The sequence below is a fragment of the Dendronephthya gigantea genome, unplaced genomic scaffold (assembly GCF_004324835.1).
Source record: "Dendronephthya gigantea isolate DGI-Jeju-01 unplaced genomic scaffold, DenGig_1.0 000103F, whole genome shotgun sequence".
Lineage (NCBI taxonomy): Eukaryota > Metazoa > Cnidaria > Anthozoa > Malacalcyonacea > Nephtheidae > Dendronephthya > Dendronephthya gigantea.
In genome coordinates this window covers 492,276-547,927 of record NW_021163113.1, presented here as the reverse complement: position 1 = coordinate 547,927, position 55,652 = coordinate 492,276, and the positions used below count along the sequence as shown (strand labels likewise).

Here is a 55,652-nt window from a genome sequence, read left to right as displayed (position 1 = left end):
ATCATTGGAAGCGGTGATAAATGCTCCAAGTCCTATTGGCCATGGCTGGAGTGCCTCTGACGGTGAATCCCAACTAACAGTTCAGTGGATGACCGTTGCCGTAGCTCCCCCAGAGCTACTTGAGCAAATTTACTGCTCATGTCGCAAGACAAAATGCTCTACCCGATTGTGTTCGTGTTTTTCTCGAAACATGCGATGTGGGCCTCTTTGTAAATGCACTGGGTGCGAGAATGGTGAAGAAGTCCCTTCGGACCTTGTGACAGATGTTGTCGACGACATTCTAAATGGTGATGACAGTGATTCCGACTTTGACGCTTGAATTTCTTTTAATAAAAGGTTTTGCCGATTGGCTTTGACGCTTGCGTTTCTTTTTATAAAACTAAAAATCACATTATGATTGCATGCAATTGCATAATTTATCGCCACGTCCGTGAGTTTGTAATTTTGAAATATACCGTTAAAATGTGCATCTTTTGGTGGTCATATGACAAATAGCTTATAAGCGGCATGGACTCATGGCGGCCATGTTGGTGTGCCAAAGTGTAATTCGTATGTAAACTGTTCTCATTGTTTTGATTGAAACACACGCATAAGCTAATAATTTGGGGAAAAGGGTCTATTTTCTTGAACAGAGAAGCTCAGATAACGTTAATTAATTCCTAATTAATACTAATTAATAGAGAGACAATAACACCGAAAACATTGTATTTTCTGATTGCACTAATACATATGTATAAGTGTCTGTAATCAATTCTTAGTCCAATCTTTGAGGACTTCATGTCAAAATCTAAGCGCCCTACAAATTCCGTGCTACGGACTATTTATGATAAAATATCGCGTCAAAACAAATGGTTGATATTAGTTATACAAACTACGAATAAGATACAGTTGTATACGTTTTAGAGGAGAAAATAAATCATACTCGTTGAAATTATAATTTAATATATAAAATCCTTCGATGAAAAGAATAAGGTAAAAGATAATAGGGCGTTTCGTCAAACGTTCTGCAGATCTAATTGTGAAGGCAATGGCAATGCTCTCTCGGTGTAAAGCCGAAGGTTCTATTCTCTTATAGTAATGTGTCCCTCTCGTTGAAATTGTTATTTAATTTAAGACCCTATCAAGTTAAAATAAAAGAAACAGCTGTAGCTTTTCTGCACAAGTACTTGATGATGGTCTCCCAGTGTTGAAATGAAAAGTTTGAATCCAAGCATAGCTGTTTTTCATTATGTCCTTCGAGAAAAGAATAAAGTAAATGAAAAACTTTAACTGTTGTCCGTTCAGCTTAAGATCTCGTAGTCTAGTGCCTGGTGAAGAAGACAATGATCTCCCAAGTGGAAAGTTGGTGGTTCGTGTCCAAGATTAACCTAAGTTCATGTTGAACTTCGACTAAAAGGATAAAGTATATTAAATAACCATAGCAGTTCGTCCGAAATCTCCTAGTCTAATGGCGAAGATAATGGTCTCTTATGCCAAGTAATAAGTATACACATTGATTTCATTTCATTAAAAATACAAAAAAATCACACCGTAACAATTAGCTTTACTTCGGCCGCATGATATAACTAACTTACTGAGAAGAATATGGTCCTTCGCAGTTTGGGACTCAAGGGACTCAGCAATTACCAAGTCGATAAGTAAAATCTTTAATCTGCTCTTAACACGGTTTACTGACTACTGTGGTACTCGTGAAGCGTTTTATGGCTTAAAAAAACAAAACCAAAAAAACCTATTGGTTAGGATGAAATAGCATTACTTTATCCCAAAATGTTTATTGAAATGATCAGTGACTGCAGTGCCGTTATATAGCCTAATTGACATATTCTTGTGTCTACGACCATACCACCAGTAAGAAACCGGTTCTCGTCTGATCACCGAAGTTAAGCCTGGTCGGGCGAAGTTAGTACTTGGATGGGTGACCGCCCGGGAATACTTCGTGTTGTAGACTTTTTTTGTAGACTTTTTTTGTTTGACCACACTAAAGTAAAGGCAACAAATCTTTTAGATATATTCGAATTAGTTAATTAATTTGTAACATAAGGAAGAGTATAAATACATATATATTCTATGTTAATTTTGCAAATAGTTCGCACTTCGCACAGTCCAAATAGCTATATACCCCAGCAATGACCAAATCGGTGAGTAAAATCTTTAAACTGGAAAAAACATATAAAAAATCAAAACAAAAAAACCTAATAGCATTACTTTATCCCAAAACGTTCATTGAAATGATCAGTGACTGCAGTGCCTTTATATCACCTAATTGACGTATTTAAGTGTCTACGACCATACCACCAGTAAAATTCCGGTTCTCGTTTTACGCGAGTGCTAACTTCTCTGGTTTTGGGCGATTTTATCGACTGGTATAGCAAATAGACTCAAAAATATCTTTTATAAGAACATTCGGAAGGTACTGATCTGGTTTAAGTGGGGTTATCCCCAATAACTTTATCAAATTTTGCCTGGCAAATTTTACCACGCGGTATGCCAATGGCAGACGACAGGAAACGCCGCAGCATTGTATTCAAAACTATCGAAAACGCTTCATTGGGGAGCATAAAAAGAGCGATTGAAGAAGAAACATGTCAAGGATGCATTGTTGTCCTACAAGAACTTCGCCCTGGCGAATATCTGGCTGAGTTAAACGGAAAGGATCACGCTGAAATTCTGATCGAGCACGGCTTCGAGTTGGAGTCATCTCACGTGTCATGCAATCCGCCGAAAGGCTACTACACAAATGTCTCCCTTCTCGGCCTTCGTGCATATATCGCAGACGAAGACATAGTAAAAGTTTTATCCTCGTATGGAGAAATAAAGGGGCCAATCGTACGACTAAAATACAAAAGCGGACACGAACTGGCCGGTATTACTTAGCTCTTTCGGCATATGACAGACTACCAGACGCACCACCTATTGCGAGGCAAACTGCTAGGATAGTACTACAAAACCTTATGACAAAACTCAACCTAACTGACATATGGCGTCAAAGAAACCCTACCAAACGCGAATACACCTGGGCGGGCCTTCATGACCGCGTTAAAAACCGCACAAACAGAACACGAATTGACAGAATACTTATCAGCAAAACGTTAGACCGAAACGTAACACACACAGAGATTAAACCATTCCAACACTCAGATCACGATGCGACGTTAATTACGCTAGACCTAGAAAAACTCACTAGAGGCAACGGATATTGGCACTTCAACAACACCTTACTGTCAAACGCACAATTTAATGAGGAAATCAAAGAATTCTGGACCGAATGGAACACGCAAATTGACAACTACCCAAACCCTCTAGCATGGTGGGACAAAGCGAAACAAAAATTTAAAGAAATAGCCATAAAACACAGCACATTAGAGCGAAAAAGAGAACGACAAGAACGTAACATCTTAGAACAGAGGGTCAAAAGACTCCAACAAACAGCGACCATGACAGGAAAGGACGAAGACGTCACACAATATCTTGCGGCCAGAAACGAGCTGAAACAATTAGATCTGCGCGAGCTTGAAGGTGTAAAAATCAGAACAAAGGCGGAATATACGGAAAAGGGCGAAAAAAGCACACGCTATTTTTATTCGCTAGAAAAACGGCGACAAGCGGAGCAAACAATTAAAATCCTGACCAAAGACAATAATGAAACGATTACAGAACAACAGGATATACTTAAGGAAGTACACGCTTTCTACAAATCGCTATACACAGCAGAGCAAATAGACGAGCAAGCACAAAAACAACTCCTTGATGTAGAAACCCCAACACTCACAGACGAGGAAAGAGAATCATGCGAAGGAGATATAACAGTCGCTGAACTAAAAAATGCGCTCGACGGCATGCAACCAAACAAATCACCTGGTTTAGACGGCCTCACGGCAGATTTCTATAAACACTTTTGGAATATCCTAGGAACCACATTAGCTGGAATTTACAACCACGCATTTGATCACGGTATCTTAACCATCACGCAACGCCGCGGTGTCATTACACTGATTTTTAAGAAAAATGATCGGACACGACTAAAAAACTGGCGGCCAATCACCTTATTAACAACCGATTATAAGCTACTAACCAAAGCTCTAGCGCACAGACTGTCAAAGGTACTTCCTAAAATTATCCACACAGATCAAACAGCCTGTATTTCAGGTCGCACGATTAACGACAACGCCAGCTTAATACGAGATGCAATTCTTTATGCCAATGAAACCAAACAAAACTATAACAGTCGATCAATTAAAAGCATTTGACCGAGTAGACCACAGATTCTTATTCCGCACACTAGAAAAATTCGGCTTCGGACCACAATTCATCAAGTGGATCAAACTTCTGTACAATTCTGTTTTCAGCTCAGTTAAAACCAACGGTTGGATGACAGCTTTTGTAAATATAGAACGAGGACTGAGACAGGGCTGCCCCTTAAGCATGCCACTGTACATATTGACGGCTGAAATTCTAGCAATACATCTGCGCAAAAATGCGAAAGTAAAAGGCCTTCGGCTACCAAATTCAACAGAGGAAATCAAACTATCGCAATATGCGGACGACACCACACTCCTTCTTGAAGACGATCAAAGCATCACGGAAGCGTTTCAAACATTCAATCTATATGAGAGCGGCTCAGGGCTAAATAAACGTAGAAAAATGCAAAGGACTCTGGACGGGACATTTCCGAAACAGAACAGACCAACTTTTCGGCTTTGAATGGTATAACGACTACATACCTGAAAAACTACTATAGGTATCTACTTCGGAAACATAGATTGTACAAGCCTCAACGTAGACAACAAAATACAAAAACTTGAGGGAATTATCAATGCCTGGTCACACCGAGAATTAAGTCACAAAGGCATCTGACATCTATACTGTGGTATACTGCAACGACAATACATATGTGCCAGAGCAAAGCATACAACAAATCGAGCAAATAATCTACCGATTTTTCTGGAATAAGAAAGCACCACTCGTCAACCGCGATGTACTTGCCTTACCTTTAGAAGAAGGCGGATTCAACATACAACGAATAAAAACGAAGATTCACGCACTCAGACTAAACACCTTACGACGACTCCTGGACCCAGAACCAGCACACTGGAAACAACTAACGGAATACTTTCTAAGAACGGGAAACATGAAACTGGGAAAAATGACTCTCACCCAAAAGTACACCTCACAGCAGATAAACCGGGGAACCCCAAAGTTCCACAAGGAACTACTAACGTCATGGCTCAAGTACAACCAACACACTGAACGTACACACGAACCAACAAACGTAACCGACATACTCAACGAACCATTATTTCGAAACCCGGCGATACGAGACAACGACGGCCAGGTGCTGTACAACGCCAAATGGGCAACAGCGGGTGTTACACAACTAAAAGACATATGCTACATAGCAATCCCAGGATTTATGCCACCCAGAGCTGTCAATGAACTGCTACAAGACGAAGATGAAGAACCGACCGAGTCCATTACCAGAAATTTGCGACATGATAATTTGCATGTATACTAATTTGCATTTAACTTTCAGCATAATGGCCTTCAACTTTCACTATAAAATACATATATATATAGTAAATATACAAAACCTAAAAATGCCGTTGACCTAGATCTTGCCCACTGTTTGCCGACCTCTGGATCAATAGAACAGCCGTTTCCCAACGTTTTAATGATCGAATTACTTTCCTTAGGTATTTCTACGTTCGGCCAAATGATGTGAACAAATGTGTATATAGCCTTCGTATGTCAAGTTCCAGACAAGACTGATAATATTTTTTAAAGTGATTGCAGTAAAAATCCGAGCCGTATAGAAAAGTTTATACACAAATACGAAAGAGAATATCTTAAACAATTTTTTTGGGTACATTATACGTCAATTCATCAACTACCTGAATCGAAATATTCGAATCAATGTGAGCGATTTTATAAGTTCGTGGACAGCACACGGACAAAACTTTGAGCAATATATTTTTAAATTTGGCCGAATGCAGAAATGCCCAAGCTAAAAAATCCTGTCACCAAAACGTTTCTAAACAGCTGCTCTACCGATCTAGAGGTCGGCAAACAGTGGGCAAGGTCTAGGGCAAGGGCATTTTTAAGTTTTGATATATCACTAATATGTATTTTATAGTAAAAGTTGAAGGCCATTATACTGAAAGTTAAATGCAAATTAGTATACATGCAAATTATCATGTCGCAAATTTCTGGCGCTTGACGACACGAGGCAGGAACTTAACCGAGTAATGGACGCTATACCTATCAAATGGACTAGGGAAATACAGCGGGAACATACCAAACGACCTAAACCTACAGTGCAGCCTCGCTTTAGAGTAAACATAATAGCACAAGAGACAGTAGACATAACACAACTCAAGACAAAACATTTCCACAAACAATTGACAAGAGATGAACAAGCAACAATCGCATCGCTTGATCATTGGAAACGAACCCTACAACCGACACCAACAATCGACTCCAGCTACTGGACAAACACAACATACAGCAAACTCATCACAAACAAACAAGGCGACGTCAACTGGAAAGTAGCGCACAGAGTACTACCAAACGCAAAGTCACTACACAGAATGGGAGTTCATCACACGGACACTTGCCATCACTGCAACGATACAGAAACAGTTGAACACCTACTGTTACACTGCAACCACGCTAAACACTTTTGGACGACAATCCAGCAACTTGCTGATAACGTCACCGACCGAAAACTGCCACTGACCGACACTACCAAACTACTAGGGCTTCACACCCAGCAAAACAATCAACTGTCAGCAAATACAACGGAACTCATAAACTGGATTCTAACAACCGCACGCTGTGCCTTGCATAAATCGGCTGTAGACTACCGTGTGAGGGGTGAAACTACTCCCCCCCTTTCACTTTTTGTTGCATCAGCCAAGAGCCACATAACCTACCAATACAAACTGGCACAATCACGACAAAACGTAGATACCTTCGACGCACAATGGTGCATAAACGAGGCGATAGCCAAAATTGTAAATAAAAAATTAATATTAAACTTATGAAAACACACTTGAAAAAATCAGAAAACATTAACCAGGATATAACGTAGTAAAAATACAAACAAATAGAAACAACTGTAAATATGTAGTATAACAATAACAGGAAAAAAAAGGAAAAAAAAAAAAAAAAAAGGGTTCTCGTCCGATCACCGAAGTTAAGCCTGGTCGGGCGAAGTTAGTACTTGGATGGGTGACCGCCTGGGAATACTCCGTGTTGTAGACTTTTTTTGTTTGACCACACTGAAGTAAAGGCAACAAATCTTTTAGATATATTCGAATTAATTAATTAATTTGTAACATATGGAAGAGTATAAATACATATATATTCTATGTTAATTTTGCAAATAGTTCGCACTTCGCACAGTCCAAATAGCTATATATCCCAGCAATGACCAAATCGGTGAGTAAAATCTTTAAACTGGAAAAAACATATAAAAAATCAAAACAAAAAACCTAATTGTGAGGAATAAATAGCATTACTTTATTCCAAAATGTTCATTGAAATGATCAGTGACTGCAGTGCCTTTATATCACCTAATATTAATAATAAAATTTATTCGAACATTACTATAAATACATAATAAATCGATATCATATACTTTTTATAATGCATGCACAATACAAGAGGAAAAATATAAAATTACGCATATAAACTTAATATAAATATAAACTAGAGAAAACTACTTTATCTAATATTAGAGTTCCATTCCGACAACGAGATATCTGTAGTTGAAGGAATGTTTAAAGTTCTCCAGGAACGACTACCACGAACACACACAACCCTAGCGCGAAGAAGAGCAAAAGCTATCTTCTTACGTAACCAGTTGAGAACGATGGAGGAACTAAAGTTCTTTTTCTCAGCCAGTTTGCCTGCTAGGAACGAGAGGAAGTGAGAAGTCTCCCTTCCACATCCACCATAGGCACTAAAAACGACAGGGGTGAAGGAGCCATGTTCAACTTCAACAATTCTTTGATTATAATGACGTTTCTTCTCACGTTCGTTGGCGTTAAACGAGCTGGTAAGAGTCTGGCGTCGATGTGTCGAAGCATAAGGATTAAACACCCTGACATCAAAAAATGCTTTTTCACATCTCTGCCAGAAACCTCTCGCAGCTATGTCCACTCTGGCGTCGTCGGCGGAATTAGCACTGGATGGAAGTACTTCGCCAGTTAAAGGAGCAAGAGCAGGTTCAGTAGAAACGTCATAGGCCACGTCGTCTATGGCAGAAGCGAGAAGGTCACGGATTTCGTCATGTCGTCGATGAATAAAACCTCCTTTCAGGCACGACAAGGCATGGTCCACGGTGAAAGATTTTCCACAAGCGCAGAAGGATGGAAGGCGCTTCAATGGCCACCGATAACGCATAAGATTGCGTCAAAGAACTCTCGTTTCGTGAGGACATACCCTTCATTAGCAAGTGGCAGTGCTGTCAACCAAGCTGAGGATCCCTTCAACTGGGCTAGATCATTTGCTCGAATTTGCTCTTCACTCATACTTGATCTCAAGTTCTGCAACACTAGCTTGTTTTGGGCATGTCGATGATTAATTATCTCACGGCGCAAATCGTAGATGGATGATCCAGTTTCATTTGCTGGAGCGTCATCATTCTGATGGACGATCTTGCTTGAGAGATTTTGACAGATGGTCTTTGAGTTCTCATTTTCTTCATCGCACAGGTCGGAGAAGATAGGTATTCCAAGACCCCCATTCTCGTCGGCAGTGACAGTAACTTCCTCTCATGGATGGAAACACTACGGTTGTCTAGGAGCGCTGGCAGGAGCTTCAGGCTGACGGAATCATCTACCACTCGCATCGCAGTCTTGATACCTGGAACAGTGCGTATATGGTAAGTAAATCTGTGCCGAAACCCTGATACAAATGCAGCATATGCAGCTTGGGGCTCAAATTTAGCAATTTCACTTAAAACGTGGATTTGCTGACACCATTTACTAACTAAAGACGAGATGTACTTATCTTTCCCATCTTCAGAGCCAAGATATCCTCCAAGGTACTTATGTCCTTCAGTTGTTAAACGAGCACCAGTTCCAGCGAACATCTCTTTGGCGGTCTGCTCCAGGTGCGGCTTCACAATCAGCCAGGATTTGTCAGCACGCGGATAGTAACCAAGACGGGGACCATAAATAACAATGTTCTTCCACCAGGAACGCAAATGAGCAAGTGTACCAGCACCACTAAGGTCATCAGCAAAGGCAACATGTCGAACATCGCTAGCTTCATCAGATTTAATCAACTGCAGCAAGGGTGTAATGGCAACAGCATACAGCGGCATGGCTAATGGATCACCCTGTGGTACCTTCTGCAGAAGTAATTTCTTTCCCTCCTTGGACAAACAATCTTGATGCTGTGACATAACAGTTGAAGGTGTAAATTGCCATGGCAGGACAAATGTACTGAATGTTGTGCAACATGATTCTCCGATTAATTGAGTTGAATGCGTTTGTGGCATCCACCAATAACACAGCATCCGTTTCATCTTCTGCAAAGATTTCTGACATGGCATGAACTGCCGCCTCACAGCCAGCTGGTTGTCCAGCACAAAGCTGAACATCACCTGCACTTTCCATGATTTGAGGCTTGATTGCAAAGATAATTGACTTCCCGATGATCCTACGAAGCACTTCACCAATTCCGATGGGACGAACACCTGGGTTCTTATCCAGTGGTATTAGGCGACACGCCAAAAACGCCTCCAAACTTGTGGTCTGATCTGGTTCAATATCAACCTTCCGTGTTGCAAGTGTTCTCGCCATTAACGCAATCGCGGATCGTAGATCTCTTCCAGCGTCCCCATAATTGCGAGACACTAAAATATGCCGCCAGCCAAGTGCATCAAGACCAGAAGGACCAGCAGCACCATGCGTTCTCAATGCTGCCTTCGATATGGCTGCTTCATCAATGTTGGCAAACAATACTGGATCAATAAAGGGTATCTCACCATCAAACATGACGGAAGAGTCCTCGGGTTGTGCAGCTGGATGTTTTTGCTGAAGGTCCTTATACACAACGTCATTCAGAGGTAGAACTCCACCAGAAGATTGCTCATCCAACAAACGCAGGGCTGCATTCACTTTACCACGGAGCATAAGACTAGCGAAGGTCTTGGAAAGTTGTTCAATGGAGACCTTCCTAGAAGCAATCAGCGTTGATTGGATGGTCCTGCATTCCCGAAGCAGCTCATCAAAATTCCCTTGCTCCCATAACGCCATGCGCGCGACAAGCATGACACATGGTCTTTGGATCTCGATTTGAAACTTGGTTTTTGCAAGAGAAGAGCAGGCATGATCATAACGAGTTTTAAGGAAACGTCGTGTAAGTTCTCCGAGTTTACTGTTCCAAGCACTGATCAGTCTCCCCACTTCTCTGACATAAGACTTTCCAGCAGCTCCACTTGGCAACATGAACAGATTTTTGCGCCAAAACACAATCTCCTCGTAGGCAGCGGAAACAACTTGATTTAGATTGTCTTTTGTGTGGTTGCCCCAAACACAAGGTGACCGGCTTTTTTGAAAAATGGTTGTACTTGCTGGGTTGATGACACTAGAATTACCTGCAGTCGACGTTTCTCCATCATGTTGACGTACTCCACCAGTGGCATGTTTTTTCCTGCAGGTATTCAGATGTAGCGACCGTCCTCGTTCCGAACCAAATTGTCTATTACACAAATTACATTGAAATGCGCGCTCTCCGTCTTTGCTTTCTTGCGGCATAGTTTCTAATTAGCGTGCGTCGTCACCAACCAATTTACCAAATCACGTAGCACGCAGTTAACGGAATAACGTTCGCAAATGTAATTTTTTATATCACCTAATTGACGTATATTAGTGTCTACGACCATACCACCAGTAAGAAACCGGTTCTCGTCTGATCACCGAAGTTAAGCCTGGTCGGGCGAAGTTAGTACTTGGATGGGTGACCGCCTGGGAATACTTCGTGTTGTAGACTTTTTGTTTTGATTTTCAACCCTAAAAGCAACTCCTCCAAAATAGACCCGAAATAATTTTATAGTAACATAATGAAAAGTATAAATACTTGTATTTCCCTGTGAATTTCGCATGTAGTTCGCACAAACCAGATATACATCGCCCGATATTCATGATCAAATCAGTGATAGAAGTGTGTAACCTGCTCTGGATTTTAGTGAAGCTTTATATAGGGAAATATATGGACTCCATACCTGTGCATGATATTTTAGCAACAACACAAATTGTGATATTAGGTTAAATACGGATAAGGGACAGTTATGCACGTTTTAGAAAATAAAATAAATCAAACAAAACTGATAAACTCATTGTAATCATTTATGTACAATCCTTCGAAAAAAAGTTGATTAAAAACTATAGCCATTACGCAAAAATTCTCGTAGACTAGTGGCGAAGACAATCGTCTCCAAAGTGCTGTTTCGATGGTTCGAAACCAAGTGTGGCTATTTTTCATTATGTTCTTGGCGAAAGGATAAAATAAGTTAAATAACCATAGCCGTTCAGCACAAGATATCGTTGTCCAGTGGTGAAGACAATGGTCTCCAAAGTGGTAAATCGATGGTTCGAATCCTACCATAAGCGTTTTTCATTATGTCCTACGCTTAAAGGATAAAGTAAATGAAATAACTATGCATATCCGTTCAGCACAAGATCTCGTAGCCTAGTGGTGAAGACAATGGCCTCACAAGTGACAACTCAATGGTTCGAATCCACGCTTAACCGTTTTTCATTATGAACTTCGTGAAAAGGATAAAGCAAATTAAATAACCATAGCCGTTCAGCACAAGATCTCCTGGTCTAGTCGTGAATACAATTGACTCTTAAGTGGTAAGTCGCTGGTTCGAATCCGAGTGTACCTGTTTTCATTTATATATATATCTTTCGAAGAAAGGATAAAATGAATTAAATAATCATAACCGTTCAACACAAGATTCAGTGGTCTAGTGGTAATTCGATGGTTCGAATCCACGTATCGCTATTTTTCATTATATATCCTTGGGAAAAAGGATAGAGTAAATTAAATAACTATGGCTGTTCCACACGAAATCCAGTGGTACGGGGGAGAAAAGAACGGCCTTCCAAGTGGTAAATCGATGGTCCGAATCCTACCGTTTTTCATTATCGGAACTTCGTGAAAAGGATAAAGTAAATTAAATAACCTGAACCGTTGAGCACAAGATGTTGTAGTGTTGTGGTCAAGACGTTAGTCTCAGGTGTCGGCAGGCAACGGTTCGAATCTCGTTTTAGATGAAAATTTTCGTTATTGATCAAACATGGTAAGGTCATGGTGAATAAGTTGGTGTAGGCATCCAACAATCACCAGTTAGCCTTGTGGTAAAGCCGTGGACTATCAAGTACAAGATCGTTGTATCAGGAACAGTATGGGACGTTTCTCATGGCGGTGGAAAGCTAAAAGAAAAAAAGGAAGAAAAAAAAGAAAAAAATGGTAGGCATGTTGCTCGGGGGAGGTTTGTACTCTGTTAATCTTTGCCAATCAAAGTTAATCTTTAGGGAAATCAGGGGATAGGTAGGGTGAATGAGGGGTATATGAGTACAAAAAGACTTAGTAATTGGGAGGCATCGGGAGGCATCGGCTCCCGGGGCAAGGAAAAGGGTATAGGTGAGAAGGCAGCATATAAAATGTTTAAGTCTTTTTGTACTCATTTAAACCTCTTTACCCCTATTTATCCTCCTATTTACTCCTATCTATCCCTACTTTTTCCTATCCTCACATACCCCCAACTATCCCCTAACACAATTAAATGTTTGAAGAAAGCTTGCTTTGAAAGTCAGGAAAGCCGGGGGAAAGAGAACCCCCCTCAGTCTACTCCTCGCCCAAGGCGAGGGCATATTCGCCCTCTCGCTCTACTCCTCTCACACCCACAAATTCTCACTTTATTACCTTGTTCTTTTTCGGCTTATCCAGGGCTTGAACCATCGACTGTATACTTGGCAGAGCATCGTCTTCACCATTACACCACCAGTTCTTGTGGTGTAAGCCTAGAGTTTCTTATTTTACTTAATCCTTTTTGGAAGAATCTTTGATGGAATAGAAGAAAAAAAAACATTCCCATCTGCGACTCGAACCTCCGCCTTTAAACTCGGAGAGCACTGCCTTTACCAGTAGACCGCACGATCTTGCGCTGAAATGCTACACTTTTTTATATTACTGAATACGTTATGGGTAGGATCTCAAATGAAATAACAATTTAAAGGAGCTCTTTTTAAGGTTCATGATTTCTAAAACGCACACAACTGTATCTTATTCGTAGTTTGTAAGTTGTAACCTAATATTAGACACTTGTGTTGTCGCTAAAATATCACATACAGTCCTTAAAGCACTATCTTTCAATAAGTTAGTCATATGCGGCCCAAGTGAAGCTAATGGTTACGGTGCGATTGTTTTGTATTTTTAATGAAGTGAAATCAAAGTAAAGTAAAAGAAGTAATAATGCATTTCAAAATAGGTTTAAAAGAAAAAAACTACAAGAATTAAGAATAGCCGAATGGATATTAGGGCGGATTCATATTAGGAACTCATCTTAGACGGGAAAGTTGATAGTAAAAACCTGTCTGAATATGAATTAGGCTGTGGATAAATTATACGTATGATGGGTCGGGTAATGTGTAATCATTACGGTAATAATTTTGTTTAATTTCCTAGTTAGCCTTGTTCCATCCTTGACCGTGCTTATATATATCAGAAACTCGTCTCATTTTTCCGTCTAAATATGAATTTAAGACGAGTTTCTCTTCCAGACGGGATTCCCGATGCCTCGTAGTCGTATTCTCGAAGATTACATCTGAAATCGCAAATAAATGAAGCAAATATCGAGTTAAACAGACATTGACTATTTATTTTCAGCCTTTGCTGTATAAAGAGTCGAAATACTGGCTGGTCTAGCAGGTTCATCGAATATAAAATACGCTAAGAAAAAGATCAGTTCAAAAGCACAATTTATGCAGTTAACTGCGATAACAAACAAACAAACAGCAGCTCAACTATATTACGGCAACGATTCATACTGACTATTTCATTTAAACGTTCTTCGAAGAAAGGCTTCGTTTGCTTGAAAGGCTTCAATCCGTAATCTACTGAGGAGAGTACGAGGCGCATGTTTGTTGCCTTATGACTACATTTTTAACCGAATTCATATTACAGACGGGAAACTCGTCTTAGAGGGGAGACTCGCCGAAGACGGGAAACTCGTCTGATGTGAATCACAGACGCGTTTCTCTTCTGAATTTTCCTGTCTAAACAGACGGGTAAGTTGGACGGGAACCCGTCAGGAAGAGAAACTCGTCCTTAATTACCGTAATTATTACCAATTACTCGAACCATCATACGTATAAATTCATCCCAATTCATATTTAGACGGTTTTTACCATCAACTTTCCCGTCTAGGATGAGTTTCCCGTCCCTAATATGAATTCGGCTACTCTTAATTCTTGAACCTTTTTTCTTTTAAACCTATTCTGCATGAAATGCATTGTTAATTCTTAAACTTTACCTTGAATTCACTTGAATCACTTCATTAAAAATACAAAACAATTGCACCATAACCATTAGCTGCACTTCGGCCGCATATAACTAACTTATTGGAAAAATAGCGCTTTAAGGCACTGCATACCTGCATGTGTTATTATAGCGACATTTAAGTTACAAGCTACGCGTAAAGTACAATTGTGTGCGTTTTAGACTAGAAAAAAATCTTGAACATTAAAGGAACTCATTTAAATTGTCAAGTTTCATTTAAGATACTACCCAAAAGGTATTCAGCAAAATAAAAAAGTGTAGCCTTTCAGCGCAAGTTCGTACGGTCTACTGGTGAAGGCAGCGCTCTACGGCAGTGCTCTCAGGATAAAGTAAAATGAAAAACAGTAGGCTTTCACCACAAGAACTGGTGGTGTAGTGGTTAAGATGATGATCTGCCAAGTATACAGTCGATGGTTCAAGCCCTGGATAAACCGAAAAAGAACAAGGTAATAAAGTGAGAATTTGTGAGTGTGAGAGGAGTAGTGCGAGAGGGCGAATATGCCCTCGCCTTGGGCGAGGAGTAGACTGAGGGGGGTTCTCTTTCCCCCGGCTTTCCTGACTTTCAAAGCAAGCTTTCTTCAAACATTTAATTGTGTTAGGGGATAGTTGGGGGTATGTGAGGATAGGAAAAAGTAGGGATAGATAGGAGTAAATAGGAGGATAAATAGGGGTAAAGAGGTTTAAATGAGTACAAAAAGACTTAAACATTTTATATGCTGCCTTCTCACCTATACCCTTTTCCTTGCCCCGGGAGCCGATGCCTCCCGATGCCTCCCAATTACTAAGTCTTTTTGTACTCATATACCCCTCATTCACCCTACCTATCCCCTGATTTCCCTAAAGATTAACTTTGATTGGCAAAGATTAACAGAGTACAAACCTCCCCCGAGCAACATGCCTACCATTTTTTTCTTTTTTTTTTTTTTTTGCTTTCCACCGCCATGAGAAACGTCCCATACTGTTCTTGATACAACGATCTTGTACTTGATAGTCCACGACTTTACCACAAGGCTAACTGGTGATTGTTGGAAGCCTACGCCAACTTATTCACCAAAACCTTACCATGTTTGATTAATAACGAAAATTTTCATCTAAAACGAGATTCGAACCTTCGACTGTCGACACATGAGACTAACATCTTGACCACAACACTACAAGATCTTGTGCTGAACAGTTAAAGTTATTTAATTTACTTTATCCTTTTCGCGAAGAACATAATGAAAAACAGCGATACTTGGATTCGAACCATCGACTTACCATTTCATAAACCATTGCCTTCGCCACTAGACCACTGAATCTTGTGCTAAACGGTTAGGATTATTTAATTTACTTTATCCTTTCTTCGAAGGATATAATGAAAAACAGGTACACTCGGATTCGAACCACCGACTTACCACTTGGGAGACAATTGTCTTCACCACTAAACAGCTAGATCTTGTGTTGAACGGGTATGGGTTTTTAATTTACTTTATCCGTTTGACGAAGTTCATAGTGAAAAACGGTTAGGGTGGGATTCGAACCATCGATTTACCACTGGTCCTGGGAGACAAATGTCGTCGTTACCACACTACGAGGTTTTGTGCTGAACGGGTGTAGTTATTTAATTTGCTTTATCCTTTTCTCGAAGAACATAATGAAAAAGAGTTAAGCGTTGATTTGAACCATTGAGTTACCATTTGTGAGACCATTGTGTTCACCACTAGGCTACGAGATCTTGTGCTGAACGTCTAAAGTTAATTTACTTTATCCTTTTCGCTTAAGATATAATGAAAAACGGTTATGGTAGGATTCGAACCATCGATTTACCACTTGGGAGACGAATGTCGTCGGCAAAACACTACAAGGTTTGGTGTACGTTGAACGGGTATGGTTATTTAATTGGCTTATCCTTTTCTCGAAGGGCATAGTGAGAAGGGCTAAGTGTGTATTTGAATCATCCATTTACCACTTGTGATTCAAATGTCGTCGCCACTACACTACGAGGTTTTGTGCTGAACGGTTATTTAATTTGCTTATCCTTTTCTTGAAGAACATGATGATTTATTATCTTAATCATAGCGCACATACCTTTTTCTTATTGGTAGTTTTAGCCTAATGTCTACTATTTTTGTTGACGCTAAAATATCACAGGTATGGAGTCCCTTGAGCGAAGGAGGACTATCTTGCCATAAACTAGTTATATCTGGCCCAGGTGAAGCTAATTGTTACGGTGCGATTGTCTTGTATTTTCAATAAAGTCAAGTCTGATTTCATAGATCATTTTTAGGATTTTGACTTTGATAATTTTGATAATTTTTTTTGCCTACCCATGCCTGCCTAAAGTCTTTGTTTATGTTCATTTTCGATTCAATTCGGGATATGAAAAGTTCGACGTCTGAAACGGGCCAGAGAACTGTTGTACGAGTATTGATGATCAATTTGATGACCGTTATCATTAGGTGATGATACTTGGTCTAGGCAATATCACGCAGTTTACTTGCCCATCAAAACAAGACACCTCATAAACTTGAACAAAAACGATGAGACACGAGCAAGGCCCAAACTATTTTTCTTCCCTTTATTTAACCACTTCTACTACATTACCGTTTCATGTAATTTTGAAACAGATATCAATTATCAAACAGACATCAAATTAGTCCTTAAAATTTGGAGACAAAGGTTGAAAGAGGTTGAGCCCTGGTTTCGAATTAAAAAAATGCGTGACGTCTGAAACATGCCATTTCTACTTAACTTGTAGAATATACCTCAAACAAAAGTGTACAAAGTGTAACTATGCTCAGTCAGTATGCAATTAACTTAGCTATTCATGACAATGATTGTTCCAATTTGAGGAAAAACGTAATAAAAATGTCACTAAAACTGAGAAAAGTTATTGACAGGATTCCTGATGGGAAACCAGAAGGAAATAATCTTTACAGCATTTGTTACGAGCAGTATCGTAGTATCTGGTGCCACAACAATCGTGCCCAGCCCTCTCGTCATGAATTGCGCCACAGCAACAGACCTGAGTACCAGGATCGATAGCCTGCTGACCACACATGTTTCCTTCAAATAAAAGAAATATACATGCATTATACCATGATCAAAACATGGTGGCATGAATAATGTAGGGAATTTTATTGCTTTTGCAGTTGAACAAGTTAGAAAACAGACATGCATGCACTACCCTCTATACAATATCACAATAATAAATAAATAAAATAAAGGCATGACGCATCAGGCACGAGGTAAATCAAAAAGAGAAATGTTACACGTTTACTTATTTCAATGCACTTGGTAGCTTAACTTCTTCGATGAAAAAAAACAGAAAAAGCCCAATGAAGCGGCCACAAACAAAAAAGTTTCAAAGAATACTTCCTAACGGATACATCTTAACTCATACATGTTAAATCGCTCTTTCAATAATGAAAGTAACACTGCTAAACATTTGGGCAAAGAATATTTCTTTTAAGTAAACTAAGCTATAAGTAAAACAGATAATCTCATAACCATACCTCGCACAGCGATTGTTACGGGACAAACCACGTCAACACCACTCGCGAGTGTAAAGGTGTACTGAATGATGTGGTCACCGAAAGGGAATGCATGTGGTGATGTTATTTTTGGTTCGACAGATATCTGCGCCGTCTCTGATTTATTACCAGTTCTGCAGGAGTACTGAGGAGTTGGCCAAGACACGAGCACATTCGATTGCCCTGGTGCAATTCGCCGGGTTTTTGTTGTGGTCGAATTGCACTGACAGTCAACTTCAAAAAAAAGAAGAAAATATCAACATAAGTTTAGCAGTACCGTAAATTGACGGGTTTTATACCCTACGTTATAGGAAAACTAGTGGAAAGGCGACATTCTGAAACCGCATTTACCTTGCAATAGACCTTTTTTACAATGACATCGAACGCGGAAAGTCTGATGTTACACGAAGTTTGATTGGCTCGATAGTTTTGTGGAGCCAATCAAATTTCGTGTATATACATATAACATCAGACTTTCAGCGTTTGACGTCATTATTAGAACGGTCTATTTAACTATAAATTTGACGCTATCTCTTCGGATGGGTTCCATTCACAAACTTGTACAAGCTGACCGTCCAGTTCAGCCCTGTGCGGTTCAAACAGTCAGTTTGTCATCGGCACCGAATTATTTGTGTGGTCTAAAACCTCAAATAAACACGGTTGCTTCGAAAATGAAAACGTGGGTGATCAAAATACAGACGTCGTCGCTTAAAAACCCTACCAATATTCCCACACGTAGTTTGGATAAGCTTTGAGCGAATCGTGTCAATATCTTTGTAGTCTGTCTCGACGACATGTTCTTCTGACGTGGACATCCTGATAAGATTGGCTTTAAACCTGTCTCTCATCTCTGGACTGCCCACAGCGGCTCCGACAATCTCAATTCCCTTTGCTTTGATTCGACTCGCATTCGCGATCGTCTTTGCCAAAACGCCCTCCACTCCCCAGGGATTTCCATCCGTAATGATCACCACGACATCGTCTATGTCAGGCCTGTTGTTTCTTGGATTATTTTGGGTGAAAACCTAAGTTGAATTTCACAACTAAATTTATGTTCTTTGCAGGACAATAACCAAAGAAGTGATAAAATTCTTAAGCCGGGGAGGGAGGGGGGAGTTGGAAGACTAACAGAATCAGAAAACCAGACCCAAAGACGCCCCTTGGCCTTATGTCTGAATCGTTTCCTTTGTAAGCTTTCCTTTAAAAAAATTAAACTTTAAAAAAATTTGAATATGCAAAAAATATAAACTTTAAAGAAATTACAAAAGAAACATAAGTTTAGATGCATAACTTTTTGTATCTTATGTAGATAAAAATCATCTAATTCTACATGGTGTTGTAGACCTAAATTATATATTGTATCTATATAGATATGAATGAACCAAATATCTTGCTATTTTACTTATTTTGTGCGATTTTTTATTGACTTTGGTAAAGAATCTTTAATTGATGAATTCGTTAACTAAAAACAACTCTAGTACCCCATGCATGTTTAGCATTTATCATGCGATTATTACTCAGGCTATAATTACCTTGTCGTTTGCCAATTGAAATGCGATATCGGTTCTTGTGTAACCTCCTTTTATATCCGTCCAATTCAAGCGGTCAATAAATCCCGCCATTTCACCCGCATCGAAAATCTTTCCAAATTCCACCAGCACTTTAGTCTTCTTCTCTTCGCTGAACATCAAAAGCGCCACTTGCGTGCCATTACGGGAAACGTGGAGATTTTCATCAGTCACGAGATTCTTCAGGAAAGGTTTCATATCACTTTCGAAGTACGCCTCAACAGAATACGAAGTATCGAGGATAAGCAAGAGGTCTTTCATACACAGCATGCCTTAAACGAGAAAAAGAACAATAATGAGCATCTCGGTTCGTTTAAGGTGGCTAGCAATAGATTACAGTACAGGAGAGCATATTTTCCCTTTCAAACTTTGACACTGTCCTAATTGTCCAATATTTTAGGAGCCGGTTGTATGAAACTCTTTAACTACATTTTGCATAGTTAAATCGTAGTTAAGTCAGAAATACACTATTCTGATTGGCCAATTTTGTCGTTAACTATCCAGAAACACAAAGGCTAAAGTGTCAAAATTTTTCTTAATTAATCACAATTATCACCACAGCTGCATGTGCTACGTAGGAGAATTCTATACTGTCAAATGTTTTAAGGAAAATATTTACTTTCCCAAATACTATTCCTGTATCTCGCGAGCCACATATACCACTGGAGTCGGTTTCACACAAAGACAATTGTGGATTAAGTTAAGCACAGGATTTCTCTGAAGTGAACGAAAAAACCCAGATAACATCAGGAATTTCTTTTGGAAGAACTAGAACTGCACAGGAATTATTCTTGAACCAGTAAACCTGCTGTTGAGGTAAGGATGAAATTATGCAAAGCCAATTCCATTTTGTGGCCAATTTCTAGTTCCTTGTAACTTTTAAGTTGTAAATCTTTCTTCACATGTTTTACTGCCAAATAAAATTTTCATCTGGTGAGGCAGGGACCGCGGAGCAGGGTGGCTCGCTGGGCTTTAGCCCCACCAATAATTTTTCCGTAATTAGTCTTTAATTTCGAATATTTTTTAGTTCGCTCAAATTTACAAGCAATACAAGCGCCAAAATGCTGGAAACTTTACATAGGGCAAGCATTTGACCATTAAAACAACGTGGTTATCAATTTCAAAATATTTGACATCATAACCAAAGCATGGTTAAATTGTTTGGTGTTTGTATATGAGCGCCAAACATGCTGGAAACTTTACATTGGACAAGCATTTGACCATTAAAACAGCGTGGTTATCCATTTCAAAATATTTGACATCATAACCAAAGCATGGTTATATTGTTTAATGTTTGTATATGAGCGCCAAACATGCTGGAAACTTTACATTGGACAAGCATTTGACCATTAAAACAGCGTGGTTATCCATGTCAAAATATTTGACATCACAACCGGCAAAGCATGGTTATATTGTTTATTGTTTGTGTATGAGCGCCAAACATGTTGGGAACTTTACATAGGACAAGGATTTGACCATTAAAACAGCGTGGTTATCTATGTCAAAATATTTGACATCATAACCAAAACATGGTTATATTGTTTAATGTTTGTATATGAGCGCCAAACATGCTGGAAACTTTACATAGGACAAGCATTTGACCATTAAAACAGCGTGGTTATCCATTTTTAAAAATTTGACATCATAACCAAAGCATGGTTATATTGTTTAATGTTTGTATATGAGCGCCAAACATGCTGGAAACTTTACATTGGACAAGCATTTGACCATTAAAACAGCGTGGTTATCCATGTCAAAATATTTGACATCACAACCGGCAAAGCATGGTTATATTGTTTATTGTTTGTGTATGAGCGCCAAACATGTTGGGAACTTTACATAGGACAAGGATTTGACCATTAAAACAGCGTGGTTATCTATGTCAAAATATTTGACATCATAACCAAAACATGGTTATATTGTTTAATGTTTGTATATGAGCGCCAAACATGCTGGAAACTTTACATAGGACAAGCATTTGACCATTAAAACAGCGTGGTTATCCATTTTTAAAAATTTGACATCATAACCAAAGCATGGTTATATTGTTTAATGTTTGTTATGAACGCCAAACATGCTGGAAACTTTACATACTATCTATTATTTGCGGCGAAGGGCATTTGCGGCGATTTCAGAGACCTATATTTCAAAATTTTCCCGGACTCTCTTAGCAGGGGCGCGGTTCCGAGCCCCAGCAATACGAAAAACGCTCCGCGGTCCCTGTGAGGTAATCTTCGGATCCATCCATAATAATTCTTTTCCAGAAACATGTTATGAGGATGCGAAACATCGCAAACTGCCTGTACTAATATTCTTGCCATAATCTTGTTAACGTGTCCAAGTGTTTTGGAAGAAAAGGTGTGGATATGGGGTCCCCCTCCACAAAATGAAGATTTTTGCGGCGTAATTCTCATCGGCATATTTTGTTGCATTGACGGCAAAGACGATAAACTTATATTGCAAGTTTTTATTTATTATAGCAACACTTTCATCCCCCAGCTGTAGTGTAAGGTCTCAAAAATATCAAGTAGTTTACCTGTGGTTACGTCATTGAAGCGACGGGATGTTTCCTGATCAGAACCATCTAACGAGAATAGACAAAAAGGAATGTAATTTTTAAATTAAGGGATAGAGCTGACCTTACACAATATTCGTAAAATAACAGAACAAAATTAAATTACGACAATGGAGAATAGCTGAACCATATAAATGAATTACACCGTAATTTCAGGTTATTTTGTAAATTGTTTGAGGTATTATTCTTCCTGTATTGTCCTGCAAGCAAATAGGATTGTTTAATCCTAGAATAATTAAAGGGAACCCATTGCATTTTGAATGTAACTGGAATGTGAATCCACAATACTCGGAATGTAAAACATGATTGTTTCCCATCAATTTCACCTGTCATGAATAAACATGACATTCTATATACACTGATCAAAGTGAATATTAAAGCACACCCAATGCAAAAAATATGAAGTAATTCTGCTCATGCAGTCAACCCCATATAAATGTTAGCTATATTGACAATATAATGTTAGATACGCGTAATGTTTGTCTTGCATACTTAACGAAATGTAACAATTCAAAATGCAAACAAAGCGAATTCTTCACATTACGAGGGAACATATTATTCCGCTATAAATTGTTAAGAAGGCAAGCTGCAATAGTTTCAGTTCTAACTCACCACTGCTCGAAATACTTTATATTCATAAACTTCCGTGTCACGGTCCGTGCTTGGATAATTCGAACTTTATTATTATATATCGTATATATTCTGTATATTTTTTTATATTCTAGGCTGCAGTTTCGTCTTTGTACACTGGGCTGTAGAGAGTGTGGTTGTGGGTCATTTAAACTAAGATAAGAATACCATTTTCCATATAGCCGCATATACCATAAAATGAGGCATCTCATGGTTTGATCTCAGTATTTAGTTTTCAAACGATTTGAAAAAGTTGTAACCGAAAATAGTTCACTATAATTTATATAAAATTTCCAATCTTTTAGCGTTTCCTCAAGATGCGACATCCTAGTAAACAGTATCAGTTCTGCATGGGCTTGTAAAGCTGCGTTCATACATGCACAGCACTATACCTAAAAAATGAGAGCCAGTCATATAGTAATTCAGTATAAAGCAAAGGATTAAGATTTCCAAAAGAATACTGACATAATCCACTGTGTTTGCAGGTATAGTTGGTTCTGTACTTCGAATTGATAGTAATGATGCGAAACACAACGCGACTGTGTATAATAATAATATAAAACAATTCCGGCAGAAAGGACTCTTTTTGATTACTGTAGTAAGTGGGTATCTCAGTCAGGCCGTTGTTGTGTTCTATAACATTCATTGAGTATTTAAACTAAACAAAAGCACGAATTCTCCAACACGTTTGTTAAGAAGAATTACAAGTCAAGTGTGATAGACATAATTATTGACTTTATAGTTCTAGCGGCCAAGGCACTTAGACAGAAAGACTCCTGAAGCTTTAGAAATAAAACATGCAGAACCTCAGAGTGAGCCAATAAAATTAAAAATGACATACGAGTACAAAGTAAGGCGGTGGAAGACAGTTTGAGATTTTTAGGTGTGGTCTAGCAGCTGTATCTTATAAGGTGCACGAATTTACGGACTTACCCTTTGCTCCATTAAAACTATGCGCTGCCGGTGGAAACGGTCTTTGCGCTTGGATTCCCTGGAGAACTAATGCAACAACAGCCAATAGCTTTATCATGATTCAACGTGGTAGAACAAAACGACTTGCTTGTTATTTGTATGCAGCACAGCTTGTCAATTCGTGAAGACGATCAGCATAGCAACTGGTATACTTGTTCTCAATATTACCCCTTTTATGCACTAGCTGTTTATCAAATCTCAAGGGGCTTGACGGTTGCAATATTGCCTTCCGACCGTTAATTTTCGTCGATCAATGGATTTCATGACAAGGCGTAAGCCTTTGTAGAGAGGCGTGTTTGACAAGTCTAAGGAGGACGGCATACCAAGAACGTGATGCGCCCTAACGAGTGTGATTGTTTTCGCGATCAGTTAAGGCCCGTCAAGACAAGCCACGTGGGGCCTCTCATCCTTATCGAGGAGGCACTCGGAGTAGAAATTGTACTCATACCGAGAATATGGTTGTTCTCATCCCATTTTGAGGTAGAAATGATAAATATTGCACAAGTGAGATAGATTTGAAGTTCATTTAATTTCTAAGAAGCGGATATCTGTCTCCAAGACTTTAACGACAGCTCTTGCGTAAAATTCCTAAATTTGCTCACTGTCTCAACGCGAAAAGTAACATGCGATATATTAGCCACTTCGTAAAAGTACGTGTGGGTATCTTAAACGTGCAAATTCGGCTTCGTAAAGGAGGCGAATCGCATTAATAAGTCTACCTGAGTCTAGGTTTAAACCCGGCGTTTTCTTCCCAAGCAAAGAGTTTCAACTTTACGTTTTTAAATCAAACTTGTTACTGCATTAGAAAGCGGATTAAAATCAACTTAATGCTAGACCAATATTGTGCCGCACCCGTCGTTCAGAGTCGTTAACAGCATATAGCTCAGCGTTGCTACACTTGAATTTAGTCTTAGATGATTAAATTGTTCAATTATGTTAACAAATGTGAGAGATGATTGCAACACGCAACAATAGCAACTTGTTCTAACAACGCGCGCGAGATTAAATTTTTATTTCATACACAGTTCTTGTAGACTTAAATTAGAATTTTACTCTATGCTGATTTCGTAAACAATGAGGTTTTTCTTTTCGTTTTCAAGACACTTAATCAAATATTTACACTTGGAAAAGAACACTTGCCCGCTCGACCTGTTTTCGATATGAAAACAAGGGGCACGAGTTGTGTAGTTTTATTCGGGAATTTAGTAAATAGTGTATTGTATTGTTTTTAATGATCTACTCTTTAAGGCAGTTACAACTTCTACTGATCCTTTTACCAGAATATAAGTCATGCGGATCTTTGGCGGTTAGTTATATCTCTGCGAATCTTCAGTTCATATAAATGATAACGACTTGTCTTTAGTGACATATGCAAAGTCGCAAACGGTATATTAATTGAAGTACACAACTTCTGGGCCGACATCAACAATTGTACAATTTGAATCCGAAACAAATGAAGAAAATTTGGCGGTGTGTTCAACACATCGGTAGGTGTCGTGAATGAACATAATAAAGCGTTTATGTACCTGAATAGCTAACCCTAACCTAACCCTAACCGCACTAAATTTGGCTTAGACAACGGATATCCCTATAAAATAAAAAGGCATCGAGCTTGTACAATTGTCGACGTCGTCAACCTCAATTGAAGATTGAAGTGGTAATATACAAAGGCCCCGTTTACATTATATAGAGCAATTTGTTATATCCATTTGGCCGATCTCTGATAATAAATCATCCATTAAATTTCAATGATACAAAATTTTGTCCGCTCCCAAACCAATCCGGTGTAGCGCAAACAGGACTGTAGACGACGATTTGGCGGCGGCTTTCGCTTTCGGAGCAGATATATCGTATGTTACACATAGTAATCAAATCGGGCAGATATTCTAAAACTTGCAGTGATTTATAATATTCTTACAATTTTCTTGCCCATGATTTCGATAACATTACCGAAATTTTGTCAGTTCAGCTTATTCATTTTAACGCATTTTATCCAGATGAATAGAATAACCATATACTATATAAAACGGTTTATTCAGATCGTGCATGCAACGAGAGAAGTCGAGACGCCGCAAAAGCGAATAAAAGAAAATATTTCAATAACAACAAATCTTTAATTGTAAGATATTTACCTTCCACTTCAGATGCTCCGACTATATGACTCCCACCTGTTGAGCTATCCAAATAATGGCTCGAGTTAACGGTTGTAAAATTATTTCGCACAATATCGAGAATAACATTCTGTGATGAACTGGTGAGCCACAGTGGAACTCACTTTACTCGTACAAAACTTCACAGACATAAATGTGTTTTGGTCCGGATCAAATTTAGATCTTTTCAGTTACACGCGGAAGAGGTCTTGTTTGTTCATGATAATGCATTAATTAAAAAACGCCTCTCACGAATTGTTTTCCCGTATGAATGCGTATAGTGCTTTTGACATGAATTCAATTTCCATAGGTAATTAGTATATAGTTGTGGAAACCATATAAGCTTGCCCAATCATCACAGAACTATTCAAATCACTTATCGATAGAATTTCAATGCTCGCTCTAACACTGCCGAGCTAAATGAAAATATGCTTAAAGGTTCACTGGCATGAAATTGATTAATTTTGTTTACGCTTTCGTCTAAGGCTGCATGGTATATACTTTGCAGAGCCGAGCTAAGCAAATTCTATAAGGCCTAAGGTTATACGTTCCATTTTGTGCAATTCAAGCAATAGAAAATGAGATGATTTTGAATATGTGTGTAACTTATAGTTGCCATGCAGGACTGTGCCGAGGGGGGTATCTGGGTGTTGCACCCCATGCATAGGTTTGTTCCAATATTATCCAATTATTCGGAAAATTCAAGCTTATTTGGCTGAAACCGTTAAAAAACATGCATCTGGTCTTGTAATCTACCATTCGCAAACTAATTTTGTCAAATACGATAACATAGTTTTTGCCCTGGGACGATGTTGGGTGGAGAGTAGATGGGATTTCATTCCAGAAGTTTCATTATCGTTTAAAAGGGATGAATATCATGTCACTTCCGACTCTTAGCATCGTATTATATTGTAGCTATGTCAGTTATTTTTCATATTTGTTCCAGATTATATGCAAAACTTCGTTTCAACTGTCATATTTGTAGTTAGTTCTGATATTTAAGGGGGAAAGCCGCCATAGGCTGGTGTTGAATAGTTTGCACTTTTCTGTTTTGTCGAGGTTAGATTATTGCGCTTCTTTTAACACAGACAGCTTAGACATCTACAGTAAGGCGACAGGAAAAACGTTTTTGTGTCTTATACAAACATAACACCAGGTGGAGGTTGAAGAAACGAGCACCTGCAGCTGGTCATCGCACATCAATTAGCCATTGGCTAAACTTCCATTTATACTTTGGCTGTATTCTAAATGCAATTTTCGTCTTTCGACGTGCGGATATTCCAATAAGGGCACTTGTAAAATTAGAGCTTTCATTGTTATTCGCTCTTTCACATCTCTCAAAAGGAGAGAGTGTCGCAGAAAATCGTAGCAAAAATTGCAAGTGTAAACTGGCCTTAAAACTCATTCCATGCAACCAGTTGTTGTTGCTTTTAAAAGAATCTCAAAGGCAGGGGAGGTTCCAGCACTGGTGCACTAATTTGCAGTACAAAACAAAGTGGTTATTTTTAGTATTTTTCTAGCGACATGCAAATTAGTGCACTAGTGCTGGATCCACCCCTACTCAAAGCAGAATTGTTGATGTAACAGCCATATATAAAGCTATCGCTTTCAACAAACAAATATCACTTTCGTCGACGTTCAAAAGTCAGTTTAGGGCCTCCATGGGGCATGCGTGAAGCGCGTGGCATTTGGCAAGAACTCGCGAACCCCGAGATACAATAATCTTCGAAGCCCGTTGCCGTTGTCCAAAGTCGTTAGTGAGCTTAAGTGCATGGCGTTTAAGACAACACAAAGGATCGTGATTCGTAAAAAACAAAGACTTTACTTCCGGTGCTACTTACCGTATACGTGTGGTCAAAATCGTCACTTGCAAAGACTGCAGTATGAAGTTGCAAAGACCGTTTACCAGATGGAAAATAGCGGCGACAACAAACAAAATAATTTTGTCCAATACAGGGCAATAAAGAAAGAACTCTTCCAGTCTGTTTCAATGCAATATATTGCTTAAAGCCTTCTTATACGACAAAAATGTAGTATTGCTTTTATTTCTTGTGTACAAACATGGTGGCAAAAATGTTATATATGACAAAAAAAAGGAATACCATGGCATGCAATAATATAAGTGGATCTCTTCCTCGCAGGAATAGTAAATACATTTGAGTTTAATTGCATTTTTATATAAGAGATATAATATCATAGTACATTTTTATGTAAGTACCAGATGGGAATATCTGTTTATAATTATAAGATATACGCATATAATAAATAGTTGAAATAGAATTGAATATTTGCAACAGAATTGTAACAGTGAAGATGCATGCATAAATATCTTTTGATCAATGATAATTTCGACGAGTAAAATGGTGAATGGTATTATTTTGGGCACACTATATCGTTGATTTCTGATATAAAGAAGCAACATATAGCCCCGTTTACACTATACACACTCGATTTATTGGCACGGCACGGCTAAAATGGGTACCCGTGCCCATTTCATCCGTGCCCGGCCTTTGTTTTGGTAGTCTGAGCACTAATAAAATTGGGCACAGGTACCCATTTTAGCCGTACCGTGCCAATAAATCGAGTGTAATGTAAACGGGACTGTAATTCACAACTTTTGTTAGCAAACAATATACCGAAAGCTTGTTTTTCGCAACATGATGCATGATTGAATATCTGTTTACGTGCTAATTTTGGAAATGTTTACTCGCTAGGCGATTCGGTTCACACGAGTGTCACGCAAAATGCTTGTTCAGGTTTTTAAGCAAATTTTCATAGTAATGTCAGTGGCGTAGCGTAAATTTCGAGTTATTATAATTATTCATGTCTTTAGAAATCTATTATTTTCTCAGTCAGTGAACACTAAGATATGAGTAATGTTACGGTTTTATGAATATTTTAAGCGAAATATCATCCAAAGATGATATATCTGGTTCTCGTCACCGATAAACGTGTATTTATACTAACTTTGGCAGGCATTGTGTTGTATTTTACTGAGTAAAATGGTAAATTTCCGGGCTGAAATATATTTTAGCCTGCTGATCTAAGGCAATCAGAAAAATGCCTGAAGTGTTTACCCTTCGCCTTTAATAAAAGTTAATATAACAGTTATACAGTTGATGTTCTTGGGCATAAATGTGTTTTTGATCCTACCCATTGGCTTAATTAGAGTCGGGCCAAAAACACATTTATGCCCGCGAACATCGACTTTATTGTTATATTTGCTTTTAGTTTTACAAGCAAATCACAGCTGTCTATCGCATCATTTAAAGTGTTCCACCGGTGTTTTCATCAATTTCATCACTGTCACGTACGCTTGTCGGCCTTGTCCATTCTCCGTTAAGAACTGGCGAAATCAAGTGCAACTTCCCCACAATCTTCAAGAGATCCGTCAATTTTTTACGCGAGAAATCTTTCCTATTGTTGAAGATGGACAAGATTTTCTCAGCTTTGGAGCGGTTGTTAGCGTATATGACATTGTATCGTATGTCATCTCGTTCTTCTGCGGGTATACTCATTTCGCCCGCCAGTCGGTCCCAGTCAGCGGAAATTCGTTTGCTCAGCCTGAACATTTCACGAGACGACAGTCGTGTTTCAGTTTGTGGCTTGATGCTTTCGTTTGCATTAATTTCAGGCGGCGATGGTGGTGTTTCCACTTCCCCGGACCCATTGTGCTCTGATACTGATACTGGTGATGGTGTTTCCACTTCTTTAGTTTCATGCTAAAAAAAAGCTTCATTTATTGAAAAACATTTAATTTACGTTCTTTGCACATTAATTAGGGGAAACTTGCCTCAATCTTCAAATGTCAGGTATCGTTGTTCTTTATCTAATGAGAATATTTCCTATTATAATAAATATTGACCTCTACTCTTACTTTTTCGTTTCCGGGCAGCCGTATCTCGTTTTTCCAATCATTGCGTCCCAGCTCATCAAAATGCTCTGCCAAATTATTGCGGCTGAAATCCCCCTCATCATTATAAAACCTTAATATTTTTTCAGCTTTCTGAACAGAATTCGGGTAACTTGTATTATTGGATCTGATTTCTTCCCGTTTGGAATACGAGATATTCATGAGCCCAGCGAGGCTGTCCCATTCTACCCCAACCACATTGCTCAATCTATTTATCTCGTCATTCGATAATCTTGTGGTTCGGCGGATAACTACAAAATGTAAATGGTTTAACATGGAAATGGTTGCAGAAGTACCTTATAGTGTTTCTATGAAGTTAAGAAGTAGATTATAGACCTATTCCAAAAAGAGCAAGAGGCCTGTTACGAGTAACGCGGGGACGAGGCGAATCAGGTTTTCTGCTGTCAAAATCTCAAAATCATTTTTATATTTCTAAATTTTGACTGGAAAAACTTTGTTTTTAATTAGCTTGCAATAGGTCCAGCGAAAAAGTGAGAAAATTAAAAAATGACTTTTAATTCAGTACAGAAAATCTGATTAACCTCGTTTTCGCGTAACTTGAAGCAGGCCTCTTGCTCTTTTTCGAATAGGTCTATATTTCAACCTAAAACACTTTACATGTGTAACACGTGACCTACCTCGAGGTTCGGGACCTGGTTCAGCGGATTGTACTAAAAATGGTTGTGAGAATATTGGTAGAAAGAAACAAAGTAAATGATAGGGATAACGAATTAAACTAACGAGATAATTAAAGAGAATATAGACTAGCATATAGCGAGGCAGCATAACGAGAACAATTCAACTACAAACATGAAACAACAGCACCAAACAACACGACTAGAGAAACAGAACGCAGGAAAACGACAGGGGCCGGTTGTTCAAAAGCAGGTTAACTTAACTTTAGGTTAAAGCAAATCTTTATATTAATTTTTTTAATCGCTTGTGTACAAAGTTAAAATTTTTTTTCATAAATACTTTTGGGACCGATAGAATTCATATTTTCTAAAGTTTTAAAAGGAACAGTGGTTCAGAGGCACATAAACTAAAACAGTGGATTAAAATTTAATCCGGAGTTCGCACTAACTCAGCTTTGAATAACTGGCCCCAGGACACAGACAACACAACGTAAGAAAACTACACAGCAAAGAGTAGTAACACATATCATAAAAATTGTTTAAAATGGAAATGGCTTCAGAAGTTGCTTTGGATCATATATTTACGTATGTTGCAACCTAAAAAAACTTTATATGTGTGGCCTACCTTGAAGTTCGGAAACTGGTTCAGCGGATTGTACTAAAATGATTGAGAGAATATTAGTGGAAAGAAATGATGGCGTATACGAATTAAACTAATGAGATAATTAAAATAACAGCATAAACCACACAACAGCACAACACAACACAACACGATACAACACAACACAACACAGCACAACACAACACGACACGACACGACAAGACACGACACGACACGACACGACACGACACGACAGGACACGACACGACACGACACGACACGACACGACACGACACGACACGACACGACACGACACGACACGACACGACACAACACAACACGACACGACACGACACGACACAACACAACACAACACGAGACGAGACGACACGACACGGCACAACACAACACAACACAACACAACACGACACGACACGACACGACACGACACAACACAACACAACACAACACAACACAACACAACACGACACAACACGACACAACACGATACAAAACAAAACAGTGCAACACTCCATAACACAGTAGAAAAAATCATAACGCGACACACCATACTAGAACAACACATACTAAGCACAACACAACATAATTATAACACAGCAAAACACCCATACCATGCTACCCAATATTACATATAGTACACGGAGCAACACATCATACCACATGCAGTACAACGCAACATACACGACAGCGTGGACAGTAAGATACAGTAATAAGAGAAAATCAAAGATTCTTAAAAGAAAATAATTTCGAAATACCAACTACTTCTGTAGCTCTACACTCCTGTTCCTCCTCAAAAATATTCAACGTCCATAAAGAGTGAAGTTCTTCACATGGATAAACTGCACTAATATTTACATTTCCACTTGCGGGATATCTTATAGAACAACCCTTGAACTGATCAATTACAAAGCCATCCTTATCCAGTTGACACTGATTTACTTTGAATTGATATGCTCCAGATTGGAGTCCAGGGAAATCTGCAAGGCACATCTCGAGAGGCTGATCAGTGCAAAGACATTTCTCCATTCCTTTATCAAACTTAATGTAACCCTCTTCTTCATGATCTTTCAAGAGTTTGATTTTTTCTTTATTCTTATCAATAAACGAGCTAACCAGGACAACTGAGATATCTATTTTGTCCATTGGAGGTCGCCTGCGATAGTACGCGTAAGCATAACAGGGAAACGAGTGATTCAGATGGCTCAAGATTCTGCCGATCATATCAGATACTGCTGAAAAATAGCAGCAAAAAGAGAAACCGCTAATCTTCGCGTTCACTACATTCTCGGCCGTGTTCTCCTCGATTTCATTAGTCACCAGCTCCCAAACGACGTTCTGATTATCATCGTTGTGGGATCCGTGCAAAAGAAACATTTTGGAATCGGGGGTAGTTCTTTCGAATCTTATCGTAAGATCCGCTGGTTTCAAGAATTTCAAGCCATCTGGCAGGAATTCGATTACTTGTGGTTGGGTCTCGACAAGGCCCAAGTCTAGTAGAGATTCAAAGGCAGCAAAGTGATTATGTTTTATGAAAGAAATCTCCGTAGTCGCGGCAAGACATCCAGGCCAGATCGTAAGTGTGACGTCGTCGATGCAAATAGTATCCCCATCGGGGCCGACAGAAACAGCTGTGATAAGAATAAGATTTATTAGAATGATAATTGTATATCATCGAATTAGACAATAGAATAAAATTTTGTATTACTGTTTAATCATTATTAATTAAGCATGAGTCTTTTTAGCACGACTTTTGAATCAGGCCTTAGTCTGCTAAATAGAGACTAGAAATGGGTTTGATTCGGTTAGCTGAAAGCGAATACGATGTGAAAAGTAAGATCTTACTCTTTCTATGAAGCTCCTCTGGCTCTAGACCTGGTACCTGAACTCCGTTCATCAATGAATCGGGCTAAAAGAGTAACAATGCAAGTTGTACAATTTTTATAATACATAAATTATCTTCAATGATATAAAACATGTGATTTGTACCAGGGCCGAAACTAGAGCGATAATTGAGGGCTGAATATTGATTATATTCCGATCTATTTCGTATGAGTACAAAAGAAATCAGTTGGGTAGGACAGAACATATTAGAGAGGTTAAGATACCCCGGTTTCGGTACGGGTACGGGTAGCCATATTTTGTTCATTGGAATTTCTTGTTGTTTGCACGTTTCAAGATACAAAATTAATAAAGCTTACCTCAAGAGGCTAAATTCTACTAGAAAAGAATTGTCGAGTTAATCTTCGAAAATATTGAAAAAACACTGATGGAAGCTCATTGAACAAAATAAGGCTATCCGTACCCGTACACCGGGTCCGGGGTATCTTCACGACTTCACCTCTCTATTGATAATCACCCCTCCCCACATAGTTCCGCTCCTGATTCAACAAAGTCTGTTTTGCACTTCAATCGTCTACTGACTGTTCGAGAATCGTTAGTTCTCACTGAGGACCCAGGAAACAATAAGAATGTCTTATGCTTTTATTCTTAAATTCAAAATTTAACTAACAAATGTCTCGACCAGTTGGGCCTGACTTTCGAAAGTACACCCAATGAATTGGACATACCGCACTGTATCCCGATATAGTATCTGGTTCTTCTTCTAACTCGGCTATCGCATACTTGTTAGGTTTAAGATGCGGTTGCACCGGGACTGGAGTATACTGTGGTTTGCAAGGAGGTTGGTTTATATTTGTCTGAAATGAAATGCAAAGAAGATTTTAGCAATTCGGTGTCACACGTTGTTTTATGCAGGTGAACTATGTAAAACCTTTTTATGTTATTTAAAGGATCTTTAATTCCTAGAATCTTGTCGCAGATTTAGCAGTGGTAAGCTATTTTTCTATAAAGCATCTCATCATGAGGTATAGAGAGCTGTAGATGATCGGTAATGATAGATGATGCAACTCCTTACAATTGCAAGAATTCGGCTTCATATGTACCAAAACATACTTACTTTCAAAGACAACAGCTTCTTGTGACGTCGTTTGTAACGAAAAACAAGAAAGACAACGATAAATAAAACCGCAAAAGCAGACGCTACCGCACAACCAATAGCCAAAAAAATATTGAAGTGTTCTCCTTTGGTTTGGTCTAAAAAACGCAAAACAGATCAACGATACAGCAGGATTTCCAGCGAAACCGTCCATGTCCACGGAACGTGATAATCAGGAGTGGGAAATGAGAGTTTGGACGGCTCAACCCACACGAAGATTATTTCATTATAGGAGCTTACAGGTGACGAGCAAGATTCTTTTATAACCCTTTGAAAAGTTTCCAGAACTGGAACCCAATCTATTTTTAGTACAAAAATTTTCAATGCCATGCTAGCTCATGCATCGAAAATCACTGATCAAACAAATCAAAACCAGTGACCATCATGCCACATTTTTGCTCATTCCGCTATAGCAATGCTTTAAATAGCGATCAACGTTCGAAAATATGTTTGATCGATCATCATATGGGCCTACGCCCAGGAGGAAAAGGTTATAGTTGCCTGTTATTTCCTCCGTCCTGGTTTCCGTGGGGCTTGGCTGAACGCTGTTCCTTGAAGAGTTTCTGTCCGAGAATTCTATAAGAAACCAAAATTTCTGCAGGTAAGATACTGCAAGACAATAGTATTTATTTACTGGAAGCAGTCTGTTCTGAACATGATTTAGAACCACAAACTGCCATTTGGTCGCGAATTTGCGACTGCTTGGAAAATTCTTGACTTCTTTTCCGCCGCTTGAGATTAAAGAATTAGTTAAATATTATATATAAAATATTAGTAAATATTAGTATAGTTAGTATTATATTATATTATATAGTATATTATATTATATATATTTTATTAAGTGTAAAAACTGTTTCAGGAATCATCCATCGGCTCAATAGAGATGCTTTTTCAAAATCGTGAAAGGAAAAGCCACTCATATATAGCACAAATCTTGTTTAAATTTAACTGCCGTTTGAGCGCTATAAGAAGGCTTTGCCTTAGAAAAATCCCACGTCCGAACTCCGAACTTCCTCATTGCCATGTTTAACTGGTGGTTGTTATGCCAACTAAGATTACATAGCTTTTTAAGAACATTTGGTATCATACACATTAATATTAACATGCAAAGAGGTTATTGTAAGCTGATATTACCACATGACAAAATCGACAACCATTGGCGAGATAATTTTACAAATATACCACGACCGAATATATTATTAGTATTTTTGCACAAGTGAATATAACAAATCCTACATTCTGATTGGTCAAATTTGACGTATCATGCTGTTATATTCACCTTCTGGCGAATATAACAAATTTCAAAATGGCGGCTAGCTGTTTTGTGGACGTTTCTTACAAAGAGATAAGCGAACAAATGCAGTTCTTGTGTAAATTAAAAAATACTAAAACAATTATTCGCTTATTAAGACATTAATAATTGTTAAATATAATTTACCACTAGTATATATTCATTCGAACTTCAATCTCGATTATTTCTCAAATTTTCGATTTTATTGCGTTGACGCCTAGCTATATTTATATTTTTTATTACCATTATGCGCTATTGCAGCTGCTCCGGTGAACAGAAGGGCGAAGATAAATTGATTCGACATGATCCAGCTTTCAGTTGGTGGCTTCAACGATGTCCATTCTCAACAAAAAACCATAATAAAACCATTCCTTTCCACAATGATCTTAAATACTCTGGGTCGTTGAATATTGGCGCTGCAGTGTAAAAAAATATTCGTCAGCATAATTGTGAAAAAGGCTTTAGTAATATTGCACTAGTGGGGGTCGGAAATTCTAAAAATGTCATTAGCAGGGCGTTAGAATCAACTTTTACCACGAGAAATTCTGTAATTCTTCTCTTATCAATCGCAAGGACTTTGATTGATTGCATAGCGTATTAATCTAGTTCAATACTTTTAAAGGTTATCAATTTAGAACCATGCATGCAATATAGAACTTTTTCATAATGACGTCAAACCCGGAAAGTATGATGTTACACGAAGTTTTGAGGAGCCAATTAAATATTGTGTAAAATCAGACATTCCGCGCTTGACGCCATTATAAGAAAGGTCTATTGAACCGTTCTACAGTGTGTATCAAGGCCTAGTTTTTGAATTTCAAAGCATTATAATAGCATATACAATAATTATTACTGTATACTATTAGGCTGATTTAAAAGTGAATAATTATATAGCAATTTGTGATACTAATCATAACATTCAAAACTTTTCAAGTTAGATTGTTAACCAAATGAAAATTCCGCTAGCTGACATTTTTATTAAGGAAATATCAAAAAAAATCCCAGAGTAATATCAACATCACGTATTACTAATAAAACTTCAAATTATATTAAACACAAGACAAACATTTGTTAAATTGCATGTTAATTTTGAAGTCAAATCTTAAAATTTTATAGTGCTATATATGCCGTCCTAAGTATAGCTGGGTTTCAGTCACGTGACAGATTTAGCACTTGGTGATAAACTCCAGATGGAAAAAATATTTATCAAATCAAGTAAAATATTCATTGTAGGTTTTGACCCAATGTTGAGTAGATGTTATGTGCAATTTAACGAAATTTGCTCACTTCCACAATTAAGGCATAATTCGGCAATGTGTGTGAAGTTGACTACCAAGTGTTTAGTCCAACCTCGTACCCAGGGTCTTTTACCTACGCTCCTCGGACACGCTGCGGCGAAGACCCTGGTTGCGGCTGGTCACGTGAACCCCTAGAAATTGGGGGTAATTCGAATTGGCGCCTCTTTGCCTCTTAGGGAGGAGTGGTAGAGGGAATTGTTAAAAAGCCAGGAGATTGATCATCAGGTGTGAACCGAAAAAATCTCGGCACTTTGTTGGCCTTGTCGGTTTTGCTTTTATTTTATATGAAATATGTCACCGCACAAAAACTTTTCACACCTCTTTGCTTTAATGTGCGTCGTTGGAGGTATGTTTTGCACCTTGAATTCGGAGCGCATAGTTATAATCGAATACAGACTTAAAAAAACTTCAGTATCGGTTGCTCCCAAGCTATGGCACAGCGAAAGGAAACTCCAAAGAAACTTTATCCGAAATCTGACTTGTTGTCGGAGTGCAAGTGTCGCCTTTGTGCTGGCGTTTTCGATAAGAAGCACTGCAAAAATTTATTTCTAGTGCGAAATAAAAGCCTTCTTTGTGTCGCAGAATTTGTAAATGGTGGAACTCTTGCGAATGAGGACGGGCTTCCTAAACTTTTATGTCGGCCTTGCGAGAGAAGGCTTGACAATTTTGCCAAGTTTAGGAGAATAGTGACTGAAACCCAAAGTTCTTTGACATCGAAAAAGAGATGCATCAACGAATCATCGCCATCTGTAGCCATGAGCAGCATTAAGAGTTCGAGAACCAGTGAAGCAGATGGAAGTGTGGGCTCTCGCCGCAGCTTGTCTTTTGATACTGCAATTGATTCAACGCTACAAGAAATTGCCCCTTACCAGGTAAATCTTGTAAACAGTAAATTAAAATAGTTTACGGGTAGTACTATAATAATAAATTTCAGTCCTTAACATTATGCAAAATTGTTACATTTTGCTAGGACGCGTCATTCGATGAAATACTAAAAAGGATTAATGATGAATTGCGTGAAGTAGCTAGAAGAGAGACGAATTCAAAGCTTCGCAGCCGTCATTTTGAGGGATTGAGCACCTTTTCACCAGAGCAAATCATAGACGAGTTGCGCACGATATGCCCTGCGACTTACAGAATTTTAGCAGAAATGTTGGAACTCAATATTTCGGAAACGCGGATTGTTCCAATGACATTGATATACGGGGTGATTATGTTCAAAAGATGCCACGAGTTGAGTTATTTCCAGCGTATTAACAGTGTAATTCTGGCGGATAGTGGTGCGAATACCGAGGTAAACATGCACTGTGATATTATTTGTTCTTTTCCTTTAATTGTGGGTATTGAGTATAAGAGTTTTTTTTCAACTTCTCAAGACTGCCGGTTGATTCGGTGTAAAAAAGTATCTACAGGCCAAGGGAGGATAAACAATAAACAATAGCCTAGTTTCAGTTATAAGTCATATAACTCTATGGACTGCAAATGTTTATTCAGCTGTTTGAGATTTCTCATTAAATAAGCTTGATGTGTCATCCCCATCCGATCCCACTGTTACAAAGTTTTTGTCTTTTTTTTGAACTCGTTCCAATTATGATAAGTGCAAATTAACTTTGATTCCCAATTCCTTGCAATCGCCAGTAAGACGATTATGCCCTTTATCGATTACGTTTTTTTATATATATTCAGCAATAGGCAAAATATGAGATAGGTTAACATGTGCCTGATGCTTTTCAATATCAAAGGCTTTTATCTTCTCTGCATTCTCTGCGGCACGCATTAGACTTTGTACAGGAAGTTCTCCAGTGCAGATTGCAGATGTTAAAGGTCAAACAGAAGTCTGTTTGAGCATTGTTGCCTGTTAAATAAAATTTTTGTGATTTTTAAACATGAAATGATACAATACCTACAATATTTTTTAAGGTATATGAAAGGTTTAATAAGTATGGTATATGCCTCGAAAAGACAAAGAAATATACTATTCAAGATGAGATTGGCACACACTTTCTTGACAAAGTGGTTGAAGAAGTGAAGGCTGGGAAAACTTTCTCCTTTGTACTTGATAACATTGACTGGGAGGAAAAGGTCCATGATATGCGATCTGATCATCAAAACAAAAGTGTGCATGCTGTTGCAACATCTGTAGTTTTTGATCGCATATCATCAAGCCATTTGCAAGATGAAGAGCCCCAGCAGTCGTTAGCTCATACTGACATAGCCAAGTTGGTTGGTCTAAGAGATGATGACCTGGCAAAGCAACGCCAAGCATACAAAATGATAGCGGCAAAAATCATGTGTGAGAACATCCCTGCATTTGACTTTATAAAGGATTTGGTAAACAGCACTGACCAGTCTTCCATGCATGGTGACCAAATGAAAGCTAAATCAATTGTTGTGCCATTTCCAGTTCTTTTAAAGGATGAAAAGAAATATGGCGAGATTGTCGATGTTCTGGATCAGCTTGAAACATGGGTCCATAAGATTTTTGCTAAAGCTGGACACATTCCAGATAGTGACACATACAATGACTGCAGTCAGTCTCATTCTGAAGATGAACAACACCTACTCCTGCCTGCAACTACTTCTAGACCAGATCAACCATTGTCACATGTACAACCTGCGGCTGACCCTAATGACCCTTTGGCAACAGTTAGAGTACCCTGTTATGGTGATCAACTCACTAGAGTACGCCTGGCTGGTGCAAAAGATTTAAGAGCTGGATGTCATACAGCACGAGATCGACTGGATCATATTCATCCAATAAAGGTTGCTGATTGGCACTGTAAAAGAAGTTTTTTGAAGGTACAAATTGTGTCATGATAAAATGGCACCCAGTATATAATAACTGCATAACCCACATCCACCCCATCATTACTAAAAAAATGCCTAAATCAAAACAACCAAAAGCTTTTTATTCTTTAACACCTGTTGGACATAGGTGAACCCCTACTCCTTAATCTAGCTATTACTTCCAAAATACTTCCTCAACATATTATCTCCCTAATCTTCTAAATTAGAATACATCCCCTACCAAGATCCTAAAAAGTTACTAAGCTCACACTTAAATTCTTTTTAGGGTCTCTTCTTCCACATAGTTTTTCTACTAAAACTATTATTTCATGATTAATCATTAATGACTCATTTTTTATTGTTTATTTTTTAGCTTATTTTTAAGATGCTATATAAAAATTCTACACGAGCAAGGGGTACACTGAGGTATTTCAGAGAGAAATTACAACGCAGAAATGTTACCCAGGATATTAAGCATTATGAGGATTGTGAACAATTATTTCTCACGGTCGGCAGGGCATACACCATTGTAGCATTGCTACAATTTTTTGGAATGGATGATATCAATGACTCTCCACAAATCCATATTCCACCACATGATGTACTGCATGGTGATGGGGAAAAACAACAGTACTTTGATGATGTTCTGGATAAGTTTGTGGATGAGTACTTGTTTCCAGCTCAAAATAACTCTGAGTCGGGTGAGGAGTCAGAAGATGAGGACCACATTGATAGGGTAAGGGAATATTCATTATGCCTTTTAAGATTATTTTTTACCCTTCAATGTGTTAAAGAAGCAGTGAAATTGGGGGACGGTGATTGGCTTGCATCTCTACGAAAGGTGCTTTTGAAACATTTTAAAAGTAACGCAGGTCATAACACTTATGCCATTGAGATGCTAATCAGCATCTTGCAGGATGAAGTGTTTCTGACAAAGAGACAGGCTTATCAAACTCGTTGGGCTTCTACTGTTAACTGGAAAGGTGGTGCAGCAAACAATATTGAAATTGATCTTCTTCAAGAAAACCTCAATCGAGAATTGAAAAAAGGTATTAAAGGAATGGGAGCTAATAAAACACCCCAGGCAATTGAACGGTTAAGTAGAGCTGCTGGGGGCACTGCTGAAATCATCAGCAACTTTGACCATGCTGTAGGGATCAAGAAGAAGGCATCATCTCACAAGCACAAGTCTTCTGAGAAGGATGAAAAGATTATTCTTTCTGATCTCTTAGAATTGAAACCATTTGAGAATATTGGTGATCGTTCTCATGATGGTTTTTCAGATATATCTTCAGATCCATTAGCAAAATTAGACAATGCTGCCTTTTATGATTGGCTAAATAAACACAAAAGGAACATTACAAAGCACGGACCAGTAGACACATCAGATGATGAAGAATTATAAATATTGTTTATGCAAACAAACTGAAACAGCAGTAATTTAAATAAGACTATAGCACTGAATGATTAACTAGAATATTATAGTATGGAAATATTAACTTTTTGGCCACTGCATAGAATTTTCCAAACCAAACCAAAAGAGCCTTAAGCACATGAGTTAGTGTGCAAATCTTTAACATATTACCTCTTCAGAAAAAAGTCCTTAAGTCGAAACACCAGGTTTTTTGTATATCCATATACACAAAAAACCTGGTGTTTCGACTTAAGGACTGCCTTATTAGTTATAATATAACAATTAAACTATTTAAGATTATTCAGAGACGTTTGTTAAAAAGATTGGTGCAGGAAACTTTAATTGAAATGGCTGTATGGTTACTATGATTATTATATACATCAAAATTTACATTTATTTGTACATATACTGTACTAGTATTAGCAGGTTTATTAAACAGCTAAACCACACTCAATACATAAGCATTGTGTTTTGCAAACACTGCAGCATGAATGTTTTGGTGAAACTGCTTCAGGCTGGCTAATGTCAAGAAATTGCAGCAGTAGAGTACGCAAGCACTGATCATCGCTGAGGCAATACATTCGTACTTCATCCTGGAATCCTGGTTTGTTCTTAGCAATGTCTCTGTTATTGTAATACAGTATGGCTTTTGAAGGTTTTCCATCTCGACCTGCTCTGCCAGTTTCTTGGAGATATTCTCTAATGGTTCTTGGTGGCCCAATATGTATAATTTGCCTAATTGAGGGAATGTCCACCCCCATTCCAAAGGCAACTGTAGCTAAAACCACCCTTATTTTTGATGACTGCAGACTCAATTGTTCTAAAATTTCTTGTTTCATCTTGGCTGTCTGTGGAGCATGAAATTGTCCAAATAGTCTGTTTTTTGGTAGGGCTAGGGAATCTGCTGGATAATATTGGTTTATACCAAGTATGGTTTCAAATAGTCGGTATACAAACCCACACCATCGAAGTGGCATAATATAATAGTCAACGGGAAATCGATTTTCATATGTAGCAAATCGACTGCAATTGGTCTGCAAATGTGCTCAAATGCATCAATATCTTGTCCATATCTGAATGTCTTTTCATAGAAGATGTTTTTTCTGTTGGGGTTTGCAATCAATTCAAAACAACTATGCAGGCCAAGTGATTCCTTAATCTGCCTTCGGTCACTTTTATTTGCTGTAGCCGTCATAGCCAGAAGTGGTACTTTTGGAAAGACAGCACACAACACACTTAGCTTTGCATAATCTTGTCTGAAATCATCTCCCCTAAAAAAATTCACATAACATAGTTTTAATGACGAAATATGATCGTTTGTGATACATTATATGATACAACCATTAAGGGAGAATAAATTTAGATTTCAATATAGACCATATAAAGTATAGTTAAGATGGCCTAAAAACTGAATTCAGGACATCGTATAGGAATATTTAAATGTATATAAATATATATGACAAACAATAATAAATACCATTCAAGAATGCAGTGGGCTTCATCGATTACAATAGCGCAAACATGTTTTTGGTATATAGCGCTGTTCACTAGTTCTTTTCCAAACTTGCTTGATATTAGCGCTTCAGGATGAGCAAACAACAAATTATAATATCCTTTGATCAGCTTCGTTTTTTGTTCAAGTTCAGTTACATCACAATCGATTTCATCGTCAATATTTTGTTGTGGCTGAATATTTATCGCCGATGCTCTAAGTCCTATCGCACATAACTTTCGAACTTGATCGTTTATTAAAGCGTTCAATGGAGATATCACAAGCAGCACAGAGGTCACTTCATCCGTACAAAGTTGCTGATTTGTACGTTCTTCCAATGCTCTTTTAGCGAACAGCATCAAAGGCAAAAGCTGGTAAATTAAGGACTTGCCATAACCGGTTGGTAGAATTGCCAATATATCCACGCCAAGGAACAGCTTTTCCAAACAAATAACCTGCTTAGGTTTCAAAATAGCGTTCGAATACAGACTATTCAAAACAGAAAACTGCAGACAAATAAAAAAAAACATACAATTCGAATCTTTTCGCATGGCTCTCCTATTTTATAAAAATTCACTCGTGTCGCTTGTGTCGCTCCTCGCAAACAAAATTTTCACCGGAAGTTGTTTTACAACATATCGTATTTCAACCACCCACCCTCGGGACCTCCTGTTGCGCCAATTTCTAGGGGTTCACGTGACCAGCCGCAACCAACACCGCGGAAAAACGTCTGCGCACGCGTCAACTCTGCCTGTAAGTGAGATTAAAAATAATTAAAAAGCGGTTCCGAACGTTTCCGAAGGCTAAAAATGGCGGTAAAAAGGAGTGATTTCATTCGTGTCTTCAAATCCATATTTCGAGGACATAAATAAACACTGCATTATAGAAACTAAGAGAAAAAACGTCCAGAGAGTCCTAGAAGTGGCATCCTACAAAAACACCTGTAAAAGGTGACTGTTAACAAATTTTTCGTCTCAAACATTTTGTTTATCAAATAAGCAACGACAGTTTCCGAACTTTTAATTTAGACACGTTTTATTAAAAAAAAATATGTCGCCAGATACGAGACGTTTGCCGTGTTCTCAATAATTGAAAATTAAGATGTATTTTACAATTTAAATAGATTAGAAAGCTTAACTTTCCGCGTGTTTTCTTAACTTTTAGGTTTAAACTTTTGTTTTCGAAAAATATTCTAAAACCACCCCGTAAAAAAAGGAAAATTTACCGTGAATTCCAGTTCGTTCGATACTCTAAATGCTAGAAGACTTTTAATTTATGTTCTGTCTGGCCGTCTTGTATACTTGTGCCTTTTCCTAACTTATATTTTATCAAATAATGGGCATGTTTTGTTCCAAAAGTTGAGATTTAGATTTACCATCATATTTTGATATTTCGGCGCGTGCGCAGACGTTTTTCCGCGGTGTTGCCGCAACCAGGGTCTTCGCCGCAGCGTGTCCGAGGAGCGTAGGTAAAAGACCCTGGGTACGAGGTTGGTGTTTAGTCTTGAGTGAAACCCACCTACGCAATATGTAAAGACGTATGTTAATATGATGGGAGAAAGCTCGTGATCGCTGATTTAAGACCCAAAGCTATGTTCTGGCGACTATTACGTTTCGTGAGTGGGGATATATGTGGTTGCAAGATAAAGCATTAAACGCTTTACTGAAATATTGACAAAGAACAAAGACAATTTAGAGAACTGCAGGAAGCAAATATCGCTTCTACCCACGCATACCTACCCACGCATACGTGGACTGAGCATTCGTTAATATATATGCGTTTGATATTTAAAAAGAAATGCCTTAAGCTTGTCCTCGTGCAAATATACTATAAATATGGCATTGATAGTCTCAAAACTGAATTATGATTGATGACGATACAGTGTATTTCCGCGAGTATGACGTCTGAAATTCAAACTGCATATATAATAATGATTATATATACTAAAATAATAAAGAATTGAATTGATTTGCCAAGCAACTGACAAAATTTTTAAACTTAATAATTATAATTCGCCATTTCAAACTGGAGAATTGTATCTTAAGGATAAATATGTTATTACAAGAAAATAGTGGAACCCATCGACTCCTTGTACATGATATTATATTGAGTATGCTGATTGCTGTCGTGATACAAATTCACGATTGCGTGACTCGTACGAAAATCCCCAACTCTTCGCGTTAGTTATAAGAATTTAAAAACGTTTGACCGAGATTGGTTAGTCGCCTGTAGTCATCAAAGTATAATGTCAATTCGAGCGATTAAATGAAAATAACATTGCTCAGCCGATAAATTCGGTAAATAATAAATTCTTGATGCGAATGCCTTTATGTTTGTTGTGAACAAACCGTTCGACTCATTCTCGTATAAACAGATGCATTTCGAGAAAAAAAAAACTATCTTCCAAGGCTCTAAAGTATATTCAATTTCAAACCACCGATAAGCCTGAGCCTCTGAATTATCGTACTAGCTGAAGCAATGTTTGAAAGCGAGTTTGAAAGTATTTTATTGTGGAACTATATCTGGTAGCTATATATATAGGCGCGATTATAAGTAAACATCTTTAAGACTAAGATGACAAGATTGAATTATTATTACATTAGTCAGAGCAGAGTTTCTAATGCTTCATATACTTATGTTTGAAATTGAATTTTACTGATAGGAATAAGATCTTATAAAAAATAGAACTAAAGTTTGAGTATAGCCCTGTATATTGGAAAATGATCCGCATTGTTTAAAGCATATTATATGGCTGTAAGTGCCGCCGTATGAATCTTAGGGTATATACAAGAATATTAACCTTGGCGACAAGCATTAAATAAGAAATACAACATACCTCTATCCAAAAGGGAAATAACGCCAGGACATCATGTATATCAAATTGAAATGATTGAACTTTGTGGATTGGCAGTTTCCTAACTTTCCCCGCGGTTTCATAAATACAACTATACAATCTGTAACGATATATAAATTGTCAATGACCGCATTCAGCTTCCGGGAAATGCCCGGAATAAATATATTCTTAACTCTTACATTAAAATTCATGAGAAAAACGGAAGGAAAATCAGACGGAAAGACGTATACCATGTTTGGAAAGACATTTATAAAAAGGTATATTATATATATATAGCCTTTTTGGCGATAATAAATATTTGGGATTTTTTTGGTAATTTTTATCCAAGCACTAGAGACGTATAACGTAGACGTAGTATTTGCAGTTTTTAGGGCGAATATAATCGGTATAAAGTTGGTTTAAAAATCCACACAGATTTACTTTAGTTTAAAAATTGTGTTTAGGTGTGCTTGCGGTCAAAGACTGCATGTTGAAGAATTACAGTATATACAGTTGAAATTCGTCGCATACGCAGTGGTTAAAGAGAATGCTGCTCTAATTTAGCACGATACAATCTCACACCGCCACATCGATACCACAATTCTTCTCGAAATAGGACTCCAACTTCTTCACAGTTGGACTCCAGCGCTTAGTTTATGTGTTGACTAAAAGCCAGGCTCTATTGGTTTTGATTTTAGGCATTTTTTTACACCTGAGGTAACAATAGTCTTTATGATATGGTATAGTTTGTAAAACTGAACTATAACTCATTGATCTAAAACAAACGCTTTCATGGATTCTATCGCAGTGGCAATTAGATTACCAGGTTGCCGAAATTTTACTTAAACTATATATAGCAGCAGGAATTCAACTATGTCGACGCTCCAACACAAACGTATCAAAAACCATGACCAGCCGACAATTTAAAAAAGTAAAGTAAAAATAAATTCCGAACAAACAAGACATCTTGAGAATCAAAATATAATTCAAACAAGACACAGATTGAGACTGTAAATTTTCGACTTTATTACAAAGTCATCTTCAGACAGAATGAAATACAATACTTTACAACGCATATACATATACAACACAGAGAGAGAGCGCACGTGTCAATCCAGCATGTAGGCGGAAGGCCAGTAAACCAAGCAGAGCGAAACATGATAAGGTAGTGAATAAATCTAAATATGTATGCCATATTTAAAACAATATGTTAGATAGATTAATTTAAGGAAAGAAAGACCCGACAATTAAAATATAGAGAGATTAAGTGAACAGTTGTAGTTCTTTGCTGGCTTTAAGTCCAGTGTTAAAGAAAGGTTTAATTGTTGTGTTTGATTAAGAGTGCTTCAAGAAAGGCGAGAATATGATAGTTATTCGATTTAGTTATGCGAAGAATTCTATGGTTATTGAAAACTAAGTTTTCAATAGGAGAAGGGTTATTCAAAGATAATGGTATATCGTTGAGTAGTGAGAACTGGTTTAATAATGTGGCTAAGAATTGAGCATGCTCGCACTTAGAGAAATGTTGGCCTACTGCACTAGAAGAGAGCCTAGTAGAATGCTCTTTCAAACGTACAGGCTCTACTAGGCTCTCTTCTAGTGCAGTAGGCCAAAATTTCTCTCAGTGTGAGCATGCTCAATTCTTAGCCACACTACCAAACCAGTTCTCACTAGTTACTCAACGATATACCATTATCTTTGAATAACCCTTCTCCTATTGAAAACTTAGTTATCAATAACTATAGAATTCTTTACATGACTAAATCGAATAACTATCATATTCTCGCCTTTCTTGAAGCACTCTTAATCAAACACAACAATTAAACCTTTCCTGACACTGGACTGAAACTCTGAAAGCCAGCAAAGAACTACAACTGTTCATTTAATCTCTCTATATTTTAATTGTCGGGTCTTTCTTTCCTTAAATTAATCTATCTAACATATTGTTGTAAATATAGCATACATATTTAGTTTTATTCACAACCTTATCATGCTTCGCTCTGCTTGGTTTACCGGCCTTCCGCCTACATGCTGGATTGACACGTGCGCTCTCTCTCTGTGTTGTATATATATGCGTTGTAAAGTATTGTATTTCACTCTGTCTGAAGATGACTTTGTAATAAAGTCGAAAATTTACAGTCTCAATCTGTGTCTTGTTTGAATTATATTTTGATTCTCAAGATGACTTGTTTGTTCGGAATTTGCTTTTTACTTTACAAACGTATCAATTGTGCTACAAAAATCCGAAGTTAGAAAGGCCGATATTGCAAGTCGTTTCGCGCCGTTATTTTGAAAGTGATATTCCGTTTTGTGTTATTTTGAAATACATTTAACCATATTAGAGGGAAATTTACATAACAGAATAACATCAACTGCAGTTAAAACGGTTCTTTGAAAATAATAATGTTGCATTTCCGCTTTACGTTGCAGCTGCCCTGAGTGCTCTCTTACCGTCGAGAAGCCAAGGAAATGACTCATCCACGAAGGTGTCATCCATCAGAACAACGACTCTCCCTTAGCAGCGTCGAGGAAAACTTTTTAACCTCAAGTCGTTCAGGCTTTCGCATAATGAGTTTCTTTTGCAATGAAGTTTTTGTTGTAATTTGAATGCATGATCAACGCAGTAGGGTGTTGAATAATACATTTATTAGGTTGAAGCATTCAAATAAAGCGTCTTGCATTTAATTGAGTTTATTATAATAGTTAGGCAATCAGATTCTAACAAACGCTTGATTTCAAAAGACGGGATTATATTTTGGGACGTACACCCTGCAGATCACGGCCACAATTAACCAAGAGTTCAAACCAGTCTCCATCGATTAACCGCGAAGTGAGTGACCAAGATGGTCATGATTCATCTTAATCGCGCCTTTGTTCCCGACTCTTTGGAGCAGTGGGGCACACAGATTTAATATTTGGACAATATGAAAACACCAAGTGGCCGTTTCTATTTACATAGTACGACAGGCCAAAGTTATGTAAGGTCGAGCTTGATAACGACATCGTAACGGTCTCAATTGTCCTAATTAGTCGATACTCTTCACCTTGCACGTATACTTTTCACCTTGCACGTATAACGTTAAAGAAAAAAGAATTGTACGACTGCCAGGATCATGTCATCTGCTCATTTTAATACCTCAAAATCATCTCACACTTCGTTGAATCTCGAGTAACCGGGCTCATGTAAACAACCCCTTAATCATGGTTCGACGCGCGTTCGTGGTTTTTTATATTTGAGTCAGGTCTTAACGTTTTCGTAACTATAGAGATGTTTGAATCGATAAAAAAGGCCACAAATTGCTTCTATAGCAGTAAATTCGCAACCTAAAAGTAGCATATAATTTTATAGTTTAACGTCTGCCGTTGTTCAGGAATTCTTAAGTATCAAGGTGAAGTGGTTAGTTGACTGTTAAAGGATTTTAATTACATCCATTTAGATCACGTATATTCAAAGTCTTGCCAGCCTTTTAAAGTATTACAAGTTTTGACCTCAGCTTTACGCTATAGCTAAATAGCTATATTGATTTCCCTTTGATAATAATCAATCATCGTCTCGGGCTTCAGGCAGCTGCTGCCATGCATGTAAACAGCTCGTAAGTTGCCTATAGTTAACCCTATATCGTATTCTACTATCATATACACATAGCTTGCATACGTCAGCCCACAACAAGAAACGTGCCGTACAACATGCTTTAGGGCTATCATATATATGATATGTCCTTTTGTCCTTTGGAAATTGCAAATACTTCGCATAACCGTTGGCTTATCGTTTATAAAGGATAATAGGCATAATATAAAAATTGAGATTTTTCTATCGTCTATCTTTCGTTCTTTATATATATTGTCAAACCATGCACACAGCATTCACAGTAATCTATATCCGAAAGGTAAATGAAAGAAAATTATTCTGCTTGGGTTATCTGAAATTTTGCTTGTTGTTCCTCTTGATCGAATAAGCAACTTCAGGATTCTGAATACCTTCTGTTAGTACATTAGTACAATAGTACATTAGTTCGTTAGTACAGTATTTACAGTATTTTTGCGCGTGTAGATGAGCATGAATCTCCATTATAATTGGAAATCGAACTGAAAAATAAACTGCATATTCGCAGCCTTGCTCCAGTAAGCTGGCCCATATTGTTATATTCCTATGTACCCTTTCCTTTTGAAAACATTCTATTTGAAAAATTAAAATATTTATTGCTCGAAAAAAATAATAACGGCTACTCACACGATTGTGCAGGCCTATGCTTCAGTTCAAGTGCTTCTTGCATATCAATTGCAAAACCGTGATCTGTCAACGGAAAATAACGATGAAATTTTAACGGTCTTTAACTTCATTTGAGACCTTGCCGACAGCATAAAAACCAAGAAATTGCAGCGGTTTGCCATTCAACGAGAGAAGCGCCTGAAGAAGAGTTCTCCTTGAAGACTGAAGAAGAGAAGACTTGAAGTGACTGAAACATTGAAGACTGAATGTTGATGATGAAGTTACAGTGGTTGATAGTATTGACGCTGCTTGTTCACAATGCCTGGGCTTACAGTCTGTATGACGAGTTTGATGGTATGTGATATCACATGATTTCATGTTATGTTATGTTAACAATGTTTTTTTAAAATTAAAATATTTCATGAAAAAATTTTGATAATAAAAGAATGTAAGAATAGTAAACAATCAACGAATGTTTGAAAACCCAAAACAGTCCATTACAGTCTTCTTCATCCGTACAGGAATCAGGTGACAAAAGAATGATCCCATGCAGCCCTATTTAAAATTTCTTCTTCGCAAAATGCAGAATTCTAGTTCCCATGAAAAGTTTTATTGAGACACAATTCACATTCACGGGTTTATAATTGTACTCCTCCTTATTAAACCAATAAGGACGTGCCGTCAAGAAACACTGAACGCGCGAATGTGTGCGATTTCTTTCCTTCTAAACAGATTCCAGAGAATTGCGTCGCAAGCTTCCATCTGAGGAAACCGACAAGATTGATAAAGGTATATGATAAATTACGCTTTAATTGTGGTAGCAATTACTGGAAAGTGCTGGGTGGGATTTATCCAAGGGTAGAGGTTATACCCTTGTGTAGTGGGGCGAGACAGCCAAAGAGCACAGCTCATTCATCCCTGAATGTAAGCGGATGTGTTTGAGGTCTTGCCTTAGAGAATATTTTGTGTTACTAAAATAGCATTTCCTGCATCACGAGACCACATTTCTCGAAGAAATATCATGTTCTCAAAAACAAAATTAGAACACAACATATTATAGGTTTACATAATATGACCCTGATATATACTGCACTTTGTTTTGTTTTACAGACATTATGAATTACGACAACACGCCACACGCATGAATATAAATTACCAACGTGTAAAAGTCAATTTCTGAAATTCATGATATCAATGTTAATTGTTTGTCATACAATATAAAATTTTACCGATTATTTCATTTCAGTGACATTCGCACAATTAACAATATACAATAAAATGCTTTCATGAACAATAAAGTTCTGCTTATGTTCCCCAGGGCCCTGAATTTAGGGAAGTGAGTTGTTTCTTTTAGCTCTAGTCGGCAAAGGGCTCAGTGGGCAAACCACTACTGTAGGTTATTTAAAGACGGCCTGTGCAGATATAAAAACATAATTTAGTTTAATCAATTGAACACATGGCGATTGTTAAAAAATAATGTGTATTAGATATGTTTCTAAACATTTTTACTAAATAGTCTACATTCATTTTCAGAGTGCATAAAAGACATTCTTGTTTTGTGGGACAATTCTCACTCTATTAACGTGACAAAATTTGAGAATAAAGTGCGACCTTTTCTAAAGAAGCTAATTAAGTCTTCGAGGTTAAACGTGGGAAAAGAAGGCACTCATATTGGCTTCATCACATTCTCTGATAAATCACAAACTAGGCGTTTGTTGAAGGTTGGAGAAAAAAAGGACAAAAAGGATTTGGAAAAATGGCTGGATGATTTAGACTACGAGAAAGAATTATATGGCATGTACACCTTCACGGGCAAAGCGTTCAAACTTGCTGCAGATGTAAGGAAACCGATCAATAATATTATTGCATAAAATGAATTTTATACATCTGTTATCCTGCATCTACTCAATCTGGGTACAGTAATCCTCCTCGGCACTATAAATTCCCCTTAGAATTCAACTACACATTTCAAATCACTCATCGTTCTGGTTTTAAGTACGTTTTGTATCCTTTTTGGGTATCGCAGTGATTTAGTCACAGCTAAGGACTTTTTCCGCGCACGAAAATACGTGCTAAAGGTTTATTTTTTGGAGACTCGTACATTTCTCACTATCGTTTTTTTAACATAATTCTCTTTGAAAGTAGCAAATTGTTTTTAGTATAAATTTCGAGGTGACTACAGATTTTCTTGCATTCTGATTGGTGTTTCAACAAAGAAATTTTGGAGTGATTATAAATTTTAGCTACCAATAAATGTCAAAAAGCACTCACAAGTTGCCAGGAGAGTTGATTGGTATGAAATAAACTATAGGAGAGCACATGTTTTATATAGGGAAAAATATTTTTATTTAAAAAAAACAATTAAAGTAAAAATAAATTAGAATACCATCTTTGGCCATCTCCTGATGTAGGCCCTTATAGACGGGTTTTTGCCCATGTGGCAGCTTTTATGAGGCAATTGATGGGAAGTTTCATGGCAGATGCTGCCACACCGCTCCTTGGTTATATGTCAAGTTGCTAATATACCACACGAGAACATTTTCTTTATCTCACTATAAAATCAATTTTCTCACTGAAATCGATACCCCATGCACAGAAGAACACTTTCATGCAACACCTAGAATACATTAAAATTTTCGTGTCTTCAATGGCCATTTGAGTTGATAAAACTCTCTTTCTTATTTTTTAAGGAGTTCCCTAAGACGAGTCCCGAAAACCATCGCAGCAATGTATCCGACGTTATTTTGTTATTCACAGACGGAGAACCCACAGGCGGTAGTACAACAATAATAAATCAACAAGTAAGAAAGGCTAATAAATATTCCAGTGAACTGATGGAAAGAAATGTGTCTATTATTGCCTTGGCGATGGGACGGGCATTAGAAGATTCGACATTTATGAAAAAAATTCGCTCCTGGTCGAACCATGCGTTTAAATCAGGGTTTGAAGACCTGGACAATGTTTTGAAGAGTATCGTTGACGAATCATGCGGCAAATCCTCTGGTAAGTACTGCTGCACTCACTCTTAAGTGCTCCTTTTTATTGAAAAAGCCGTATTTGTTGAATGGGCTCAGTAATTTTGAATTTTGTTTGACAAAATTCGCTGAGATTGCGTTTGCAATCAAAGATTCTTTTTGTTGTTTTAATTTTCTTTTACCTGCCACAGGTATTATTTTGTTTCTCGATTTGAAACTGAAGCAATTGAATAATCTAAATGTGAAACTGAAGCAATCGAATAATTGTATAAACAATCATCCCTGAGGGTATTAGAGCTCTACGGGCATTCTAGCACCTTTGCATTTGTAAAAACAGTCCGTTTACAAACAAACGCTTTTTTACATTTTGAATTCGTTTATTTCCTGGCATATCAAGAACTTTCAGAATATTTCGCATGCATGTATTTTGTTCACTATAGTCTATACTTCATTCTTAATTCTAATTTTCCGTGTTTCTATTTCACAATTAGCCGCAGAAGGCGAGTTGATTACGAGCCTAAAGGCGCAGCGAATTCAACCACTCCCCGTGTTAATCGTACCAAATAATATGGCCTACCGGGTTATGATTTTACTGACACAAATTGTTCAAATTATAATTCAGTAGAATTAGATCTATTTTGGTGTCATATAAAACGACATATAAAATAATAAATGTTTCAGTCATACGTGGAATGGGAGTATTTTCATTCGGTGTAGAAAATGGCATCTTGACCGCGTGAAATTATTCTCACAATGTACTACATTCATAAATATTCATTTTCATTAAAATATTAATATTATTTTCTCTCTTGTCAGGGATTTGCAGTTGCAAAGGCGAAACGAAATCATTGCCATACATATTAAAGCCTGGTGAAACTACGACTTTAGCGTCATGGGAAGAACCTGAATTAGACTGCGAGGGAATCAAAGCAGAAAAGACTGTGAGCCCAGCTGGTAGCCAAAGCCCACGACGTTTCGGCGTTGGCACGCACAAGATCACGTACACTTTCACGTATGTTGACAAAAAGAAGACTGTTAGTCTGAAATGTCCAGTAATTATCACAGTCAGTGAGCGCGAGGGTAGGTATGATTACTAATGGTAATGAAATATAAGCTCCTTTTGAGACGTCAACTCATGTGTCGATTCAAATGCAATGAAGTTAAGACTTTGATTAATCAACATCAGGTTCGGTAGATGAAAAGTCACATTGCGTTGAAGAATTGTAATTACTCTTAGAAGTTTTATGTATCAAGTTTGATATTCCATAAATTGTCCAGGACGGCAAGTTTCGTTTGACTTACGCTTGCGTGTTCCCAAAGTTAGAAACCGGGTTACTGTGAAATAAGAAAAACGCTAATATAATTATTTAATTGATTGAGCTCATTTAGTTCCGTTGAATCTGAAATACACTTAGATATTTGATTGCAGGAAATCATACGAAAACACGTGTATCAAAAGTCTATATAGCTAAGGCCCTGAACACAGGCTCTACACAACCGATTGATAAAACACTCATTTTATAAGTAAATTAGCTTGTATATAGGTACACTACGTAAGTACAGGTATTTAATACTGCAAAATACTATTTAATATTTACGTGGTTTACCAACAAGCTAATTTACTTTTTTAATGTCACCATACGAACTTACGAGAATATTATTCACTTTCTATTTTAGGTGATTTGTGCGGCAAAACGTCCTACAATCCAGCTACTCATGTATGTTGCGATGACGAGCTTCATCAGAAGCAACGTGGTTACAGATGTTGTGGCAAGGAATACTATAGTCCTTGTAATCAGATATGTTGCAAGGATACCAGTCTTGTTTCTGTTGGAGAATATTGTTGTCAGTAGCGTTCTAAATGAAAGTAAACCATGCATGCTTACTACTTTCATCTCGCTATGAACTTTTGCTTTCTTTTGTACGTAGATATAGTAATATTATGGTATTTTGTTTGTATCCATTGCATGAATATTCACACAATAATGCGTGTAATTTGTAGGCGATACGATTCTTTCGCATTAGAGCTAACATTCAGTAAAACTGCATGTATACGTTTGTATGCATTTGTACCGTAAAAGATGATTTTATATAATAAATCATACTGCTGATTCATTTTTTCGTGTCACTTGTTTTTATTTCTTTATTGAACTTCGCCAATCGCAACAAACAATTGGCAGGGACACCACAACAGTGTACACCAATAGAACTTTTCAGCTTGTATAAAAATTAACTCATTTCAAATCACATGGTCTGAAATGGTTAAGTTTTATTGACTATTTTATGGTGAAAACATCTGAAATGGGTTACTTTAATAAAGTTTTTACTTTTAGCAAAAATCTTGTTATTTTAAATATTTTAGGCCCTAGCTGCAACGCAGAACTCGCCCTTCAACCTAATCCTCACGTATAATTCAACTGCCTTTCTTTTCACTCATCATTTCACAGCATTTCACAGGAAAACTTCGAAGTTCCCCTCATTGCTTACGCTCGCAATATAGTTCATCTTTTTGTCGAGAAGTACCAAATCTTTGTTTTTGGCATTTTTTTAATTCCTATTTTCACTCACCACAGGCGAAAAAAGCCTCTGCTGCAACAGAAAAAGCATGGGAAAACGCTGGTAAAAAGCCTGGGATTCAAATTTGGTGAATTGTCAAATTTAAAGTAATATAATTATGATAAATAATATATAAAATGTTTGTGGTGAATTATTTCATTTTGGAATGTCAATCCAAAAGTGGCATTTCACTTTTTCTCTATAGCTATGACAATATGATTTCGACGTGCCTTTCTCCATGCATGTTGTTCCATTGCCCAAGGACGATTATGGAAAGTTCTTCAACGGCGATTCCTCAATTCTTATACTCCCCCATATATTATAATCTGATGATATTGAAGGTTGATGATAAAATATATGTTAGTTTATTGTATTTATTTATTTGCATAATATTTATCCAGGATTGCCATTTCAGTGGAGTACACTGTTTTCCAAATGAGTCCTGCTAATGCATGCAAAAATGTATCTACAGTAAATCAGACTAAGTTATACAATTCCTTTTAAACATTACTTGTACTTCAGCAATTATTTTAACTAAATTAATTCTAGTTAGAAGTTAAAGTTGTTAAGACTTTCCTGGAATATACGTGTTCGTTTGAGGCCGTTTCGGATAGATAGTGGCAAAAGGTTATATAAGAAAGCACCTT

General features: G+C 37.7%; 4 protein-coding genes and 2 non-coding genes across 7 annotated transcripts; 3 read left to right on the top strand and 3 right to left on the bottom strand.

Moving 5' to 3' along the window:
* Positions 1-1,829: 1,829 nt before the first annotated feature.
* LOC114534641 lies at positions 1,830-1,948 on the top strand. The gene has a single exon (XR_003688151.1). It is a non-coding gene; the product is annotated as a 5S ribosomal RNA (ribosomal RNA).
* An 8,934-nt stretch (positions 1,949-10,882) lies between these two features.
* LOC114534640 lies at positions 10,883-11,001 on the top strand. The gene has a single exon (XR_003688150.1). It is a non-coding gene; the product is annotated as a 5S ribosomal RNA (ribosomal RNA).
* Positions 11,002-17,107: 6,106 nt separating this feature from the next.
* LOC114534617 (collagen alpha-1(VII) chain-like) lies at positions 17,108-23,992 on the bottom strand. Its single transcript, XM_028556082.1, has 6 exons — positions 23,796-23,992; positions 22,194-22,241; positions 19,622-19,929; positions 18,811-19,114; positions 18,072-18,323; positions 17,108-17,622 (listed from the first exon to the last, which is right to left on the bottom strand). Exons 1-6 carry the CDS (start codon positions 23,890-23,892, stop codon positions 17,447-17,449), a joined length of 1,185 nt encoding a protein of 394 aa, XP_028411883.1. The 5' UTR covers positions 23,893-23,992; the 3' UTR covers positions 17,108-17,446.
* A 4,565-nt stretch (positions 23,993-28,557) lies between these two features.
* LOC114534615 lies at positions 28,558-45,379 on the bottom strand. Of its 2 annotated transcripts, XM_028556078.1 has the most exons (11): positions 45,268-45,379; positions 35,684-35,856; positions 34,651-34,725; positions 34,111-34,247; positions 33,722-33,850; positions 32,997-33,060; positions 31,910-32,782; positions 31,158-31,190; positions 30,536-30,568; positions 29,862-30,148; positions 28,558-29,706 (listed from the first exon to the last, which is right to left on the bottom strand). In XM_028556078.1, exons 2-11 carry the CDS (start codon positions 35,742-35,744, stop codon positions 29,251-29,253), a joined length of 2,148 nt encoding a protein of 715 aa, XP_028411879.1. In that variant the 5' UTR covers positions 35,745-35,856; positions 45,268-45,379; the 3' UTR covers positions 28,558-29,250. The 2 variants fall into 2 exon arrangements, with proteins under 2 accessions (XP_028411879.1, XP_028411880.1); XM_028556079.1 differs by lacking the exon at positions 28,558-29,706 and having other exon boundaries at positions 30,014-30,148; positions 31,914-32,782.
* On the top strand, positions 36,935-40,930 carry LOC114534598. Its single transcript, XM_028556060.1, has 4 exons — positions 36,935-37,610; positions 37,709-38,032; positions 38,659-39,537; positions 39,899-40,930. Exons 1-4 carry the CDS (start codon positions 37,170-37,172, stop codon positions 40,928-40,930), a joined length of 2,676 nt encoding a protein of 891 aa, XP_028411861.1. The 5' UTR covers positions 36,935-37,169.
* On the bottom strand, positions 41,859-42,999 carry LOC114534597 (ATP-dependent DNA helicase RecQ-like). The gene is made up of 2 exons (XM_028556059.1): positions 42,417-42,999; positions 41,859-42,210 (listed from the first exon to the last, which is right to left on the bottom strand). Exons 1-2 carry the CDS (start codon positions 42,980-42,982, stop codon positions 41,859-41,861), a joined length of 918 nt encoding a protein of 305 aa, XP_028411860.1. The 5' UTR covers positions 42,983-42,999.
* Positions 45,380-55,652: the final 10,273 nt, after the last annotated feature.

Coding starts and splice junctions, on each gene's coding strand:
- LOC114534617 (XM_028556082.1), bottom strand. CDS start 23,892: ATGATAAAGCTATTGGCTGTTGTTGCATTAGTTCTCCAGGGAATCCAA. Junction 22,242..23,795: donor TAGTTTTAATGGAGCAAAGG/GTAAGTCCGTAA, acceptor TATTCTCGTTAG/ATGGTTCTGATCAGGAAACA. Junction 19,115..19,621: donor TTCAATTGGCAAACGACAAG/GTAATTATAGCC, acceptor AATTCAACTTAG/GTTTTCACCCAAAATAATCC.
- LOC114534615 (XM_028556078.1), bottom strand. CDS start 35,744: ATGTCGAATCAATTTATCTTCGCCCTTCTGTTCACCGGAGCAGCTGCA. Junction 34,726..35,683: donor AGCTGCAATAGCGCATAATG/GTAATAAAAAAT, acceptor GGTTTCTTATAG/AATTCTCGGACAGAAACTCT. Junction 33,851..34,110: donor AGAAGCTGTTGTCTTTGAAA/GTAAGTATGTTT, acceptor ATTTCATTTCAG/ACAAATATAAACCAACCTCC.
- LOC114534598 (XM_028556060.1), top strand. CDS start 37,170: ATGGCACAGCGAAAGGAAACTCCAAAGAAACTTTATCCGAAATCTGAC. Junction 37,611..37,708: donor AAGAAATTGCCCCTTACCAG/GTAAATCTTGTA, acceptor ACATTTTGCTAG/GACGCGTCATTCGATGAAAT. Junction 39,538..39,898: donor GTAAAAGAAGTTTTTTGAAG/GTACAAATTGTG, acceptor TTTATTTTTTAG/CTTATTTTTAAGATGCTATA.
- LOC114534597 (XM_028556059.1), bottom strand. CDS start 42,982: ATGCGAAAAGATTCGAATTGTATGTTTTTTTTTATTTGTCTGCAGTTT. Junction 42,211..42,416: donor GCCCACTGCATTCTTGAATG/GTATTTATTATT, acceptor GAATTTTTTTAG/GGGAGATGATTTCAGACAAG.